The sequence below is a fragment of the Salmo salar genome, chromosome ssa23, assembly GCF_905237065.1.
Source record: "Salmo salar chromosome ssa23, Ssal_v3.1, whole genome shotgun sequence".
Lineage (NCBI taxonomy): Eukaryota > Metazoa > Chordata > Actinopteri > Salmoniformes > Salmonidae > Salmo > Salmo salar.
In genome coordinates this window covers 51,400,888-51,461,835 of record NC_059464.1, presented here as the reverse complement: position 1 = coordinate 51,461,835, position 60,948 = coordinate 51,400,888, and the positions used below count along the sequence as shown (strand labels likewise).

At 45.5% G+C, this 60,948-nt stretch overlaps 2 protein-coding genes across 3 annotated transcripts in view; both read right to left on the bottom strand.

The window, feature by feature from the left end:
• Positions 1-10,481: 10,481 nt before the first annotated feature.
• On the bottom strand, positions 10,482-31,679 carry fbxl22 (F-box and leucine-rich repeat protein 22). The gene is made up of 2 exons (XM_014170461.2): positions 30,287-31,679; positions 10,482-11,554 (listed from the first exon to the last, which is right to left on the bottom strand). The coding sequence occupies exons 1-2, from the start codon at positions 30,661-30,663 to the stop codon at positions 11,197-11,199; spliced, it is 735 nt and encodes a 244-aa protein (XP_014025936.1). The 5' UTR covers positions 30,664-31,679; the 3' UTR covers positions 10,482-11,196.
• Positions 31,680-47,926: 16,247 nt separating this feature from the next.
• Positions 47,927-60,948, bottom strand: part of usp3 (ubiquitin specific peptidase 3) — a 41,350-nt gene continuing 28,328 nt past the window's right edge. The window contains exons 7-10 of one of the 2 annotated variants that reach the window (XM_045705999.1): positions 57,796-57,996; positions 53,114-53,220; positions 52,922-53,002; positions 47,927-48,240 (exon numbers count right to left, since the gene is read on the bottom strand). In XM_045705999.1, coding sequence (XP_045561955.1) covers positions 47,954-48,240; positions 52,922-53,002; positions 53,114-53,220; positions 57,796-57,996 — 676 coding nt within the window. In that variant the 3' untranslated portion in view covers positions 47,927-47,953. The remainder of the gene's footprint in view (positions 48,241-52,921; positions 53,003-53,113; positions 53,221-57,795; positions 57,997-60,948) is intronic. The other variant, XM_045705998.1, reaches the window with a different exon arrangement.

The window sequence follows — 60,948 nt, the reverse complement described above, 5'->3', positions numbered from 1 at the left end:
AACAGGTAAGTCACATGTCATGACATAAACACAACAGGTAGGTCACATGTCAGTACATAAACACAACAGGTAGGTCACATGTCAGTACATAAACACAACAGGTAGGTCACATGTCAGTACATAAACACAACAGGTAGGACTGTGTAGTATTAATGTTACAGGACTGTGTAGTATTAATGTTACAGGACTGTGTGAGTATTAATGTTACAGGACTGTGTAGTATTAATGTTACAGGACTGTGTGAGTATTAATGTTACAGGACTGTGTGAGTATTAATGTTACAGGACTGTGTAGTATTAATGTTACAGGACTGTGTGAGTATTAATGTTACAGGACTGTGTAGTATTAATGTTACAGGACTGTGTAGTATTAATGTTACAGGACTGTGTAGTATTAATGTTACAGGACTGTGTAGTATTAATGTTACAGGACTGTGTAGTATTAATGTTACAGGACTGTGTAGTATTAATGTTACAGGACTGTGTAGTATTAATGTTACAGGACTGTGTGAGTATTAATGTTACAGGACTGTGTAGTATTAATGTTACAGGACTGTGTGAGTATTAATGTTACAGGACTGTGTAGTATTAATGTTACAGGACTGTGTAGTATTAATGTTACAGGACTGTGTAGTATTAATGTTACAGGACTGTGTAGTATTAATGTTACAGGACTGTGTAGTATTAATGTTACAGGACTGTGTAGTATTAATGTTACAGGACTGTGTGAGTATTAATGTTACAGGACTGTGTAGTATTAATGTTACAGGACTGTGTGAGTATTAATGTTACAGGACTGTGTAGTATTAATGTTACAGGACTGTGTAGTATTAATGTTACAGGACTGTGTAGTATTAATGTTACAGGACTGTGTGAGTATTAATGTTACAGGACTGTGTAGTATTAATGTTACAGGACTGTGTAGTATTAATGTTACAGGACTGTGTAGTATTAATGTTACAGGACTGTGTGAGTATTAATGTTACAGGACTGTGTAGTATTAATGTTACAGGACTGTGTAGTATTAATGTTACAGGACTGTGTGAGTATTAATGTTACAGGACTGTGTAGTATTAATGTTACAGGACTGTGTAGTATTAATGTTACAGGACTGTGTGAGTATTAATGTTACAGGACTGTGTAGTATTAATGTTACAGGACTGTGTAGTATTAATGTTACAGGACTGTGTAGTATTAATGTTACAGGACTGTGTAGTATTAATGTTACAGGACTGTGTAGTATTAATGTTACAGGACTGTGTAGTATTAATGTTACAGGACTGTGTGAGTATTAATGTTACAGGACTGTGTGAGTATTAATGTTACAGGACTGTGTAGTATTAATGTTACAGGACTGTGTGAGTATTAATGTTACAGGACTGTGTGAGTATTAATGTTACAGGACTGTGTAGTATTAATGTTACAGGACTGTGTGAGTATTAATGTTACAGGACTGTGTAGTATTAATGTTACAGGACTGTGTAGTATTAATGTTACAGGACTGTGTAGTATTAATGTTACAGGACTGTGTAGTATTAATGTTACAGGACTGTGTGAGTATTAATGTTACAGGACTGTGTGAGTATTAATGTTACAGGACTGTGTAGTATTAATGTTACAGGACTGTGTAGTATTAATGTTACAGGACTGTGTGAGTATTAATGTTACAGGACTGTGTAGTATTAATGTTACAGGACTGTGTGAGTATTAATGTTACAGGACTGTGTAGTATTAATGTTACAGGACTGTGTAGTATTAATGTTACAGGACTGTGTGAGTATTAATGTTACAGGACTGTGTAGTATTAATGTTACAGGACTGTGTGAGTATTAATGTTACAGGACTGTGTAGTATTAATGTTACAGGACTGTGTAGTATTAATGTTACAGGACTGTGTGAGTATTAATGTTACAGGACTGTGTAGTATTAATGTTACAGGACTGTGTAGTATTAATGTTACAGGACTGTGTGGTGACTCTCCTAGCTATAGCTGGCAGCAGGGAGCTCATACACCTTCCCTTTGAGGAACTGATTCTTCTTACTCCAACGCTCCTTTGAATATACTCTCTGCTTGGAAGAAGGCAGTGACCTCTCATTGGCTCAGGTCACACTGCAGGTGGATCTAGGTAGGTGAATAACTGGCAGGCTAGCAGGTAGCTGAATAACTGGCAGGCTAGCAGGTGGAACTAGGTAGCTGAATAACTGGCAGGCTAGCAGGTAGCTGAATAACTGGCAGGCTAGCAGGTGGAACTAGGTAGCTGAATAACTGGCAGGCTAGCAGGTAGCTGAATAACTGGCAGGTGGAACTAGGTAGCTGAATAACTGGCAGGCTAGCAGGTAGCTGAATAACTGGCAGGCTAGCAGGTGGAACTAGGTAGCTGAATAACTGGCAGGCTAGCAGGTAGCTGAATAACTGGCAGGCTAGCAGGTGGAACTAGGTAGCTGAATAACTGGCAGGCTAGCAGGTGGAACTAGGTAGCTGAATAACTGGCAGGCTAGCAGGTAGCTGAATAACTGGCAGGCTAGCAGGTAGCTGAATAACTGGCAGGCTAGCAGGTGGAACTAGGTAGCTGAATAACTGGCAGGCTAGCAGGTAGCTGAATAACTGGCAGGCTAGCAGGTGGAACTAGTTAGCTGAATAACTGGCAGACTAGCAGGTGGAACTAGGTAGCTGAATAACTGGCAGGCTAGCAGGTAGCTGAATAATTGGCAGGCTAGCAGGTAGCTGAATAACTGGCAGGCTAGCAGGTAGCTGAATAACTGGCAGGCTAGCAGGTGGAACTAGGTAGCTGAATAACTGGCAGGCTAGCAGGTAGCTGAATAACTGGCAGGCTAGCAGGTGGAACTAGTTAGCTGAATAACTGGCAGACTAGCAGGTGGAACTAGGTAGCTGAATAACTGGCAGGCTAGCAGGTAGCTGAATAACTGGCAGGCTAGCAGGTAGCTGAATAACTGGCAGGCTAGCAGGTGGAACTAGGTAGCTGAATAACTGGCAGGCTAGCAGGTAGCTGAATAACTGGCAGGCTAGCAGGTAGCTGAATAACTGGCAGGCTAGCAGGTAGCTGAATAACTGGCAGGCTAGCAGGTAGCTGAATAACTGGCAGGTTAGCAGGTGGAAGTAGTGTCGTAGAAAATATTGGTCCAATAATATTTCTCAGATACCGGAACTTGTGAATTCAAAGTAGACTTTATTACAAAGTAACAAGCCGAGCTGGTCCATGGATCAACTGTTTTTCCCAACCTCAGCACACTCCTTTTATACAGTTTCATCCTTACATTACATACATAGTCACTCCTCTCTATGTAAATTATCAACTCTTTTTGGCTTCGCGCCACTACTGTTTCCCACCATAAGTTCTTTCTTTGAGGCGGGCTTTTTCCCGCCTCTACAAATCATTTAACACTCTACATATCGCTGAACTGATTATATTGTTGGATCAACTGTGAAAGTTGGGTTAAAAAAAATAATAGAGGCCCTTACCAGGCTATAGTCACAAGTACATTCATTATATCAGCCCCTACCAGGCTATAGTCACAAGTACATTCATTATATAGATTATATCAGCACCCACCAGGCTATAGTCACAAGTACATTCATTATATCAGCACCCACCAGGCTATAGTCACAAGTACATTCATTATATCAGCACCCACCAGGCTGCAGTCACAAGTAGCAGGATATTGAGTGTGATGACAATCAGATGTCATCCTTTCATCCTAGTAACTTATCCTGCGTTCATAAGCAAGTGGGAATGTGGTCACTACCAGTTGTGTAGTTGTAAATACACGTTTGGTGCATTCACGTTTTGAACTGGGAAATATCATGAGCCATGGAAATCATTAGCTCTTTCCTTCCCATAATAAATCCAAACATGATTTCTAAATCAAAAGGAAGATGAACAGAATACATTTTGGATCAACCATTACTATTTTCTTCTTACCGTAAACGACATCATGCTTATCGACGTCAAGAGAGGTGCTAGTGGGAAACTGGCAGGACGAGGACGATATAAGAGGAGTTTCCAACGAGCAATTACCAGTTAGGAGGGGCGTTCAAGTGGGTTTTTCCTAGTCGTATACTGGTATTTACAAGATGTTGTGAATGCAGCAGAACTTTCCCTATTGAGAACAGTCATGACTGTCCTGTGAGGATCCCAATAGGTCAGATCAGCTTGACAACGGATGGCAGTAACCAGACCCTCTCTCACCCACAGAAGAAGAGGAGAGGTGGGGAATGGGTCAGGTTGACAGCTCACGCCTGTTGTAAGGTAAAGACCTTTAAAGAGAATACCATCTCCCGAATTAAACTCTAAACAACCACTCGTGGTGCCCCAAATCCTAATGATTTAATATGTTGACTGTTCTAACGGATGTAATAGGTAAAGACCTTTAAAGAGAATACCATCTCACTCGTGGTGCCCCAAATCCTAATGATTTAATACGTCGACTGTTCTAACGGATGTTATAGGTAAAGACCTTTAGAGTTTAATTCGGGAGACGGTATTCTCTTTAAACAACCACTCTCGTGGTGCCCCAAATCCTAATGAGTTAATTGTTACATGATTTATTTAAATAAAATAAAAATTAAAAAAAAATCGGGTAACAATTAAACATAGTTGATTAAATAATGAACAGTCATCAGGTTAATTAAAGTAAAGTCACGACAGAACCAGGAAGTGAAACCATCATGGGTCATTTCCTCTTTATTAGGAAAGAAACACTTAGCAGAAGGACACCTGACCACAGTAGTGCTCTATGAATAGGGTTCTATTTGGGACGCAACCTATGAAAACACAGTACAGTGCCCTTATCTGTTCCCTTCACTAACCTGTACAGACTATGAAAACACAGTACAGCACTACTCTCTGTTCCCTCCACTAACCTGTTTTCCCCCCTGCCCTGGGGGGAAAACATGTGTTAACATTGCCAAAGCAAGTGAAGTAGATAATATACAAAAGTGAAATTAACAGTAAACATTACACTCACAAAAGTTCCAAAAGAATAGAGACATTACAAATGTCATATTATGTATATATACAGTGTTGTAACGATGCGCAAATGGATAAAAGTACAAAAGGGAAAATAAATCAACATAAATATGGGTTGTATTTACAATGGTGTTTGTTCTTCACTAGTTTACCTTTTCTTGTGGCAACAGGTCACAAATCTTGCTGCTGTGATGTCACACTGTGGTATGTCACCCAGTAGATATGGGAGTTTATCAAATTGGGTTTGTTTCAGAATTCTTTGTGTATCTGTATAATCTGAGGGAAATATGTGTCTCTAATATGGGCATATATTTGGCAGGAGGTTAGGAAGTGCAGCTCAGTTTCCACCTCATTTTGTGGGCAGTGTTGCACATAGCCTGTCTTCTCTTGAGAGCCAGGTCTGCCGACGGCAAGGCTATGCTCACTGTCTGAATATAGTCAAAGCTTTCCTTAAGTTTAGGTCAGTCACAGTGGTCATATATTCTGCCACAGTGTACGCTCTGTTTAGGGACAAATAGCATTCCAGTTTGCTCTGTTTAAAAAAAATATATATTTCTAATGTGTCAAGTAATTATCTTTTTGTTTTCTCATGATTTGGTTGAGTCTAATTGTGTTGCTGTCCTGGGGCTCGGTGGGGTCTGTTTGTGAACAGAGCTCTCTCTCTCTCTCTCCACAGTTATATGACTTCACGACAGATCATAAATACCTGGTAGAAACTGCCATGCAGTATTGAGAGAGTCTACGAGAACAAAGACTTTTTGTTTAAAACTCCTAATCCCCAAAATGTGAGAACTAAACAATATTTCTACTTTTGAGAATATGGGAATGGTCCGTGGACAATTAAGGGACAGTTGTGACGAGTGTGTTTCATTTGGTGACCTCATATGAAGAACAGGAAACTACATTTCCCCAGCTGTCAGGTTGACATCTAAATATTGTGAAACGTATGTGATTAAACATGAAACCGTTTGTGAAAAGAAGAAGAAGTTATGTGATGTTAACCTTCTAAATGAGAAAATATGGGCTGTCATATAAAGATTAACTAGTCAGTGGCCACACCCAGTCATCACATTACATTAGGCATCTTGGACCGCCTTTTTCTCTGAAATGTATAAAACCACAATTTTCATTTCATGCCAAAGAGACCCACGGTAAGCCAGACATCTCGAACGGTTAAGAAGTTACAGAGTCCCCACGTTGGAGTGGCTACAGCTCTATAGGCCATCGGAGAATTCAATTCTATAGGCCATCGGAGAATTCAATTCTACAGGCCATCGGAGACCGTACACCTGTAGTTTGGCTACACGGCTGGAAATGGTTAAACTCTGAGACTATCGATCACTACAGAATAAGAGCAAATCTTAGACGCATAATTACTAGTCTGCAGCTAGATGTAACGTAAGTCTAGAAGGAGAATTCCGACAACCGCCGAAGCATCTATTCTATGAGAACATTTCCGAATGGTACTCTGAAGTATCCATTCTAACCACCTACAACCACGAAAGACATGGTGACTTCTGGGAAAGTTAACCAGAGACTCTGATGAACTCCACAGGACGATTGAGGATTTCAACAGAGAAGACAACAACATCCAGGCGTAAATATGTACAGTACATTGCAATTATTCTCGAATGAGCGGCCATTCAGGTGCAAAGGATTAGCATTTCAATGAATATAATTATAGACTGTGTGTAGTGTAGTAGTACACTAGTACTTACTAGTACTAGTAGTACACACAAAACACACAACACACACACATGGATAGACGCAATACACACACATACAGTTGAAGTCAGAAGTTTACATACACCTTAGCCAAATACATTTAAACTCAGTTTTTCACAATTCCTGACATTTAATCCTAGTAAAAATTCCCTGTCTTAGGTCAGTTAGGATCACCACTTTATTTTAAGAATGTGAAACGTCAGAATAATAGTAGAGAGAATGATTTATTTCAGCTTTTATTTCTTTCATTACATTCCCAGTGGGTCAGAAGTTTACATACACTCAATTAGTATTTGGTAGTATTGCCTTTAAATTGTTTAACTTGGGTTAAATGTTTCGGGTAGCCTTCCACAAGCTTCCCACAATAAGTTAGGTGAATTTTGGCCCATTCCTCCAGACAGAGCTGGTGTAACTGAGTCAGGTTTGAAGGCCTCCTTGCTCGCACACACTTTTTCAGTTCTGCCAACACATTTTCTATAGGATTGAGGTCAGGGCTTTGTGATGGCCACTCCAATACCTTGACTTTGTTGTCCTTAAGCCATTTGGCCACAACTTTGAAAGTATGCTTGGGGTCATTGCCCATTTACATTTAAGTCATTTAGCAGACGCTCTTATCCAGAGCGACTTACAAATTGGTGGATTCACCTTATGATATCCAGTGGAACAACCACTTTACAATAGTGCATCTAAATCTTTTAAGGGGGGGGGGGGGAGGGTTAGAATAGAAGGATTACTTTATCCTATCCCAGGTATTCCTTAAAGAGGTGGGGTTTCAGGTGTCTCCGGAAGGTGGTGATTGACTCCGCTGTCCTGGCGTCGTGAGGGAGCTTGTTCCACCATTGGGGTGCCAGAGCAGCGAACAGTTTTGGAAGACCCATTTGCGACCAAGCTTTAACTTCCTGACTGATGTCTTGAGATGTTGCTTCAATATATCCACATCATTTTCCATCCTCCTGATGCCATCTATTTTGTGAAGTGCACCAGTCCCTCCTGCAGCAAAGCACCCCCACAAGATGATGCTGCCACCCCCGTACTTCACGGTTGGGATGGTGTTCTTCGGCTTGCAAGCGTCCCCCTTTGCCCTCCAAACATAACGATGGTCATTATGGCCAAACAGTTCTATTTTTGTTTCATCAGACCAGAGGACATTTCTCCAAAAAGTACGATCTCTGTCCCCATGTGCAGTTGCACACCGTAGTCTGGCTTTTTATGGTGATTTTGGAGCAGTGGCTTCTTCCTTGCTGAGCGGCCTTTCAGGTTATGTTGATATAGGACTCGTTTTACTGTGGATATAGATACTTTTGTACCTGTTTCCTCCAGTATCTTCACAAGGTCCTTTGCTGCAGTTCTGGGATTGATTTGCACTTTTCGCACCAAGGTACGTTCATCTTTAGGAGACAGAACGCATCTCCTTCCTGAGCGGTATGACGGCTGTGTGGTCCTATGGTGTTTATACTTGTGTACTATTGTTTGTACAGATGAACGTGGTACCTTCAGGCATTTGGAAATTGCTCCCAAGGATGAACCAGACTTGTGGAGGTCTACACTTTTTTTTCTGAGGTTGTGGCTGATTTCTTTGGAATTTCCCATGATGTCAAGCAAAGAGGCACTGAGTTGGAAGGTAGGCCTTGAAATACATCCACAGGTACAGCTCCAATTGACTCAAATGATGTCAATTAGCCAATCAGAAGCTTCTAAAGCCATGACATCATTTTCTGGGATTTTCCTAGCTGTTTAAAGGCACAGTCAACTTAGTGTATGTAAACTTCTGACCCACTGGAATTGTGATACAGTGAATTTTAAGTGAAATAATCTGTCTGTAAAACAATTGTTGGAAAAATTACTTGTGTCATGTACAAAGTAGATGTCCTAACCGACTTGCCAAAACTATAGTTTGTTAACAAGAAATTTGTGGAGTGGTTGAAAAACAAGTTTTAATGACTCCAACATAAGTGTATGTAAACTTGACTTCAACTGTACATTGCAATTATTCTCGAAGCATTTCAAAGAATATAATTATAGACTGTGTGTAGTGAATCCATTTCGTCTTTCCCGTTCGCTCAGTCCCCACCCTTTCCTTTGTCTACCAAGCCGTCATAGGGACTTTTCTGTCACTGTTAGTAACCAATATCTACCGTCATATTGGCTTAGGGACTTTTATCTACTGTTTGTATGTGATGCATTTGTGATTATTTAGTTAGTTAGGAAATAAATAATTAAGCCAATTTGTATATTGCTGATTCATAATGGAAACTAGGGTTCGTGCAGGTAACCAAGAATTTTACAACGAGAACTGATGAGGCAATTAATAATTCATTACTTGAAGACTAATTTATCAGATTTAAAATAAAAAAAATTATAACTTTGTTTTTCTCAACATTTTCCGTGATGCCCCGACTTCCTAGTTAAGTAATTTTTACATGATTCGTTTAATCACGTAATAATTAAACCTACAGAACTGATTTGATATAAATAAGTCTTCACCTTTAATGACATTTAATGTCATGTCTGGACTATGAAACAGTACAATACTCTGTTCCCTCCACTAACAGACTATGAAACAGTCTTTCTGGGCAAGTCTCTTAGAGCTTTGCACACCTGGATTGTACAATATTTGCTCGTTATAATTGTTTTTAATTATTCAAGCTCTGTCATGTTGGTCAAAAGTCACCTAAAGACTCTCAGACCATGAGAAACAAGATTCTCTGGTCTGATGAAATCAAGATTGAACTCTTTGGCCTGAATGCCAAGCGTCACGTCTGGAGGAAACCTGGCACCACCCCTACGGTGAAGCATGGTGGTGGCAGCATCATGATGTGGGGATGTTTTTCAGCGGCAGGGACTGGGAGACTAGTCAGGTTTGAGGTAAGCTTGTCAGGACCTCAGACTGGTGTGAAGGTTCACCTTCCAACAGGACAATGACCCTAAGCACACAGCCAAGACAACACAGGAGTGGCTTCAGGACAAGTCTCTGAACGTCCTTGAGTGGCCCAGCCAGAGCCTGGACTTGAACCCGATCGAACATCTCTGGAGAGACATGAAAATAGCTGTGCAGCGACGCCCCCCATCCAACCTGACAGAGCTTGAGAGGATCTGCAGAGAAGAATGGGAGAAACTCCCCAAATACAGGTGTGCCAAGCTTGTAGCATCATACCCAAGAAGACTCGAGGCTGTAATCGCTGCCAAAGGTGCTTCAACAAAGTACTGAGTAAAGGGTCTGAATGTGATATTTCAGTTTATTTATTTCTAAAAACCTGTTTTTGCTTTGTCATTATGGGGTATTGTGTGTAGACTGAAGAGGGAAGAAAAACTATTTCCCTCTCCCCCCTTGCCCTCTCCCCCCCGTCCCTTGCCCTCCCTTGCCCTCTCCCCCTCCCTCCCCTTGCCCTCTCCCCCCTTGCCCTCTCCCCCTCCCTCGCCCCTCCCCCCCTTGCCCTCTCCCCCCCTCCCTCTCCCCCTTGCCCTCTCCCCCTCCCTCGCCCCTCCCCCCCTCGCCCCCCCTCCTCTCCCCCCTCGCCCCCCTCCCTCGCCCCCCCTTCCCTTCCTCCCCCCCCTCCCTTCCTCCCCCTCGCCCCCCCTCCCCCTCCCCCCTACCTTCCTCCCCCTCCCTTCCTCCCCCTCCCTTCCTCTCCCTCCCCCTCCCCCATAGGGAGGACGTGTTGGAAACTACACTACATATCCACAGAGTCCAGTAAAGCAGCAACTTAATGTGCCCAGAAGGGAATTGGTCCAACAGTTATTTTCTGGGAATGAAACGTGAGGCTTTGCATGTGAATGACTCAGTTTATATAACGTTGAGAGGCTGACATTCAGTTAGTGTTCATTAAAACAAAATCAGCAAAACCCAACCACACAAAAAGTTTAAAAACACCTCAAATAAAAATCTGTATAAAGTTTTTAAAAAATGATAATAATTGGCACTTTCAATTGAAAAGCGAAACTATTTTTGCTCCTGTCAATAAGACTGAAGTCCAAAACAATTCAACAGTAACCCTGCCATTCACCTTTAGGCATTTCAACACTGCCTCCTAGTGGTGAAACTATGGACTGTGTTCCAAATATATACCCTACATAATGCATTACTATTTACCAGAGCTCAAATAGGCCCTTGTCAAATGTAGTGCACTATATAGGGAATAGGGTGGGCTCTGGTCTAAAGTAGTGCACTACAAAGGGAATAGGGTACCATTTGAGAAGCAGCTGTCTGTGGTTAAGTCTATGGTCATGAGGATAACGGAAGACCCTTCCAGCAGTAGTCTGCAGTCCATATTGGGCTCTGGTCTAAAGTAGTGCACTACAAAGGGAATAGGGTGCCATTTGGGACACAGACATAGCCTCTCATCATGAGAACTGCAGGACCTTCTGCAGCAGTAGGTTGTCTCCCAAATGGCACACTATCTGTAAATAGCTCCCCTATTCCCTATGTAGTGCACTCCTTTTTCTTTTTTTTAACCAGGGCCCATAGAGAAACAGCTGTAGTCTCATCAGGAGAACATTAAGACCTTCTGCATAAGGCTCCGTCTGAGCGGTAGCTGCGTCCTCTTGTCCGGTTTACAATCAGGTATCATCCATGCGCTCCTCTCAGCGGTCAGATGAATGTCCGGACGTCTTTCCCTGACCGTCTCCAGCCCTGCCTGGGTAACGTTACGACAGAAGTCCACTGCGACCTGGTGGAGCGCGGCCCCGTGGAGCGCCAAGGCCTGCAGGGTAAGATCAGTGACCCGGACACAGTTCTCCAGATGGAGGGAGCGGAGTCGACTGCAGCTCTGCAGAACGCGGATCAGTTCCTGGTCTGAGATATGACCGCAGCCAGACAGGGTCAGGGACAGCAGGTTAGGACACCTGGAGAAAGGAAGGATCATGTATATTTCACATTTTAGTAATTTAACAGGCGTTCATAAAGAGCAACTTACAGCTTGTGCATTCATCTCCAGATAGCTAGGTGGACCAGTCAGTGCATTCATCTCCAGATAGCTAGGTGGACCAGTCAGTCCATTCATCTCCAGATAGCTAGGTGGACCAGTCAGTGCATTCATCTCCAGATAGCTAGGTGGACCAGTCAGTGCATTCATCTCCAGATAGCTAGGTGGACCAGTCAGTCCATTCATCTCCAGATAGCTAGGTGGACCAGTCAGTCCATTCATCTCCAGATAGCTAGGTGGACCAGTCAGTCCATTCATCTCCAGATAGCTAGGTGGACCAGTCAGTCCATTCATCTCCAGATAGCTAGGTGGACCAGTCAGTCCATTCATCTCCAGATAGCTAGGTGGACCAGTCAGTCCATTCATCTCCAGATAGCTAGGTGGACCAGTCAGTCCATTCATCTCCAGATAGCTAGGTGGACCAGTCAGTCCATTCATCTCCAGATAGCTAGGTGGACCAGTCAGTCCATTCATCTCCAGATAGCTAGGTGGACCAGTCAGTGCATTCATCTACAGATAGCTAGGTGGACCAGTCAGTCCATTCATCTTCAGATAGCTAGGTGGACCAGTCAGTCCATTCATCTCCAGATAGCTAGGTGGACCAGTCAGTCCATTCATCTTCAGATAGCTAGGTGGACCAGTCAGTGCATTCATCTCCAGATAGCTAGGTGGACCAGTCAGTCCATTCATCTCCAGATAGCTAGGTGGACCAGTCAGTCCATTCATCTACAGATAGCTAGGTGGACCAGTCAGTCCATTCATCTCCAGATAGCTAGGTGGACCAGGCATAGTCATTACATTCATCTGCAGAGAGCTAGGTGGACCAGTCATAGTCAGTCCATTCATCTCCAGATAGCTAGGTGGACCAGTCAGTCCATTCATCTCCAGATAGCTAGGTGGACCAGTCATAGTCAGTCCATTCATCTCTAGATAGCTAGGTGGACCAGTCATAGTCAGTCCATTCATCTCCAGATAGCTAGGTGGACCAGTCATAGTCAGTCCATTCATCTCCAGATAGCTAGGTGGACCAGTCATAGTCAGTCCATTCATCTCCAGATAGCTAGGTGGACCAGTCATAGTCAGTCCATTCATCTCCAGATAGCTAGGTGGACCAGTCATAGTCAGTCCATTCATCTCCAGATAGCTAGGTGGACCAGTCATAGTCAGTCCATTCATCTCCAGATAGCTCGGTGGACCAGTCATAGTCAGTCCATTCATCTCCAGATAGCTAGGTGGACCAGTCAGTCCATTCATCTCCAGATAGCTAGGTGGACCAGTCAGTCCATTCATCTCCAGATAGCTAGGTGGACCAGTCAGTCCATTCATCTCCAGATAGCTAGGTGGACCAGTCAGTCCATTCATCTCCAGATAGCTAGGTGGACCAGTCATAGTCAGTCCATGTTTTCCTCAATAAAGAAGGTATCAGGAAAGTTAGTGCTTGTAGGAAAAGTGTGTGGTTATAAAGCATACATAACATGACCTACAGTATCAGTCAACGACCTGGAGGGAGGAAGGACCGAACCAGACCTGGAGGGAGGAAGGACCGGACCAGACCTGGAGGGAGGAAGGACCGGACCAGACCTGGAGGGAGGAAGGACCGGACCAGACCTGGAGGGAGGAAGGACCGGACCAGACCTGGAGGGAGGAAGGACCGGACCAGACCTGGAGGGAGGAAGGACCGGACCAGACCTGGAGGGAGGAAGGACCGGACCAGACCTGGAGGGAGGAAGGACCGGACCAGACCTGGAGGGAGGAAGGACCGGACCAGACCTGGAGGGAGGAAGGACCGGACCAGACCTGGAGGGAGGAAGGACCGGACCTGGAGGGAGGAAGGACCGGACCTGGAGGGAGGAAGGACCAGACCTGGAGGGAGGAAGGACCAGACCTGGAAGGAGGAAGGACCAGACCTGGAGGGAGGAAGGACCAGACCTGGAGGGAGGAAGGACCAGACCTGGAGGGAGGAAGGACCAGACCTGGAGGGAGGAAGGACCAGACCTGGAGGGAGGAAGGACCAGACCTGGAGGGAGGAAGGACCAGACCTGGAGGGAGGAAGGACCAGACCTGGAGGGAGGAAAGACAAGACCTGGAGGGAGGAAGGACCGGACCTGGAGGGAGGAAGGACAAGACCAGACCTGGAGGGAGGAAGGACAAGACCAGACCTGGAGGGAGGAAGGACCGGACCTGGAGGGAGGAAGGACCGGACCTGGAGGGAGGAAGGACCGGACCTGGAGGGAGGAAGGACCGGACCTGGAGGGAGGAAGGACCGGACCTGGAGGGAGGAAGGACCGGACCTGGAGGGAGGAAGGACCGGACCTGGAGGGAGGAAGGACCGGACCTGGAGGGAGGAAGGACCAGACCAGACCTGGAGGGAGGACGGACCAGACCTGGAGGGAGGAAGGACCAGACCTGGAGGGAGGAAGGACCAGACCTGGAGGGAGGAAGGACCAGACCTGGAGGGAGGAAGGACCAGACCTGGAGGGAGGAAGGACCAGACCTGGAGGGAGGAAAGACAAGACCTGGAGGGAGGAAAGACAAGACCTGGAGGGAGGAAGGACAAGACCTGGAGGGAGGAAGGACCAGACCTGGAGGGAGGAAGGACCAGACCTGGAGGGAGGAAGGACCGGACCAGACCTGGAGGGAGGAAGGACCGGACCAGACCTGGAGGGAGGAAGGACCGGACCTGGAGGGAGGAAGGACCAGACCTGGAGGGAGGAAGGACCAGACCTGGAGGGAGGAAGGACCAGACCAGACCTGGAGGGAGGAAGGACCAGACCAGACCTGGAGGGAGGAAGGACCAGACCAGACCTGGAGGGAGGAAGGACCAGACCTGGAGGGAGGAAGGACCAGACCTGGAGGGAGGAAGGACCAGACCTGGAGGGAGGAAGGACCAGACCAGACCTGGAGGGAGGAAGGACCAGACCTGGAGGGAGGAAGGACCAGACCAGACCTGGAGGGAGGAAGGACCAGAGATCAGGTTAAGGCTGATATTAAAGATACCATATTGTTTTAAGATGGTCATACTACTATAGCCAATAGAAACACATTGAATAACACATTCATATTAATGGCGAAGACGACAGTCAAAATAAAAGTGTCTCTCCTGTATCTAGAAGATATAATAAAGCTGAGGAAATATCTATATTTTTTTGCACACATATTTAAACCCTTATTTTTGCTGGCACAAAACTACTCTCATACATTTTCCCGGGTTACCTTCAGCAGAGTCCCGTGACACTTGTGGGGGTTGTAGAGAAACACAGAAAACACCATCGCGTTTGTGAGAGCCTCCCCATTCCACAGCGGGGTCATATCAGTTTGTCTGAAACGTCCAAACCCTTTGGGCTACAGAGGTTGCGGCATTACAATTACTGACTTCAGAGGAGTCCCATTGGGGTTGTGGGGGTCGTAGAGCAAAACAGCCAAGCCATTCGGACGCTACAGCTGTTTGTGTGAAAATACCTATTTATTTTCGGGATGTCTCAAGGTCTGACAAACGCCACTGTAGCACGGAAGGCCTACATAGGCGGATGCGGCTGATTGTGTTACTTAGATTCACGCGAGGGTGTGGCAATAGACTCTTAAGGCTGTAAAGCGATGCTGGGTCCTTGAAAAGCACTATATAAATATATCGTATTAATATTACACTGAACAACATATACATGCATAGGGCCTTCAGAAAGTATTCAGACCCCTTGACTTTGACATTTGTTACGTTACATCCTTATTCTAAAATTGATTAAATCAATGTTTTTCCTCATCAATCTACACACAATACCCCATAATGACAAAGTTAAAAAAAAAATGTAGAAAATGTACTAAAAATATAAACCTGAAATTCCTTATTCCATGACAGAGCTCCAGAGTTCCTCTGTGGAGATGGTTGTCATTCTGGAAGGTTCTCCCATCTCTGCAGCACTCCACCAATCAGGCCTTTATGGTAGAGAGGCCAGACGGAAGCTACGCCTCACTAAAATGACACGACAGCCCGCTTGGAAGGCACCTAAATATTCTCTGGCCTAATGAAACCAAGATTAAACTCACTGGCCTGAACGCCAAGTGTCATATCTGGAGGAAACCTGGCACCATCCCTATGGTGAAGCATGGTGGTGGCAGCATCATGCTGTGGGGATGTTTTTCAGGGGAAGGGACTGGGAGACTAGTCAGGATCAAGAGAAAGCTGAACGGAGCAAAGTACAGAGAGATCCTTGATGAAAACCTGCTCCAGAGCGCTCAGGACCTCAGACTGGGGCGAAGGTTCACCTTCCAACAGGACAACGACCCTAAGCACACAGCCAAGACAACGCAGGAGTGGCTTCCGGACAAGTCTCTGAATGTCCTCGAGTGGCCCAGCCAGAGCTTGGACTTGAACCTGATCAAACATCTCTGGAGAGACCTGAAAATAGCTGTGCAGCAACGCTCCCCATCCAACCTGACAGAGCTTGAGAGGATCTGCAGAGAAGAATGGGAGAAACTCCCCAAATACAGGTGTGCCAAGCTTGTAGCGTCATACCCAAGAAGACTCGAGGCTGTACTCACTGCCAAAGGTGCTTCAACAAAGTACTGAGTAAAGGGACTGCATACAGTACTTATGTTAATGTGATATTTCAGTTGTTTTGTTAATACATTCGGTAACATTTCTAAAGGCCTGGTTTTGATTTGTCATCATGGGGTAGTGTGCCGTGGTGGAAAAAGAACCCAATTGTCATACTTGAGTAAAAGTAAAGATATCTTAAAATGACTCAAGTAAAAGTGAAAGTCACCCAGTAAAATACTACTTGAGTAAAAGTCTAAAAGTATTTAAAGTGTACTTAAGTAGCAAAAGTAAAAGTACTAATAATTTCAAATCCCTTATGTTAAACAAGAAAATTGTGCCGTCTGGTTTGCTTATTTAATTTATGGATAGCCAGGGGAACACTCCAACACTCAGACATCATTTACAAACAAAGCATTTCTATTTAGTGAGTCCTCCAGATCAGAGACAGTAGGGATGACCAGGGATGTTCTCTGTTTAGTGAGTCCTCCAGATCAGAGGCAGTAGGGATGACCAGGGATGTTCTCTGTTTAGTGAGTCCTCCAGATCAGAGGCAGTAGGGACGACCAGGGATGTTCTCTGTTTAGGGAGTCCTCCAGATCAGAGGCAGTAGGGATGACCAGGGATGTTCTCTGTTTAGTGAGTCCTCCAGATCAGAGGCAGTAGGGATGACCAGGGATGTTCTCTGTTTAGTGAGTCCTCCAGATCAGAGGCAGTAGGGATGACCAGGGATGTTCTCTGTTTAGTGAGTCCTCCAGATCAGAGGCAGTAGGGATGACCAGGGATGTTCTCTGTTTAGTGAGTCCTCCAGATCAGAGGCAGTAGGGACGACCAGGGATGTTCTCTGTTTAGTGAGTCCTCCAGATCAGAGGCAGTAGGGATGACCAGGGATGTTCTCTGTTTAGTGAGTCCTCCAGATCAGAGGCAGTAGGGAGGACCAGGGATGTTCTCTGTTTAGTGAGTCCTCCAGATCAGAGGCAGTAGGGATGACCAGGGATGTTCTCTGTTTAGTGAGTCCTCCAGATCAGAGGCAGTAGGGATGACCAGGGACATTACCTTGATACTGTGTGTGAATTGGACCGTTTTCTGTCCTGCTAAGCATTTCAAATGTAACGAGTACTTTTGGGTGTCAGGGAATATGTATAGAGCAAAAAGTACATTATTTTCTTTAGGAATGTAAGAACGTAGTGTTCTACAGTGGGCTGTTATTAAAGGGTGTTCTACAGTGGGCTGTTATTAAAGGGTGTTCTGCAGTGGGCTGTTATTACAGTGGGCTGTTATTACAGTGGGCTGTTATTAAAGGGTGTTCTACAGTGGGCTGTAATTACAGTGGGCTGTTATTACAGTGGGCTGTTATTAAAGGGTGTTCTACAGTGGGCTGTTATTACAGTGGGCTGTTATTAAAGGGTGTTCTACAGTGGGCTGTTATTAAAGGGTGTTCTACAGTGGGCTGTTATTACAGTGGGCTGTTATTACAGTGGGCTGTTATTAAAGGGTGTTCTACAGTGGGCTGTTATTACAGTGGGCTGTTATTAAAGGGTGTTCTACAGTGGGCTGTTATTAAAGGGTGTTCTACAGTGGGCTGTTATTACAGTGGGCTGTTATTACAGTGGGCTGTTATTAAAGGGTGTTCTACAGTGGGCTGTTATTACAGTGGGCTGTTATTAAAGGGTGTTCTACAGTGGGCTGTTATTAAAGGGTGTTCTACAGTGGGCTGTTATTACAGTGGGCTGTTATTACAGTGGGCTGTTATTAAAGGGTGTTCTACAGTGGGCTGTTATTAAAGGGTGTTCTACAGTGGGCTGTTATTACAGTGGGCTGTTATTAAAGGGTGTTCTACAGTGGGCTGTTATTACAGTGGGCTGTTATTACAGTGGGCTGTTATTAAAGGGTGTTCTGCAGTGGGCTGTTATTAAAGGGTGTTCTGCAGTGGGCTGTTATTACAGTGGGCTGTTATTAAAGGGTGTTCTACAGTGGGCTGTTATTACAGTGGGCTTTTATTAAAGGGTGTTCTACAGTGGGCTGTTATTAAAGGGTGTTCTGCAGTGGGCTGTTATTAAAGGGTGTTCTACAGTGGGCTGTTATTAAAGGGTGTTCTACAGTGGGCTGTTATTAAAGGGTGTTCTACAGTGGGCTGTTATTAAAGGGTGTTCTACAGTGGGCTGTTATTAAAGGGTGTTCTGCAGTGGGCTGTTATTAAAGGGTGTTCTGCAGTGGGCTGTTATTAAAGGGTGTTCTACAGTGGGCTGTAATTACAGTGGGCTGTTATTAAAGGGTGTTATTACAGTGGGCTGTTATTAAAGGGTGTTATTACAGTGGGCTGTTATTAAAGGGTGTTCTACAGTGGGCTGTAATTACAGTGGGCTGTTATTACAGTGGGCTGTTATTACAGTGGGCTGTTATTAAAGGGTGTTCTGCAGTGGGCTGTTATTACAGTGGGCTGTTATTAAAGGGTGTTCTGCAGTGGGCTGTTATTAAAGGGTGTTCTGCAGTGGGCTGTTATTAAAGGGTGTTCTACAGTGGGCTGTTATTAAAGGGTGTTCTGCAGGGGGCTGTTATTAAAGGGTGTTCTGCAGTGGGCTGTTATTACAGTGGGCTGTTATTAAAGGGTGTTCTACAGTGGGCTGTTAATAAAGGGTGTTCTACAGTGGGCTGTTATTAAAGGGTGTTCTACAGTGGGCTGTTATTAAAGGGTGTTCTACAGTGGGCTGTTATTAAAGGGTGTTCTACAGTGGGCTGTTATTAAAGGGTGTTCTGCAGTGGGCTGTTATTACAGTGGGCTGTTATTAAAGGGTGTTCTACAGTGGGCTGTTATTAAAGGGTGTTCTACAGTGGGCTGTTATTACAGTGGGCTGTTATTAAAGGGTGTTCTACAGTGGGCTGTTATTTAAGGGTGTTCTGCAGTGGGCTGTTATTACAGTGGGCTGTTATTAAAGGGTGTTCTACAGTGGGCTGTTATTAAAGGGTGTTCTACAGTGGGCTGTTATTAAAGGGTGTTCTACAGTGGGCTGTTATTAAAGGGTGTTCTGCAGTGGGCTGTTATTAAAGGGTGTTCTGCAGTGGGCTGTTATTAAAGGGTGTTCTGCAGTGGGCTGTTATTAAAGGGTGTTCTACAGTGGACTGTAATTACAGTGGGCTGTTATTAAAGGGTGTTATTACAGTGGGCTGTTATTAAAGGGTGTTCTGCAGTGGGCTGTAATTACAGTGGGCTGTTATTAAAGGGTGTTATTACAGTGGGCTGTTATTAAAGGGTGTTATTACAGTGGGCTGTTATTAAAGGGTGTTCTACAGTGGGCTGTAATTACAGTGGGCTGTTATTACAGTGGGCTGTTATTAAAGGGTGTTCTGCAGTGGGCTGTTATTACAGTGGGCTGTTATTAAAGGGTGTTCTGCAGTGGGCTGTTATTAAAGGGTGTTCTGCAGTGGGCTGTTATTAAAGGGTGTTCTACAGTGGGCTGTTATTAAAGGGTGTTCTGCAGGGGGCTGTTATTAAAGGGTGTTCTGCAGTGGGCTGTTATTAAAGGGTGTTCTACAGTGGGCTGTTATTAAAGGGTGTTCTACAGTGGGCTGTAATTAAAGGGTGTTCTACAGTGGGCTGTAATTACAGTGGGCTGTTATTAAAGGGTGTTCTACAGTGGACTGTAATTACAGTGGGCTGTTATTAAAGGGTGTTCTGCAGTGGGCTGTAATTACAGTGGGCTGTTATTAAAGGGTGTTATTACAGTGGGCTGTTATTAAAGGGTGTTATTACAGTGGGCTGTTATTAAAGGGTGTTCTACAGTGGGCTGTAATTACAGTGGGCTGTTATTACAGTGGGCTGTTATTACAGTGGGCTGTTATTAAAGGGTGTTCTGCAGTGGGCTGTTATTACAGTGGGCTGTTATTAAAGGGTGTTCTGCAGTGGGCTGTTATTAAAGGGTGTTCTGCAGTGGGCTGTTATTAAAGGGTGTTCTACAGTGGGCTGTTATTAAAGGGTGTTCTGCAGGGGGCTGTTATTAAAGGGTGTTCTGCAGTGGGCTGTTATTAAAGGGTGTTCTACAGTGGGCTGTTATTAAAGGGTGTTCTACAGTGGGCTGTAATTAAAGGGTGTTCTACAGTGGGCTGTAATTACAGTGGGCTGTTATTAAAGGGTGTTCTACGGTGGGCTGTTATTACAGTGGGCTGTTATTAAAGGGTGTTCTGCAGTGGGCTGTTATTAAAGGGTGTTCTGCAGTGGGCTGTTAATAAAGGGTGTTCTGCAGTGGGCTGTTATTACAGTGGGCTGTTATTAAAGGGTGTTCTACAGTGGGCTGTTATTACAGTGGGCTGTTATTACAGTGGGCTGTTATTAAAGGGTGTTCTGCAGTGGGCTGTTATTAAAGGGTGTTCTGCAGTGGGCTGTTATTACAGTGGGCTGTTATTAAAGGGTGTTCTACAGTGGGCTGTTATTACAGTGGGCTGTTATTAAAGGGTGTTCTACAGTGGGCTGTTATTAAAGGGTGTTCTGCAGTGGGCTGTTATTAAAGGGTGTTCTACAGTGGGCTGTTATTAAAGGGTGTTCTACAGTGGGCTGTTATTAAAGGGTGTTCTACAGTGGGCTGTTATTAAAGGGTGTTCTACAGTGGGCTGTTATTAAAGGGTGTTCTGCAGTGGGCTGTTATTAAAGGGTGTTCTGCAGTGGGCTGTTATTAAAGGGTGTTCTACAGTGGGCTGTAATTACAGTGGGCTGTTATTAAAGGGTGTTATTACAGTGGGCTGTTATTAAAGGGTGTTATTACAGTGGGCTGTTATTAAAGGGTGTTCTACAGTGGGCTGTAATTACAGTGGGCTGTTATTACAGTGGGCTGTTATTACAGTGGGCTGTTATTAAAGGGTGTTCTGCAGTGGGCTGTTATTACGGTGGGCTGTTATTAAAGGGTGTTCTGCAGTGGGCTGTTATTAAAGGGTGTTCTGCAGTGGGCTGTTATTAAAGGGTGTTCTACAGTGGGCTGTTATTAAAGGGTGTTCTGCAGGGGGCTGTTATTAAAGGGTGTTCTGCAGTGGGCTGTTATTACAGTGGGCTGTTATTAAAGGGTGTTCTACAGTGGGCTGTTAATAAAGGGTGTTCTACAGTGGGCTGTTATTAAAGGGTGTTCTACAGTGGGCTGTTATTAAAGGGTGTTCTACAGTGGGCTGTTATTAAAGGGTGTTCTACAGTGGGCTGTTATTACAGTGGGCTGTTATTACAGTGGGCTGTTATTAAAGGGTGTTCTACAGTGGGCTGTTATTAAAGGGTGTTCTGCAGTGGGCTGTTATTACAGTGGGCTGTTATTAAAGGGTGTTCTACAGTGGGCTGTTATTAAAGGGTGTTCTACAGTGGGCTGTTATTACAGTGGGCTGTTATTAAAGGGTGTTCTACAGTGGGCTGTTATTTAAGGGTGTTCTGCAGTGGGCTGTTATTACAGTGGGCTGTTATTAAAGGGTGTTCTACAGTGGGCTGTTATTAAAGGGTGTTCTACAGTGGGCTGTTATTAAAGGGTGTTCTACAGTGGGCTGTTATTAAAGGGTGTTCTGCAGTGGGCTGTTATTAAAGGGTGTTCTGCAGTGGGCTGTTATTAAAGGGTGTTCTACAGTGGGCTGTAATTACAGTGGGCTGTTATTAAAGGGTGTTATTACAGTGGGCTGTTATTAAAGGGTGTTCTGCAGTGGGCTGTAATTACAGTGGGCTGTTATTAAAGGGTGTTATTACAGTGGGCTGTTATTAAAGGGTGTTATTACAGTGGGCTGTTATTAAAGGGTGTTCTACAGTGGGCTGTAATTACAGTGGGCTGTTATTACAGTGGGCTGTTATTACAGTGGGCTGTTATTAAAGGGTGTTCTGCAGTGGGCTGTTATTACAGTGGGCTGTTATTAAAGGGTGTTCTGCAGTGGGCTGTTATTAAAGGGTGTTCTGCAGTGGGCTGTTATTAAAGGGTGTTCTACAGTGGGCTGTTATTAAAGGGTGTTCTGCAGGGGGCTGTTATTAAAGGGTGTTCTGCAGTGGGCTGTTATTAAAGGGTGTTCTACAGTGGGCTGTTATTAAAGGGTGTTCTACAGTGGGCTGTAATTAAAGGGTGTTCTACAGTGGGCTGTAATTACAGTGGGCTGTTATTAAAGGGTGTTCTACGGTGGGCTGTTATTACAGTGGGCTGTTATTACAGTGGGCTGTTATTAAAGGGTGTTCTGCAGTGGGCTGTTATTAAAGGGTGTTCTGCAGTGGGCTGTTAATAAAGGGTGTTCTGCAGTGGGCTGTTATTACAGTGGGCTGTTATTAAAGGGTGTTCTACAGTGGGCTGTTATTACAGTGGGCTGTTATTAAAGGGTGTTCTGCAGTGGGCTGTTATTACAGTGGGCTGTTATTAAAGGGTGTTCTGCAGTGGGCTGTTATTAAAGGGTGTTCTGCAGTGGGCTGTTATTACAGTGGGCTGTTATTACAGTGGGCTGTTATTAAAGGGTGTTCTATAGTGGGCTGTTATTACAGTGGGCTGTTATTAAAGGGTGTTCTACAGTGGGCTGTAATTACAGTGGGCTGTTAATAAAGGGTGTTCTATAGTGGGCTGTTATTAAAGGGTGTTCTACAGTGGGCTGTTATTACAGTGGGCTGTTATTAAAGGGTGTTCTATAGTGGGCTGTTATTAAAGGGTGTTCTACAGTGGGCTGTTATTACAGTGGGCTGTTATTAAAGGGTGTTCTACAGTGGGCTGTAATTACAGTGGGCTGTTAATAAAGGGTGTTCTGCAGTGGGCTGTTATTACAGTGGGCTGTTATTAAAGGGTGTTCTGCAGTGGGCTGTTATTACAGGGTGTTCTGCAGTGGGCTGTTATTAAAGGGTGTTCTACAGTGGGCTGTTATTACAGTGGGCTGTTATTAAAGGGTGTTCTACAGTGGGCTGTTATTAAAGGGTGTTCTGCAGTGGGCTGTTATTAAAGGGTGTTCTACAGTGGGCTGTTATTAAAGGGTGTTCTACAGTGGGCTGTTATTACAGTGGGCTGTTATTACAGTGGGCTGTTATTACAGTGGGCTGTTATTACAGTGGGCTGTTATTAAAGGGTGTTCTACAGTGGGCTGTTATTAAAGGGTGTTCTACAGTGGGCTGTTATTACAGTGGGCTGTTATTAAAGGGTGTTCTACAGTGGGCTGTTATTAAAGGGTGTTCTGCAGTGGGCTGTTATTAAAGGGTGTTCTACAGTGGGCTGTTATTACAGTGGGCTGTTATTAAAGGGTGTTCTACAGTGGGCTGTTAATAAAGGGTGTTCTACAGTGGGCTGTTATTACAGTGGGCTGTTATTAAAGGGTGTTCTACAGTGGGCTGTTATTAAAGGGTGTTCTACAGTGGGCTGTTATTACAGTGGGCTGTTATTAAAGGGTGTTCTACAGTGGGCTGTTATTACAGTGGGCTGTTATTAAAGGGTGTTCTACAGTGGGCTGTTATTAAAGGGTGTTCTACAGTGGGCTGTTATTAAAGGGTGTTCTGCAGTGGGCTGTTATTAAAGGGTGTTCTACAGTGGGCTCCAACAGTATTGGGAAAGTGACAAATGTTTTGCCGTTTATGGTCTGTACTCCAGCACTTTGGATTTGAAATGATACCATTACTATAAAGTTAAAGTGCAGAGTGTCAACCTTTCGTTTCAGGGTATTTTCATCGACAACGGCTGAACGGTTTATAAATTACAGCACGTTTTGTACACAGTCTCTCCCCCCCCCCTGTTATTGTAATGGAGAGAGGTTAGCATGTCTTGGGGGTATGATATAAAATGCTAATCTCCCCTGTTATTGTAATGGTGAGAGGTTAGCATGTCTTGGAGGTATGATATAAAATGCTAACCTCCCCTGTTATTGTAATGGTGAGAGGTTAGCATGTCTTGGAGGTATGATATAAAATGCTAACCTTCCCTGTTATTGTAATGGTGAGAGGTTAGCATGTCTTGGGGGGTATGATATAAAATGCTAACCTCCCCTGTTATTGTAATGGAGAGAGGTTAGCATGTCTTGGGGGTATGATATAAAATGCTAATCTCCCCTGTTATTGTAATGGTGAGAGGTTAGCATGTCTTGGAGGTATGATATAAAATGCTAACCTCCCCTGTTATTGTAATGGTGAGAGGTTAGCATGTCTTGGAGGTATGATATAAAATGCTAACCTCCCCTGTTATTGTAATGGTGAGAGGTTAGCATGTCTTGGGGGGTATGATATAAAATGCTAACCTCCCCTGTTATTGTAATGGAGAGAGGTTAGCATGTCTTGGGGGTATGATATAAAATGCTAACCTCCCCTGTTATTGTAATGGTGAGAGGTTAGCATGTCTTGGGGGTTAGAATATTTGAGAGTCTATCTTTCTCACGCATCATTATTGACGATTCATTCAGGATTATCCGTAACCACAGTAGTAGTGTTCTATTCTACATTCTATTCCACATTCTATTCTATTGTACATTCTATTCCACATTCTATTCCAAGTTCTATTCTACATTCTACTCTAACTATGTACAAAAAGTGCTGTAGTTTCTAAACAGTTCACCCAATATGGATAAAAATGCCCTGAAATGAAAGCTGACATTCTGCACATTAACCTCATATTCATTGTGTCTTTTCAAATCCAAAGTGATGGAGTACAGAGCCAAAACAAATTGTCACTGTTCCAACACTTCTGGAGATCACTGTGTTTTTTTTTTTCTGTTAAATTGTGTTTTTATCTGACGGATGAAGAGGATTTATCTTACAGGCAACACTCCCCGTCGGTCATCTCACAGCTGTGACCTCAAACAGCCTTCAAGGACACAGAAACAATACCACTTAAGACAATGAGCCCTGTAGAGAGCCCACAGACAGACACTTAGTAACTGTAGCAAGACCAGCTCACCTGGGATGTCAGGAAGCTAGAGAGCAGCTGTTGCTTCTCCAACATACCAACAACCTGTTCCTGCTAGTCTAGTCAGGCTGACACGTGTGCTGGGGGTGGGGAGCCCCTGTGTTTCCCTCAGAGAGTGTGTGTGTGTGTGTGTGAGAGAGACAGACAGTAACTGATGGCAGCAGCAGTAGGATGTACAGTGGGGCAAAAAAGTATTTAGGCAGCCACCAATTGTGCAAGTTCTCCCACTTAAAAAGATGAGAGAGGCCTGTCATTTTCATCATAGGTACACTTCAACTATGACAGACAAAATTAGAAGGAAAAAAATCCAGAAAATCACATTGTAGGATTTTTTATGAATTTGTTTGCGAATTATGGTGGAAAATAAGTATTTGGTCACCTACAAACAAGCAAGATTTCTGGCTCTCACAGACCTGTAACTTCTTTAAGAGGCTCCTCTGTCCTCCACTCGTTACCTGTATTAATGACACCTGTTTGAACTTGTTATCAGTATAAAAGACACCTGTCCACAACCTCAAACAGTCACACTCCAAACTCCACTATGGCCAAGACCAAAGAGCTGTCAAAGGACACCAGAAACTAATTGTAGACCTGCACCAGGCTGGGAAGACTGAATCTGCAATAGGTAAGCAGCTTGGTTTGAAGAAATCAACTGTGGGAGCAATTATTAGGAAATGGAAGACATACAAGACCACTGATAATCTCCCTCGATCTGGGACTCCACGCAAGATCTCACCCCGTGGGGTCAAAATGATCAGGCCCCTACTCCACCACTACCACATATCTACAATACACTGTGTTCCCTCAGGCCCCTACTCCACCACTACCACATATCTACAATACACTGTGTTCCCTCAGGCCCCTACTCCACCACTACCACATATCTACAGTACACTGTGTTCCCTCAGGCCCCTACTCCACCACATATCTACAACACACTGTGTTCCCTCAGGCCCCTACTCCACCACTACCACATATCTACAATACACTGTGTTCCCTCAGGCCCCTACTCCACCACTACCACATATCTACAATACACTGTGTTCCCTCAGGCCCCTACTCTACTACCACATATCTACAATACACTGTGTTCCCTCAGGCCCCTACTCTACTACCACATATCTACAATACACTGTGTTCCCTCAGGCCCCTACTCTACTACCACATATCTACAGTACACTGTGTTCCCTCAGACCCCTACTCCACCACATATCTACAACACACTGTGTTCCCTCAGGCCCCTACTCCACCACATATCTACAATACACTGTGTTCCCTCAGGCCCCTACTCCACCACATATCTACAACACACTGTGTTCCCTCAGGCCCCTACTCCACCACATATCTACAACACACTGTGTTCCCTCAGGCCCCTACTAAATCACATTGTAGGATTTTTAATGAATTTGTTTCATTTTAAGTGGGAGAACTTGCACAATTGGTGTCTGCCATCGTCTCTTATGACCAAAAAAGATCTTCTGGACAGTGATTACTCACCTCGTACCGGACGAAGATTTTTTTAACGAAGGATTTACATTCAGACACTCGACAAGGCCCAAATCCCTGTGATTCGCACGAAGAAGAGACAGAGATATCGGGGTCGTAGGTCAGGGTGCCTTGTAAGGATCCGATGGCAATCCGAGGGTAATCTGCCTCTACCATCAGTCCTATTAGCCAACGCGCAATCATTGGATAACAAAATGGAGGAGCTATGATCACGACTATCCTACCAACGGGACATTAAACTGTAATATCTTTATGTTTCACCGAGTCGTGGCTGAACGACGACATGGATAACATACAGCTGGCTGGGTTTTCGCTGCGTCGGAAAGAGAAGCTGCCTCCGGTAAGACAAGGGGTGACGGTCTGTGTATATTTGTAAACAGCTGGTGCACGAAATCTAATATTAAACGAAGTAATGCGTACGGCCCAGTACATCACTGGGGCCAAGCTTCCTGCCATCCAGGACCTCTATACCAGGCGGTGTCAGAGGAAGGCCATAAGAATTGTCAAAGACTCCAGCCACCCTAGTCATAGACTGTTCTCTCTGCTACCGCACGGCAAGCGGTACCAGAGCACCAAGTCTAGGTCCAAGAGGCTCCTAAACAACTTCTACCCCCCCCAAGCCATAAGACTCAAGAACATCTAATCAAATGGCTACTCGGACTATTTGCATCGGAAATGGACAGCTCATGGTGCTGAAAGTCAGCAAATTCCAACTGTTTTCATTTTAATTAGACTTTACTATCAACAAGAGGGCTTTCTATAGTCAAGAGGAAGAAAATTATAACATTCTTCAAAAAGGAACAGGTTTCAATTGAACATTTTACAAGATTTATCTGCAACAGAGCTAAACTTAATATTCTTCTTTTAGTTTAAACAAAAGAGGCACTGTCATCCTTATAAATAAAAACGCCCCAGGTCATATCTGACCCCGCCCCAGGTCATATCTGACCCCGCCCCAGGTCATATCTGACCCCGCCCCAGGTCATATCTGACCCCGCCCCAGGTCATATCTGACCACGCCCCAGGTCATATCTGACCACGCCCCAGTCCATATCTGACCCCGCCCCAGTCCATATCTGACCCCGCCCCAGGTCATATCTGACCCCGCCCCAGGTCATATCTGACCACGCCCCAGTCCATATCTGACCCCACGTCCGAGTGGAGATAGATCTGGATCTCGGCACAACAACCCCCAAAATTAGATACTGGAGACTTACAACGCTGTCAGTTCCACTTTAAGGAGAGATGCATTAACTACTTTCCAGATAATATCAGTCAAAAATACCACATAATGTGGCTAATATGCCATCTATTTATGTAGCAAGTTATGAACATAGAGCCTAACCTTAGCTAGCTAGCTGCTAGGAGGACGTCATGTCAGTGGAGGAGTGGGTGACTGACTTTTTCCCCCTCTTATCGTTTTTCATTGGCTACAGCAAGAGATGTACGTGTCATTTGGTTAGCTAGCAATAAATGGCCATCACTTTGCTAGCTAGTTAGCTAGCTATGCCGAACGACTTATCCAGATAGCATCTCGTGCATTTGCAAATTCACTCTGGCTAGCGATCTACTCCGATTTCAGAGCACTCTTCAGAGATAGTAAATTCATCAGTTATTCTGCACTAACGAGCAAGACCCGGTGAAGAATCAAAGAAATTCCACAAATTAGCTTAAGACACACCTGTTAATTGAAATGCATTCCAGGTGACGACCTCATGAAGCTGGTTGAGAGAATGCCAAGAGTGTGCAAAGCTGTCATCAAGGCAAAGGGGGGCTATTTGAAGAATCTCAAATATATTTTGATTTCTTTAACACTTTTTTGTTACCTACATGATTCCATATGTGTTGTAATGTCTTCACTATTATTATACAATGTAGAAAATAAAAATAAAATAAAAACTCTTGAATAAGTAGGTGTTCTAAAACTTTTGACCAGTAGTAGTCAATTTGTCCTAATAAATGCTGTCCCGTAAAATGGGGGGACTACGTACCAAAAGTGCTGTAATTTCGAAACAATTGGGAATCGCCTGCTCGTCTTTCTGCAACTTGCCTGCCAATGGATGCGGTGTCCCAACCAAGCAAACGGGCTAAAGTTGTCTAGCTAGCTACTTTCAGACACACATGAGAGAACAGCTAACTCTGACCATTTTAAGGGCCGTAGCAGAGCTGGTTAGGCTGTTTTCATGTTATCCAGAGTGCTGAGTGCTGCTGGCAATCATTTTTTTGTACTTTTGATTTGCCGACACCAGTCATATTCATCAGTTATTCTGAACTCTCTCAGAAGAGTGCTCTGAAATCCGAGTAAATAGCTGGCCAGAGTTAATTCATGCTAGTCAAAAGTGTAGTATTTTGTCCCATATTCCTAGCGCGCTGTGATAACATCAAGCTTGTGATTCTAGAAACTTGTTGGAGGCATTTGCTGTTTGTTTTGGTTGTGTTTCAGATTATTTTGTGCCCAATAAAAAATGAACACTAAATAATGTAGTGTGTCATTTTGGAAACACTTACTGTAAATAATGTTTCTAAACACTTCTACATTAACGTTGATGCTACCATGACGACGGATAGTCCTGAATGAACTGGGAATAATGATGAGTGAGAAAGTTAAAGGCATAAATATCAGACCCTGAGGTTTTCGTCAGAGATCTCTGTACTTTGCTCCGTTGATCTTTCCCTCGATCCTGACTAGTCTCCCAGTCCCTTGCCGCTGAAAAACATGCCCACAGCATGCTGCTGCCACCACCAGGCTTCACCGTACGGATGGTGCCAGGTTTCCTCCAGACTTTTGCCTTTTGGAAAACTCCAAGCAGGATTTCATGTGCCTTTTACTGAGGAGTGGCTTCCGTCTGGCCACTTTACCATAAAGGCCTGATTGGTGGAGTGCTGCAGAGATGGAAGAACCTTCCAGAAGGACAACCTTCTCCACAGAGGAATTCTGGAGCTCTGTCAGAACGACCATCGGGTTCTTGGTCACCTCCCTGACCATGGCCCTTCTCCTCCGATTGCTCAGTTTGGCCGGGCAGCCAGCTCTAGGAAGAGTCTTGGTGGTTCTAAACTTCTTCCATTTAAGAATGATGGAGGCCACTGTGTTCTTGGGGAACTTCAATGCTACAGAAATGTTTTGCTACCCTTCCCCAGATCTGTGCCTCGACACAATCCTGTCTCAGAGCTCTACGGACAATTCCTTCCACCTCATGGCTTGGTTTTTGCTCTGCCATGCACTGTCAACTGTGGGACCTTATATAGACAGGTGTGTGCCTTTCCAAATCATGTCCAATCAATTGAATTTACCACAGGTGGACTCCAATCAAGTTGTAGAAACATCTCAAGGATGATCAATGGAAACAGTATGCATCTGAGCTCAATTTAGAGTCTCATAGCAAAGTGTCTGAATACAGTATTTTTTAATAAATTTGTAAACATTCCTAAAAACCTGCTTTAGCCTTGTCATTATGGGGTGTTGTGATGTCATTATGGGGTATTGTGATGTCATTATGGGGTATTGTGTGTAGATTTATGAGGATTTTTATTTTTATTTAATCCATTATAGAATAAGCCTGTAACGCAACAGAAAGTGGAAAAAGTCAAGGGGTCTGAATACTTTCCGAATGCACTGTATAGAAACAGAAACACAGGTTAACAGAAACAAAACAGAAACAGGTTAACATAAACACAGGTTAACATATACAAACATAAACACAGGTTAACATAAACACAGGTTAACATATACAAACAGATATTTACTTACATGGTACAGACGCGTTCTAGGAAGCTGCTGACCAAACTCTCATGTTTGCTACAGAGATCCTTCTGGAACTGATTCTTCATCCAGTCCTCTATGTTACAGACTTTCACCCTTGAGCTGTGCCAGGTCACAGCCAGATAACGCAGCGACGGTCCTAACACGTAGTTCTCTCTCCTCAGCTCAGAGGGGGAGCGGAACAAAAGCAGCGACCACAGCCTGGGGTCCAGGTAGACCTCTCTGAGCCGATGGCAGGTCAGGGAGAAAGACCTACAACTGTCTTTATCCAGGTAGGAGAGGAGGTGGAGGAGACACTCCTGGTTCAACTGGGTGATGGTGAGGTCCGTAGCGGGCTGGATGAGCTTGGTGGTGCTGGTGTCCATGGTAGAAAGCTGAATGGTGAGGAGATGCCGGCAGACAGACTGGCTGGCCAGGCTCCGATGGACAGACACAGAAAAGACTGGCTGACCAGGCTCCAATGGACAGACACAGACTGGCTGACCAGGCTCCAATGGACAGACACAGACTGGCTGGCCAGGCTCCAATGGACAGACACAGACTGGCTGACCAGGCTCCGATGGACAGACACAGACTGGCTGGCCAGGCTCCAATGGACAGACACAGACTGGCTGACCAGGCTCCGATGGACAGACACTGACAGACTGGCTGACCAGGCTCCGATGGACAGACACTGACAGACTGGCTGACCAGGCTCCAATGGACAGACACTGACAGACTGGCTGACCAGGCTCCAATGGACAGACACAGACAGACTGGCTGACCAGGCTCCAATGGACAGACACAGAAAAGATTGGCTGACCAGGCTCCAATGGACAGACACAGAAAAGACTGGCTGACCAGGCTCCAATGGACAGACACAGAAAAGACTGGCTGACCAGGCTCCAATGGACAGAGAGAAGAAAAATAGAGGGGCCTCGTCTAATCCTCGAGTCCCCAAAGTTTACCACTGACCAGCTGCCACCAGGCTACAATGAGGCAGCAGCAAAGCGACTGTATTGTCCTGTCTGGATATATGATGCCTTCTCAGCACAGACAGAGTTCGGAGCAGGGTTGGGGGCTGGAGGGTAACACAGTTGCTGATGGACATATAAGGCTGTGGAATGGAGGTTATTTTGGGAGGTGGAGGACAACTGTTTGGTGGAGCTGTCAGAGATAGAAGAGTGTGAGCTAAGACACACACACACACACACACACACCCCTCTCTCCCATCTGTCATCCTGTTGCCGCCACAGGTTCTGTCTCTCTGGACCGGGACAGATGTTTACACTAGTGTAGAGGCCCAGAACCTCAAATAGAAACGTTCTGTTCACTGGACGAACCTACCTTGTCCCGGACCTGCTGTTTTGGACTCTCTCTCTCTCTCCACCGCACCTGCTGTCTCTAACTCTGAATGATCGGCTATGAAAAGCCAACTGACATTTACTCCTGAGGTGCTGACCTGTTGCACCCTCTACAACCACTGTGATTATTATTATCTGGCCCTGCTGGTCATCTATGAACATTTTAACATCTTGGCCATGTTCTGTTATAATCTCCACCCGGCACAGCCAGAAGAGGACTGGCCATCCCTCATAGCCTGGTTCCTCTGGTCTACCCAGTACAGCCAGAAGAGGACTGGTCACCCCTCAGAGCCTGGTTCCTCTGGTCCACCCAGTACAGCCAGAAGAGGACTGGCCACCCCTCATAGCCTGGTTCCTCTGGTCCACCCAGTACAGCCAGAAGAGGACTGGCCACCCCTCATAGCCTGGTTCCTCTGGTCTACCCAGTACAGCCAGTAGAGGACTGGCCACCCCTCATAGCCTGGTTCCTCTCTACCCAGTACAGCCAGTAGAGGACTGGTCACCCCTCATAGCCTGGTTCCTCTGGTCTACCCAGTACAGCCAGAAGAGGACTGGCCACCCCTCAGAGCCTGGTTCCTCTCTACCCAGTACAGCCAGTAGAGGACTGGTCACCCCTCATAGCCTGGTTCCTCTGGTCTACCCAGTACAGCCAGTAGAGGACTGGTCACCCCTCATAGCCTGGTTCCTCTGGTCTACCCAGTACAGCCAGAAGAGGACTGGTCACCCCTCATAGCCTGGTTCCTCTCTACCCAGTACAGCCAGAAGAGGACTGGCCATCCCTCATAGCCTGGTTCCTCTCTAGGTTTCTTCCTAGGTTCTGGGCCTTTCTAGTGAGTTTTTCCTAGGGAGTTTTTCCTAGCCACCGTGCTTCTACACCTGCATTGCTTGCTGTTTGGGGTTTTAGGCTGGGTTTCTGTACAGCACTTTGAGATATCAGCTGATGTAAGAAGGGTTTTATAAACATTTGATTGATTGAAACATAAATCAGCCTGAACTCATTCAAGGATTTTTCTTTATTTTTACTATTTTCTACATTGTAGAATAATATTGAAGACATCAGAACTATTAAATAACACACATGGAATCATGTAGCAACCAACAAAAAAAATAAGTGTTAAACAAATCAAAATATATTTTATATTTGAGATTCTTCAAATAGCCACCCTTTGCCTTGACGACAGCTTTGCACACTTGGTCCTGTGATCCCACATCCCTCAAGCGCAGATAGGTTACTTCACCTGCTTGCAAATGTGTGCCAAAAGTGGGGATGTTTCCTAGTATTTCTGATTATCTTAACTCGCCACCTGCAATTATTTATTGTTTTACAGAAAACCACCCAGAACCACCACTGCAATACAGGCCAACACTTAGCACCTTTCCATCCATCTACAAACAGGATTATTCCACTGTCCCCATAGGAGAAACCTTTCCATCCATCTACAAACAGGATTATTCCACTGTCCCCATAGGAGAAACCTTTCCATTCATCTACAAAACAGGATTATTCCACTGTCCCCATAGGAGAAACCTTTCCATCCATCTACAAAACAGGATTATTCCACTGTCCCCATAGGAGAAACCTTTCCATCCATCTACAAAACAGGATTATTCCACTGTCCCCATAGGAGAAACCTTTCCATCCATCTACAAAACAGGATTATTCCACTGTCCCCATAGGAGAAACCTTTCCATCCATCTACAAAACAGGATTATTCCACTGTCCCCATAGGAGAAACCTTTCCATCCATCTACAAACAGGAACCCCCCTTTGGTGACAGCCAAAGAACCCTGTTGGAACCCCTTTCTCAAAAGAGTGTTTAGCATGTTACGGTACCACCATTTCATTCTGTACTCAAACATCTGCCTGGAATTCAAGACAACACGCAACATAGCACCACTTTCGAAGGTTTTCGTCAACCTCCGCGCTCAGACTTAAAAATCGCAGTTTTCCAAGAACCTCCACCAGGGGTGACTAGTAACCTCAAAAACGGACAAAAAAGGAGAGGAGAGGTCACGCCACACTCATTTTTAGATCCCAAGGGGTCTTTTATTTTCATACTGGATGATCTCACTGTCATCACCATCTCCTTTAGCATCTTATCAGGTATTTTCTTGGAAGTTCATCCACACACACACACAGCTGGAGCATACTGGACCGGACCACGCCGGCCTCGTACCCGACCACGCCGGCCTCGCACCCGACCACGCCGGCCTCGCACCCGACCACGCCGGCCTCGCACCCGACCACGCCGGCCTCGCACCCGACCACGCCGGCCTCGCACCCGACCACGCCGGCCTCGCACCCGACCACGCCGGCCTCGTACCCGACCACGCCGGCCTCGCACCCGACCACGCCGGCCTCGTACCCGACCAGGCGGGCCTCGGACCGACCACGCTGGCCATGCTGCACTGAGATGGGCACAGAGGTACGCATATAGACCTTTTCAGTGTGGCGGAAAATTAATTGAACAGGGGAACAGGATGTGGTTGGTTGTGGAGGGAGAGCAGGGGGGGTAGAACAGGATGTGGTTGGTTGAGGAGGGAGAGCGGGGGGGGGAACAGGATGTGGTTGGTTGTGGAGGGAGAGCAGGGGGGTAGAGAACAGGATGTGGTTGGTTGTGGAGGGAGAGCAGGGGGGGTAGAACAGGATGTGGTTGGTTGAGGAGGGAGGGGGTGGGGGGTAGAGAACAGGATGTGGTTGGTTGAGGAGGGAGAGCGGGGGGGGTAGAGAACAGGATGTGGTTGGTTGTGGAGGGAGAGCGGGGGGGGTAGAGAACAGGATGTGGTTGGTTGAGGAGGGAGAGCGGGGGGGTAGAGAACAGGATGTGGTTGGTTGAGGAGGGAGAGGGGGGGGGGTAGAAAACAGGATGTGGTTGGTTGTGGAGGGAGAGCGGGGGGTAGAGAACAGGATGTGGTTGGTTGAGGAGGGAGAGCGGGGGGTAGAGAACAGGATGTGGTTGGTTGAGGAGGGAGAGCGGGGGGGGGTAGAGAACAGGATGTGGTTGGTTGTGGAGGGAGAGGGGGGGGTAGAGAACAGGATGTGGTTGGTTGAGGAGGGAGAGCGGGGGCGGGGGGGTAGAGAACAGGATGTGGTTGGTTGAGGAGGGAGAGCAGGGGGGGTAGAGAACAGGATGTGGTTGGTTGAGGAGGGAGAGCAGGGGGGAGGGTAGAGAACAGGATGTGGTTGATTGAGGAGGGAGAGCAGGGGGGGTAGAGAACAGGATGTGGTTGGTTGAGGAGGGAGAGCGGGGGGGGTAGAGAACAGGATGTGGTTGGTTGAGGAGGGAGAGCAGGGGGGGTAGAGAACAGGATGTGGTTGGTTGAGGAGGGAGAGCGGGGGGGAACAGGATGTGGTTGGTTGTGGAGGGAGAGCAGGGGGTAGAGAACAGGATGTGGTTGGTTGAGGAGGGAGAGCGGGGGGGAACAGGATGTGGTTGGTTGTGGAGGGAGAGCGGGGGGGGGTAGAGAACAGGATGTGGTTGGTTGAGGAGGGAGAGCGGGGGGGAGGGTAGAGAACAGGATGTGGTTGGTTGAGGAGGGAGAGCGGGGGCGGGGGGTAGAGAACAGGATGTGGTTGGTTGAGGAGGGAGAGCAGGGGGGTAGAGAACAGGATGTGGTTGGTTGAGGAGGGAGAGCGGGGGCGGGGGGGTAGAGAACAGGATGTGGTTGGTTGAGGAGGGAGAGCGGGGGCGGGGGGTAGAGAACAGGATGTGGTTGGTTGAGGAGGGAGAGCAGGGGGGTAGAGAACAGGATGTGGTTGGTTGAGGAGGGAGAGCAGGGGGGTAGAGAACAGGATGTGGTTGGTTGAGGAGGGAGAGCGGGGGCGGGGGGTAGAGAACAGGATGTGGTTGGTTGCTCTGGCTCATCATTTCCTGACTAAAAGGAAGATCGATTTATAAATGATTTTGACATTGCCATAGTTCAACCGCTGAAAAACCTTCATTAACATACAGCCTTTATTAACAGCCTTCATTAACATACTCATTAACATACAGCCTTCATTAACATACAAGGAGCCATCTCCAATTTCATTCATCAACTAAATAAATTATACTGTAGCACATTCACTGACATTATAGTAGACTGTAGGCTACTTCCTGTATCAGATACTAGCACATTCACTGACATTATAGTAGACTGTAGGCTACTTCCTGTATCAGATACTAGCACATTCACTGACATTATAGTAGACTGTAGGCTACTTCCTGTATCAGATACTGGCACATTCACTGACATTATAGTAGACTGTAGGCTACTTCCTGTATCAGATACTGGCACATAGCTACATTATAGTAGACTGTAGGCTACTTCCTGTATCAGATACTGGCACATAGCTACATTATAGTAGAACAGGCTACTTCCTGTATCAGATACTGGCACATAGCTACATTATAGGCTACTTCCTGTATCAGATACTGGCACATAGCTACATTATAGGCTACTTCCTGTATCAGATACTGGCACATAGCTACATTATAGTAGAACAGGCTACTTCCTGTATCAGATACTGGCACATAGCTACATTATAGGCTACTTCCTGTATCAGATACTGGCACATAGCTACATTATAGGCTACTTCCTGTATCAGATACTGGCACATAGCTACATTATAGTAGAACAGGCTACTTCCTGTATCAGATACTGGCACATAGCTACATTATAGGCTACTTCCTGTATCAGATACTGGCACATAGCCTACAGTCTACTATAATGTAGCTACTTCCTGTATCAGATACTGGCACATAGCTACATTATAGTAGACTGTAGGCTATTCCTGTATCCACGCTATATTACGATGCCGTTATGATTTCATTGGTCTAGTCAGGCATGATTTTAGGTCTTCTAATCAAAGTTGTATCTCGTTTCCTTCCTTCAGGGACAAGCAGTTCTGTATCCCTTATTCAACTCAGTTCCAGTGTTAATGTGGAGACGTACAGTTGAAGTCGTAAGTTTACATACACCTTCGCCAAATATATTTAAAATTAGTTTCACAATTCCTGACATTTTAATCCTAGTAAAAATTCCCTGTTTTAGGTCAGTTAGGATGACCACTTTATTTTCAGAATGTGAAATGTCAGAATAATAGTAGAGAGAATGATTTATTTCAGCTTTTATTTCTTTCATCACATTCCCAGTGGGTCAGAAGTTTACATACACTCAATTAGTATTTGGTAACATTGCCTTTAAATTGTTTAACTTGGGTCAAACGTTTCAGGTAGCCTTCCACAAGCTTCCCACAATAAGTTGGGTGAATTTTGGCTCATTCCTCCTGACAGAGCTGGTGTAACTGAGTCAGGTTTGTAGGCCTCCTTGCTCGCACACACTTTTTCAGTTCCGCCAACAAATCTTCTATAGGGTTGAGGTCAGGGCTTTGTGATGGCCACTCCAATACCTTGACTTTGTTGTCCTTAAGCCATTTTGCCACAATTCTGGAAGTATGCTTGGGGTCATTGTCCATTTGGAAGACCCATTGGCGACCAAGCTTTAACTTCCTGACTGATGTCTTGAGATGTTGCTTCAATATATCCACATCATTTTCCTGCCTCACGATGCCATCTATTTTGTGAAGTGCACCAGTCCTTCCTGCAGCAAAGCACCCCCACAACATGATGCTGCCACCCCTGTGCTTCACAGTTGGGATGGTGTTCTTCGGCTTGCAAGCCTCCCCCTTTTTCCTCCAAACATAACAATGGTCATTATGGCCAAACAGTTCTATTTTTGTTTCATCAGACCAGAGGACATTTCTCCAAAAAGTACGATCTCTGTCCCCATGTGCAGTTGCAAACAGTAGTCTGGCTTTTTATGGTGGTTTTGGAGCAGTGGCTTCTTCCTTGCTGAGCGGCCTTTCAGGTTATGTCGATATAGGACTCGTTTTACTGTGGATATAGATACTTTTGTACCCGTTTCCTCCAGCATCTTCACAAGGTCCTTTGCTGTTGTTCTGGGATTGATTTGCACTTTTCACACCAAGGTACGTTCATCTCTAGGAGGCAGAACGAGTCTCCTTCCTGAGCGGTATGACGGCTGCGTGGTCCTATGGTGTTTATACTTGCGTACTATTGTTTGTACAGATGAACGTGGTTCCTTCAGGCGTTTGGAAATTGCTCCCAAGGATGAACCATTCTTGTGGAGGTCTACAACTTTTTTTCTGAGGTCTTGGCTGATTTCTTTTGATTTTCCCATGATGTCAAGCAAAGAGGCACTGCGTTTGCAGATAGGCCTTGAAATACATTCACAGGCACACCTCACATCCAATTGACTCAAATGTTGTCAATTAGCCTATCAGAAGCTTCTAAAGCCATGACATTTTCTGGAATATTCCAAGCTGTTTAAAAGGCAGTCAACATAGTGTATGTAAACTTCTGACCCACTGGAATTGTGATAGTGAATTATAAGTGAAGTGGAGACACAAACCCACAACCCCATTCAGTCAGATCCAGTGTTATTGTGGAGACCCAAACCCACAGCTCCAGCACACAACATCATGTAGGGGTGTAGTTTATTGTTATTTACAATGACGGCCTACCGGTAGCCAAACCCTAACGATGCTGGGCGCCGTCCTATGGGACTCCCAATCACGGCCGGTTGCAATACAGCCTGGAACCGAACCAGGGTCTGTAGTGAGGCCTCTAGCACTGAGATGTAGTGCCTTAGACCGCTGCGCCGCTCGGGATCGCTACATGTAAATTACTATGTAAAATATGTATATATGCGCTACATTTACAATTGAATTCATCCATGAAATAAATACTAGCACATTAATTGTTATTTTAACACCAGCCTACTCCCCTATCAACACAGTAAATAATATTACCTACGCGCTTTCAACAAGTACGTTATGAACAAAAATGTATTATTTTTAAATAAACCAAATTTGCCTCATCAATAAATATTTCCTAAACGAATTCACAATTTAATATATCCTACTTACTCCTCAAATCGGATCAAGGACATCATGGTCATTATTTTAAATCGTCTAAGGAAATTATCTGGAGCTTACACTCTCGAAAATCGCACCTGCCGCTTGTAAAAACGTCCTTAAACCATTTAGATTGAGGTAGGGACATCCCAAGGATCCCGAATAGCACTGCGAAAGCCTATGGGACTCCTCTATCCGATTGAAAGCCACGGACAACTCTTATTGGTTGTCTGTTTAGGCTACTGAGAACACAGTCTGTGATTGGCTAACAACATTTAGATCTGTATTGGGGGGGAGATAACATACCATGAGGTGTTGAGGGAAAGACAGATTACCTACAGATTGGACAGTCTCTTCTTGGCCTTTAGAGATAACAGGAAATACACAAGACCTAGAATACACTATAGCGCAAGGTGGATACACCGGAATGTCGACCTGCACGGGGAAAAACGGTACACTTCTAACGTTTTATTAATTTAAATATTAACTATGCACCTTATGACTTTCATTAACACGCAGACGACGGCACGGCGTCATGTCAGTCAGATGTTTAATGGTAGGCGATATATATATATATATAGCAGAACATGGTGGTATGTCGCCTCGGCTTAATTCTGGCACATATCACCCCCCATAGACACACACACACACACACACACACACACGAGAGCGCTGCGATTAAGGCGCGAGAACGAGAGAGAGGAAATGTAGAGAAAACAAACTCTTTAGACAGCGTAACAAAGTACCTGCTGTTCTGTTGTTGCTTCATCAAAAATGGCCGTCTAACAGGAAGCAACATGTAGTGAGACGTCACCAACGTCAGGTGTAGTGTCTCCGTCTTTTAGGTCGTCATGCAAACAGATGTTATTGCAAGTGTAGCAAAATGCTTCTGTTTCTAGCTCCAACAGTGCAGTAAATATCTAACAATTCACAAATCTAAAAGTAAAATAATGGAATTAAGAAATATATAAATATTAGGACGAGCAATGTCAGAGTGGCATTGACTAAAATACAGTAGAACAGAATACAGTATGTACATATGGAGTAAAGCAGCATGTAAACATTACAGTGGCCAGTGATTCCATGTCCATGTATCTAAGGTGCAGGGTAACCGAGTGGTAGCCGGCCAGCGATGGCTATTTCAGTCTCTCGGTCCCCAGCTTTGATGCACCTGTACTGACCTCGCCTTCTGGATGATAGCGGGGTGAACAGGCAGTGGCTCGGGTGGTTGTTGTCCTTGATGATCTTTTTGGCCTTCCTGTGACATCGGGTGGTGTAGGTGTCCAGGAGGGCAGGAAGTTTGCCCCCGGTAATGTGTTGTGTAGACCGCACCACCCTCTGGAGAGCCCTGCGGTTGCGGGCGGTGCAGTTGCCGTACCAGGCGGTGATACAGCACGACAAGATGCTGCCCATTTGTGCATCTGTAAAAGTATGTGAGGGTTTTAAGTGCTAAGCCAAATTTCTCCAGCCTCCTGAGGTTGAAGAGGTGTTGTTGCACCTTCTTCACCACACTGTCTGTGTGGATTAGAGGTCGACCGATTAAAACGGAATGGCCGATTAATTGGGGCCGATTTCAAGTTCATAACAATCGGTAAATCGGTATTTTTGGCCACCGATTTACATTTTTTCTACACCTTTATTTAACTAGGCAAGTCAGATTAAGAACACATTCTTATTTTCAATGACGGCCGAGGAACGGGGGTTAACTGCCTTGTTCAGGGGGGATTCGTTTTTGCAACCTTCCGGTTACTAGTCCAACGCTCTAACCACCTGCCTTACATTGCACTCCACGAGGAGCCTGCATGGCAGGCTGACTACCTGCTACGTGAGGGCAGCAAGAAGCCAAAGTAAGTTGCTAGCATTAAACTTATCTTATAAAAAACTATCAATCTTAACATAATCACTAGTTAACTACACATGGTTGACGATATTACTAGTTTATCTAGCCTGTCCTGCGTTGCATATAATCGATGCGGTGCCTGTTAATTTATCATTGAATCACAGCCTACTTCGACAAACGGGTGTTGATTTAATAAGCGCATTGGCGAAAAAAGCACTGTCGTTGCACCAATGTACCATAAACATCAATGCCTTTAAAATCAATACACAAGTATATATTTTTAAACCTGCATATTTAGTTAATATTGCCTGTTAACATGAATTTCTTAACATGAAATTGTGTCACTGCTCTTGCGTTCATTGCACGCAGAGTCAGGGTATATCCAACAGTTTGGGCCGCCTGGCTCGTTGCGAACTAATTTGCCAGAATTTTACGGAACTATGAAATAACATTGTAGGTTGTTCAATGTAACAGGAATATTTAGACTTAGGGATGCCCCCCGTTAGATAAAATACGGAACGGTTCCGTATTTCACTAAAAGAATAAACGTTTTGTTTTCGAGATGATAGTTTCCGGATTCGACCATATTAATGACCAAAGGCTCGTGTTTCTGTGTGTTATTATGTTATAATTAAGTCTATGATTTGATAGAGCAGTCTGACTGAGCGGTGGTCGGCAGCAGCAGCTCGTAAGCATTCATTCAAACAGCACTTTCGTGCGTTTTGCCAGCAGCTCTTCGCAATTCTTCAAGCATTGCGCTGTTTATGACTTCAAGCCTATCAACTCCCAAGATTAGGCTGGTGTAACCAATGTGAAATGGCTAGCTAGTTAGCTGTGTGCGCGCTAATAGCGTTTCAAACATCACTCGCTCTGAGACTTGGAGTAGTTGTTCCCCTTGCTCTGCATGGGTAACGCTGCTTCGAGGGTGGCTGTTGTCGATGTGTTCCTGGTTCGAGCCCAGGTAGGAGCGAGGAGAGGGACGGAAGCTATACTGTTACACTGGCAATACTAAAGTACCTATAAGAACATCCAATAGTCAAAGGTATATGAAATACAAATCGTATAGAGAGAAATAGTCCTATAATTCCTATAATAACTACAACCTAAAACTTCTTACCTGGGAATATTGAAGACTCGTTAAAAGGAACCACCAGCTTTCATATGTTCTCATGTTCTGAGCAAGGCACTTAAACGTTAGCTTTCTTACATGGCACATATTGCACTTTTACTTTCTTCTCCAACACTTTGTTTTTGCATTATTTAAACCAAATTGAACATGTTTCATTATTTATTTGAGGCTAAATTGATTTTATTGATGCATTATATTAAGTTAAAATAAGTGTTCATTCAGTATTGTTGTAATTGTAATTATTACAAAGGAAAAAAAAAAAAATGTAATTTTTGTTTAATTAATTGGCCGATTAATCGGTATCGGCGTTGAAAAATCATAATCGGTTGACCTCTACTACACACTTCCTGATGAACTCATATCAAACCAGCAGTCCTGTACCCCAGCAGTACCTTAACCTCCAGAGATCTCTCCCTGGACTCAGCGTTCCCCAGTAGTACCAAACCAGCAGAGCTCCGACTGTCCGCAATAAGCTGAGAGCGGCTGGACTGAGGGCTTGTAGTCTGGTGAGGGCCTGCCTTACATCATCGGCAACAACGTCGCCTATGGGCACAAACCCACCGTCGCTGGACCAGACAGGACTGGCATAAAGTGCTTTTCACTGACGAGTCACGGTTTTGTCTCACCGGGGGTGATGGTCGGATTCGCGTTTATCGTCGAAGGAATGAGCGTTACACCGAGGCCTGTACTCTGGAGCGGGATCAATTTGGAGGTGGAGGGTCCGTCATGGTCTGGGGCGGTGTGTCACAGCATCATCGAACTGAGCTTGTTGTCATTGCAGGCAATCTCAACACTGTGCGTTACAGGGAAGACATCCTCCTCCCTCATGTGGTACCCTTCCTGCAGGCTCATCCTGACATGACCCTCCAGCATGACAATGACACCAGCCATACTGCTCGCTCTGTGCATGATTTCCTGCAAGACAGGAAAGTCAGTGGTCTGCCATGGCCAGTGAAGAGCCCAGATCTCAATCCCATTGAGCACGTCTGGGACCTGTTGGATTGGAGGGTGAGGGCTAGGGCCATTTCCCCCCCAGAAATGTCCAGGAACTTGCAGGTCCCTTGGTGGAAGAGTGGGGTAACATCTCACAGCAAGAACTGGTAAATCTGGTGCAGTCCATGAGGAGGAGATGCACTGCAGGCCTTAGTGCAGCTGGTGGCCACACCAGATACTGACTGTTACTTTTGATTTTGACCCCCCCTTTGTTCAGGGACACATTATTCCATTTCTGTTAGTCACATGTCTGTGGAACATGTCTCAGTTGTTGAATCTTGTTATGTTCATACAAATATTTACACATTTTAAGTTTGCTGAAAAATGAGAACAGTCATTTTCTGAGGGCTAAAAACAGAAACACACCGATTCCATTGAGCTCCATCGTGTTTAATATGGAGGAAAGACAGTGGTTTAAATAGGTTCATATGGCATAATCTAAAACGTGTTTTTTCTGACTATGCTCTTCAAGAGGTGACGATACGACCTACATAGTCCAAAGAAAACAGAAACGGATTCCAATGATCTGCATGGTTTCTTTCTTCTTCCATACAGAGGACACCATTTCTACAATCTCTTCATCCTATTTAATGAAACGGCTAGCTATTTCTGAAGTGGCAGACAACAGACTGAGGAAAAGGTTGCATCAGGAAAATCAAGAGAATATATTACAGAATGTTGATAGAAATCTCTTCACATTGGTTCTGATCAAGAGGGTATACTCAGTCACTATATATATATATATATATATATAATTTAAAAATCAAGACATCAGTCAAGTTCTAATGCCTAAAATCACATTTAGTTGAAAATAGAAAACTACCAACTGGCTTAGACAGAGAAGATCAATAGAGTCAAGGGGAAAAGTCTACAGTGAGGGGAAAAACGTTTTTGATCCCCTGCTGATTTTGTACGTTTGCCCACTGACAAAGAAGTGATCAGTCTAATTTTAAATGGTAGGTTTATTTGAACAGTGAGAGACAGATTAATAACAACAAAATCCAGACAAACGCATGTCAAAAATGTTATAAAATGATTTGCATTTTAATGAGGGAAATAAGTATTTGATCCCTCTGCAAAACATGACTTAGTACTTGGTGGCAAAACCCTTGTTGGCAATCACAGAGGTCAGACGTTTCTTGTAGTTGGCCACCAGGTTTCCGCACATCTCAGGAGGGATTTTGTCCCACTCCTCTTTGCAGATCTTCTCCAAGTCATTAAGGTTTCGAGGCTGACGTTTGGCAACTCGAACCTTCAGCTCCCTCCACAGATTTTCTCTGGGATTAAGGTCTGGAGACTGGCTAGGTCACTCCAGGACCTTAATGTGCTTCTTCTTGAGCCACTCCTCTGTTGCCTTGGCCGTGTGTTTTGGGTCATTGTCATGCTGGAATACCCATCCACGACCCATTTTCAATGCCCTGGATGAGGGAAGGAGGTTCTCACCCAAGATTTGACGGTACATGGCCCCGTCCATCATCCCTTTGATGCGGTGAAGTTGTCCTGTCCCCTTAGCAGAAAAACACCCCCAAAGCATAATGTTTCCACCTCCATGTTTGATGGTGGGGATGGTGTTCTTGGGGTCATAGGCAGCATTCCTCCTCCTCCAAACATGGCGAGTTGAGTTGATGCCAAAGAGCTCCATTTTGGTCTCATCTGACCACAACACTTTCACCAGTTGTCCTCTGAATCATTCAGATGTTCATTGGCAAACTTCAGACGGGCATGTATATGTGTATTCTTGAGCAGGGGGACCTTGTGGGCGCTGCAGGATTTCAGTCCTTCACAGCGTAGTGGGTTACCAATTGTTTTCTTGGTGACTATGGTCCCAGCTGCCTTGAGATCATTGACAAGATCCTCCCGTGTAGTTCTGGGCTGATTCCTCACCGTTCTCATGATCATTGCAACTCCACGAGGTGAGATCTTGCATGGAGCCCCAGGCCCAAGGGATATTGACAGACCTTTTGTGTTTCTTCCATTTGCGAATAATCGCACCAAATGTTGTCACCTTCTCACCAAGCTGCTTGGCGATGGTCTTGTAGCCCATTCCAGCCTTGTGTAGGTCTACAATCTTGTCCCTGACATCCTTGGAGAGCTCTTTGGTCTTGGCCATGGTGGAGAGTTTGGAATCTGATTGATTGATTGTTTCTGTGGACAGGTGTCTTTTTTACAGGTAACAAGCTGCAGTTAGGAGCACTCCCTTTAAGAGTGTGCTCCTAATCTCAGCTCGTTACCTGTATAAAAGACACCTGGGAGCCAGAAATCTTTCTGATTGTGAGGGGGTCAAATACTTATTTCCCTCATTAAAATGCAAATCAATTCATAACATTTTTGACATGCGTTTTTCTGGATTTTTTGGTTGTTATTCTGTCTCTCACTGTTCAAATAAACCTACCATTAAAATTATAGACTGATAATTTCTTTGTCAGTGGGCAAACGTACAAAATCAGCAGGGGATCAAATAATTTTTCCCGCTCACTGTATACATTTTCTGAACCCTGGTGTTCACCATCAGGACAGATCACCTCCATGGAGGAATGTTTTGTGAAGATAAACAAGGGCTGTGTCTCAAATGACACATTATTGCCTACCCGGCCAGGGCACTACCCCCCCAGCCAGGGCACTACATAGAGAATAGGCCTCCCGCACCTAGATTGAAGAAAGGTGCTTTAAGGACGTGATTCAGGCTGAGAGGAAAAGGTATTGTCCTGGTGAAGATGAGGTAGGCCTAGTCTGGGGTTAAAGCCCGCCGTCAGGTCTGGGGTCAGGAACAGTCTGGGGTCGGGTTAAAGCCCGCGGTCAGGTCTGGGGTCGGGTTAAAGCCAGGTTCGGGAACAGTCCGTAGCCAGGTTCGGGAACAGTCCGTAGCCAGGTTCGGGAACAGTCCGTAGCCAGGTTCGGGAACAGTCCGTAGTCAGGTTCGGGAACAGTCCGTAGTCAGGTTCGGGAACAGTCCGTAGTCAGGTTCGGGAACAGTCCGTAGTCAGGTTCGGGAACAGTCCGTAGTCAGGTTCGGGAACAGTCCGAAGCCAGGTTCGGGAACAGTCCGAAGCCAGGTTCGGGAACAGTCTGTAGTCGGGTTAAAGCCGGTTCAGGAACAGTCCGAAGCCAGGTTAAAGCCGGGTTCAAGAACAGTCTGAAGCCGGGTTCAGGAACAGTCTGTAGTCGGGTTCGGGAACAGTCTAAAGCCGGGTTCGGGAACAGTCTAAAGCCGGGTTCGGGAACAGTCTAAAGCCGGGTTCGGGAACAGTCTAAAGCCGGGTTCGGGAACAGTCTAAAGCCGGGTTCGGGAACAGTCTAAAGCCGGGTTCGGGAACAGTCTAAAGCCGGGTTCGGGAACAGTCTAAAGCCGGGTTCGGGAACAGTCTAAAGCCGGGTTCGGGAACAGTCTGTAGTCGGGTTAAAGCCTGGCGTCAGTCTCTGGTGTAGTTTTGTCAGGTCTCTCTGTGTAGAAAAGAATGTAAGCCTTGGCTTTAACCACCGTCTCCTCCTCAGCCAGAGTCACGGTGCTGTCGTTGAAGTGGTACCAGCGGCCGTCCCGTTTGCCGTCTGATCAGTCCCTACACCCAAACAAGGGCACTGCGTTCATCCACCTCTGGCCTGCTGGCCCCCCTACCTCTGAGGAAGCACAGTTCCCGCTCAGCCCAGTCAAAACTGTTCGCTGCTCTGGCACCCCAATGGTGGAACAAGCTCGCTCACGACGCCAGGACAGCGGTTAAATGTACAGTCAAGGCCAAAAGTTGAGAATGTGAAAATTAATATTTGTGTCAAAGTCTGCTGCCTCAGTTTGTATGATGGCAATTTGCATATACTCCAGAATGTTATGAAGAGTGATCAGATGAATTGCAAAGTCCCTCTTTGCCATGCAAATTAAATGAATCCCCCAAAAACATTTCCACTGCATTTCAGCCCTGCCACAAAAGGACCAGCTGACATGTCAGTGATTCTCTTGTTAACACAGGTGTGAGTGTTGACGAGGACAAGGCTGGAAATCACTCTGTCATGCTGATTGAGTTCGAATAACAGACTGGAAGCTTCAAAAGGAGGGTGGTGCTTGGAATCATTGTTCTTCCTCTGTCAACCATGGTTACCTGCAAGGAAACACAGGGCTTCACAGGCAAGGATATTGCTGCCAGTAAGATTGCACCTAAATCAACCATTTATCGGATCATCAAGAACTTCAAGGAGAGCGGTTCAATTGTTGTGAAGAAGGCTTCAGGGCGCCCAAGAAAGTCCAGCAAGCGCCAGGACCGTCTCCTAAAGTTGATTCAGCTGCGGGATCGGGGCACCACCAGTACAGAGCTTGCTCAGGAATGGTAGCAGGCAGGTGTGAGTGCATCTGCACGCACAGTGAGGCGAAGACTTTTGGAGGATGGCCTGGTCAAGAAGGGCAGCAAAGAAGCCACTTCTCTCCAGGAAAAACATCAGGGACAGACTGATATTCTGCAAAAGGTACAGGGATTGGACTGCTGAGGACTGGGGTAAACTCATTTTCTCTGATGAATCCCCTTTCCGATTGTTTGGGGAAAAAAGCTTCTCCGGAGAAGACAAGGTGAGCGCTACCATCAGTTCTGTCATGCCAACATGTGGGGTTGCCTTTTCCAGCATGATGGAGCACCTTGCCATAAGGCAAAAGTGATAACTAAGTGGCTCAGGGAACAAAACATCGATATTTTGGGGCCATGGCCAGGAAACTCCCCAGACCTTAATCCCATTGAGAACTTGTGGTCAATCCTCAAGAGGCGGGTGGACAAACAAAACCCCACAAATTCTGACAAACTCCAAGCATTGATTATGCAAGAGTGGGCTGCCATCAGTCAGGATGTGGCCCAGAAGTTAATTGACAGCATGCCAGGGCGGATTGCAGAGGTCTTGAAAAAGGGTCAACACTGCAAATATTGACTCTTTGCATCAACTTCATGTAATTGTCAATAAAAGCCTTTGACACTTATGAAATGCTTGTAATTATACTTCAGTATTCCATAGTAACATCTGACAAAAATATCTAAAGACACTGAAGCAGCAAACTTTGTGGAAATTAATATTTGTGTCATTCTCAAAACTTTTATCCACGACTCTGTCCAAAAAAACCCACTTCCTGAGCTTTCTATCCACCTCGTAGACACTTCAAAACCTTAGGATTATTGTATTGATACCTTAAGGGGTCCTAAAATTCTAAATAAAATAGGTCCATAGTACGACCATTTTAAAATAATTCCATAGTACGGCCATTTTAAAATAATTCCATATATTGGCTTATTAACCCATTTTTACATGTACATTTTTAGTCATTTAGCAGACGCTCTTATCCAGAGCGACTTACAGTAGTGAATGCATACATTTCATTTCATGCATTTTTTTGTTGTTGTATTGCCCCCCCCCCCCCCCGTGGTCATCGAACCCACAACCCTGGCGTTGCAAAAAACACCATGCTCTACCAACTGAGCCACAGGGGGACGACCCCGAGGTTTAAAGGGTTAGTGGTCACCTGTAGTAAATAGCCTCTCATGTCCAGGCCTCGTAGAGGGAACTCGACATAGGTGGTTACTTTGTTCCTCAGGTAGGACGTCCAGTGGAACCTCTTCAGGTGAAGACACAACACCTTGGGCAGCTTCTGGACCCAGAACTTCTTGGTGGATTTCTGTCTCTTCTTACACCTGTGGCACATATAGAGCTCTGTCTGGTCTAGTTCCTCCAGGTCAGTGAAGCTACACAGGCAGTCTGAAGAAGAGCAGGGACAGAGAGACTTATTTATTTCACCTTTATTTAACCAGGTGGCAAGTTGAGAACAAGTCCTTTATTTAACCAGGTGGCTAGTGGAGAACAAGTCCTTTATTTAACCAGGTAGGATAGTTGAGAACAAGTCCTTTATTTAACCAGGTGGGCTAGTTGAGAACAAGTCCTTTATTTAACCAGGTAGGCTAGTTGAGAACAAGTCCTTTATTTAACCAGGTAGGCCAGTGGAGAACAAGTCCTTTATTTAACCAGGTAGGCAAGTTGAGAACAAGTTCTCATTTACAATTGCGACCTGGCCAAGATAAAGCAAAGCAGTTCGACAACATACAACAATACAGAGTTACACATGGAGTAAAACAAACATGCAGTCAATAACAGTAGAAAAATAAGACTATATACAATGTGAGCAAATGAGGTGAGATAAGGGAGGTAAAGGCAAAAAGGCCATGGTGGCAAAGTAAATACAATATAGCAAGTAAAACACTGGAATGGTAGATTTGTAGTGGAAGAAAGTGCAATTTAGAAATAATGGGGTGCAAAGGAGCAAAATAAATAAATACAGTAGGGGATGAGGTAGTTGTTTGGGCTAAATTATAGATGGGCTATGATCAGGTGCAGTGATCTGTGATCTGCTCTGACAGCTGGTGCTTAAAGCTAGTGAGGGAGATAAGTGTTTCCAGTTTCAGAGATGTAGTGGGTTACACTAAACCAGAAAGGATTCAAACCTGACATGGCTTGAGTCAATAAATATTCAGCCCCTTTGTTATGGCAAGCCGTAAGTTCAGGAGTAAAACAAAATGCTTAACAAGACACATAATAAGTTGCATGGACTCACTCTGTGTTCAATAATAGTGTTTAACATGATTTATGAATGACTAACTCATCTCTGTACCCCAACACATACAGCTAACTGTAAGGTCCCTCAAGTCGAGCAGTGAATTTCAAACGCAGATTGAACAACAAAGGTCACTTATTGGTAGATGGGTATAAAAATATCTCCCCGGAGAGGAAGGAAACTGCTCAGGGATTTCCCCATGAGGCCAATGGAGATTTTAAAACAGTTACAGAGTTTAACGACTGTGATAGGAGAAAACTGAGGATGGATCAACAACATTGTAGTTACTCCACGATACTAACCTAAATGACAGAGTGAAAAGAAGGAAGCCTGTACAGAATAAAAATATTCCAAAACATGCTTCCTGTTTGCATTAACGCACTAAAGTAAAGCTGCAAAAACTGTGGCAAAGAAACGAATTTTATGTATTTTATACAAAGTGTTATTGTTTGGGGCAAATCCAACAACATCACTGAGTACCACTTCATATTTTTAATCATGGTGGTGGCTGCATCATGTTATGGGTATGCTTGTCATCATTAAGGACGTGGGAGTTTTTTTTAGGTCAAAAAAGTATCTATATCCACAGTAAAAAAAGTCCTATATCGACATAACCTGAAAGGCCGCTCAGCAAGGAAGAAGCCACTGCTCCAAAACCACCATAAAAAGCCAGACTACTGTTTGCAACTGCACATGGGGACAGAGATCGTACTTTTTGGAAAAATGTCCTCTGGTCTGATGAAACAAAAATAGAACTGTTTGGCCATAATGACCATTGTTATGTTTGGAGGAAAAAGGGGGAGGCTTGCAAGCCGAAGAACACCATCCCAACCATGAAGCACGGGGGTGGCAGCATCATGTTGTGGCGGTGCTTTGCTGCAGGAGGGACTGGTGCACTTCACAAAATAGATGGCATCATGAGGCCGGAAAATTATGTGGATATATTGAAGCAACATCTCAAGTCATCAGTCAGGAAGTTAAAGCTTGGTCACAAATGGGTCTTCCAAATGGACAATGACCCCAAGCATATTTCCAAAGTTGTGGCAAAATGGCTTAAGGACAACAAAGTCAAGGTATTGGAGTGGCCATCAAAGTCCTGACCTCAACCCTATAGAAAATATGTGGGCAGAACTGAAAAAGTGTGTGCGAGCAAGGAGGCCTACAAACCTGACTCAGTTACACCAGCTCTGTCAGGAGGAATGGGCCAAAATTCACCCAACATATTGTGGGAAGCTTGTGGAAGGCTACCCGAAACATTTAACCCAAGTTAAACAATTTAAAGGCAATGCTACGAAATACTAATTGAGTGTATGTAAACTTCTGACCCACTGGGAATGTGATGAACGAAATAAAAGCTGAAATAAATCATTCTCTCTACTATTATTCTGACATTTCACATTCTTAAAATAAAGTGGTGATCCTAACTGACCTAAGACAGGGAATTTTTTACTAGGATTAAATGTCAGGAATTGTGAAAAACGGAGTTTAAATGTATCTATATCTCTGTCTGGTCTAGTTCCTCCAAGTCCAAAGCTACGTATAACGGCAGTCTGATGACCGACAGACAACACGCATTCCGACCTACGAGGCAAAACAACACGCATTCCGACCTACGAGACAAAACAACACGCATTCCGACCTACGAGACTGAGCGTATTAAACTACACCTATAAATTTGTTTACGTCCACCACTGTTCAATAGAACATAACTCATCTTGTATGGGTAGTAACATATAGAGCGTGTGTAATACGCCCAGTCTACTCTACGCCCTAATGTGCCCCGTCGACGCCCTAATGTACCCAACTGTATGGGTAGTAACATATAGAGCGTGTGTAATACGCCCAGTCTACTCTACGCCCTAATGTGCCCAACTGTATGGGTAGTAACATATAGAGCGTGTGTAATACGCCCAGTCTACTCTACGCCCTAATGTGCCCAACTGTATGGGTAGTAACATATAGAGCGTGTGTAATACGCCCAGTCTACTCTACGCCCTAATGTACCCAACTGTATGGGTAGTAACATATAGAGCGTGTGTAATACGCCCAGTCTACTCTACGCCCTAATGTACCCAACTGTATGGGTAGTAACATATAGAGCGTGTGTAATACGCCCAGTCTACTCTACGCCCTAATGTACCCAACTGTATGGGTAGTAACATATAGAGCGTGTGTAATACGCCCAGTCTACTCTACGCCCTAATGTACCCAACTGTATGGGTAGTAACATATAGAGCGTGTGTAATACGCCCAGTCTACTCTACGCCCTAATGTACCCAACTGTATGGGTAGTAACATATAGAGCGTGTGTAATACGCCCAGTCTACTCTACGCCCTAATGTACCCAACTGTATGGGTAGTAACATATAGAGCGTGTGTAATACGCCCAGTCTACTCTACGCCCTAATGTGCCCAACTGTATGGGTAGTAACATATAGAGCGTGTGTAATACGCCCAGTCTACTCTACGCCCTAATGTGCCCAACTGTATGGGTAGTAACATATAGAGCGTGTGTAATACGCCCAGTCTACTCTACGCCCTAATGTGCCCAACTGTATGGGTAGTAACATATAGAGCGTGTGTAATACGCCCAGTCTACTCTACGCCCTAATGTGCCCAACTGTATGGGTAGTAACATATAGAGCGTGTGTAATACGCCCAGTCTACTCTACGCCCTAATGTGCCCAACTGTATGGGTAGTAACATATAGAGCGTGTGTAATACGCCCAGTCTACTCTACGCCCTAATGTGCCCAACTGTATGGGTAGTAACATATAGAGCGTGTGTAATACGCCCAGTCTACTCTACGCCCTAATGTGCCCAACTGTATGGGTAGTAACATATAGAGCGTGTGTAATACGCCCAGTCTACTCTACGCCCTAATGTGCCCAACTGTATGGGTAGTAACATATAGAGCGTGTGTAATACGCCCAGTCTACTCTACGCCCTAATGTGCCCAACTGTATGGGTAGTAACATATAGAGCGTGTGTAATACGCCCAGTCTACTCTACGCCCTAATGTGCCCAACTGTATGGGTAGTAACATATAGAGCGTGTGTAATACGCCCAGTCTACTCTACGCCCTAATGTGCCCAACTGTATGGGTAGTAACATATAGAGCGTGTGTAATACGCCCAGTCTACTCTACGCCCTAATGTGCCCAACTGTATGGGTAGTAACATATAGAGCGTGTGTAATACGCCCAGTCTACTCTACGCCCTAATGTACCCAACTGTATGGGTAGTAACATATAGAGCGTGTGTAATACGCCCAGTCTACTCTACGCCCTAATGTACCCAACTGTATGGGTAGTAACATATAGAGCGTGTGTAATACGCCCAGTCTACTCTACGCCCTAATGTACCCAACTGTATGGGTAGTAACGTATAGAGCGTGTGTAATACGCCCAGTCTACTCTGCAGGAATTTGTTCTGCATCTACAACAGAGCTACAGTTGGGCACATTAGGGCGTCGACGGGGCACATTAGGGCGTCGACGGGGCACATTAGGGCGTCGACGGGGCACATTAGGGCGTCGACGGGGCACATTAGGGCGTCGACGGGGCACATTAGGGCGTCGACGGGGCACATTAGGGCGTCGACGGGGCACATTAGGGCGTCGACGGGGCACATTAGGGCGTCGACGGGGCACATTAGGGCGTCGACGGGGCACATTAGGGCGTCGACGGGGCACATTAGGGCGTCGACGGGGCACATTAGGGCGTCGACGGGGCACATTAGGGCGTCGACGGGGCACATTAGGGCGTCGACGGGGCACATTAGGGCGTCGACGGGGCACATTAGGGCGTCGACGGGGTACAGTCGAACTCACCTCGTAACGTGCAGGTAGGACCAGGCTCTTGGTCCTTGGTTCTCTTGTGTCTGAACTGACTGGGAATATCCAGGGACAGATCTGGGAGGGCAGGGGACATATGGAATTTTCTGTTAACTTCCTGATTTGACCGAATAGAAAATGGGAATTGAACCCCCGACCATGGGTGAACTGATAGTGGACGTGACTTACCAAGGAAAGGGTCAAACTTTCTAGACTCGGTCCCACAGATCAGGCAGTTGACTTCATTCTGCAAAACGCCGCCAAATATAGACGTGACCACAGTAGAAGAGCCGTTTCTGAAAAGACCGTAACAGAGCAGAGTTCAGAGTAGCCACTTCAGCAAGCGTCTCTTAAACATGGTAGTAGAAATACATGTTCCTTTCAACGGTATTGATGTTAGATCTCCCCCTCTCTCCCCCTCTCTCCCCCTCTCTCTCCCCCTCCCCCTCTCTCTCTCTCCCTCCCTCTCCCTCCCTCCCTCTCCCTCCCTCCCTCTCCCCAACAGAATGTCTCCTTTTATTTGAGGGTATTTTCCATCTCTGTTTTAGCGTTTAGAAATCAAAGTAATTTATGCATCTATTCCCCCCCCTCCATAAGTATTTTGACAAATTCAGTCAAGTTTTTTTATTTTATTATTTTGGTCCAATATTACGTAAATGCAACGACTACATCAGGGTTCCCAAACTGGTGGCCCGTGGGCCAACTTTAGCCCACAGGGGATTTTATTTGGTCCCCCCCCCCCCAAGTTGTGAGCAAAAAATTATAATGGACATAAGACTAAAAACACCAGTAAATCAGCGCCAAGTGATTTTAAATTTAGGAAATCTGTTCCCACACATAAAGAGACATATCGTTTTATATTCCTCTATTTAACCAGGCAAGTCGGTTAAGAACAAATTCTTATTTACAATGACGGCCGACCAGGTCTCCTGCGGGGGACAGGATTCAATTAAAATTATAGGACAAGTGATCGTATACAAACGTAAGCAAGGTTTGATATGATGTTTTAGTCAAATATTATATCTGTCTGGGATTCTTGCGGTTAATTTGCAGTTCAAAAATTAATTGTAATTATGTTCCGCCCCCCTGACCATCTCCTTATAAAAGAGAAGATGGACCTATCGGCCCGCGGCTGAACGTAGCTGATAATAACCTGGACTACATCAAACTTCTACATTCGCCGTTTGTTTTGGTTGCGTTTCGGATTATGTTGTGTTCAAAGTTAGACGCACAAATACACCCCTAAGACATGCTAACCTCTCACCATTACAATAACAGGGGAGGTTAGCATTTTATATCATACCCCCAAGACATGCTAACCTCTCACCATTACAATAACAGGGGAGGTTAGCATTTTATATCATACCCCCAAGACATGCTAACCTCTCACCATTACAATAACAGGGGAGGTTAGCATTTTATATCATACCCCCAAGACATGCTAACCTCTCACCATTACAATAACAGGGGGGGTTAGCATTTTATATCATACCCCAAGACATGCTAACCTCTCACCATTACAATAACAGGGGATGTTAGCATTTTATATCATACCCCAAGTAATGCTAACCTCTCACCATTACAATAACAGGGGAGGTTAGCATTTTATATCATACCCCAAGACATGCTAACCTCTCACCATTACAATAACGGGGAGGTTAGCATTTTATATCATACCCCAAGACATGCTAACCTCTCACCATTACAATAACAGGGGAGGTTAGCATTTTATATCATAACCCCAAGACATGCTAACCTCTCACCATTACAATAACAGGGGAGGTTAGCATTTTATATCATACCCCCCAAGACATGCTAACCTCTCACCATTACAATAACAGGGGAGGTTAGCATTTTATATCATACCCCCCAAGACATGCTAACCTCTCACCATTACAATAACAGGGGAGGTTAGCATTTTATATCATACCCCCCAAGACATGCTAACCTCTCACCATTACAATAACAGGGGAGGTTAGCATTTTATATCATACCCCCCAAGACATGCTAACCTCTCACCATTACAATAACAGGGGAGGTTAGCATTTTATATCATACCCCCCAAGACATGCTAACCTCTCACCATTACAATAACAGGGGAGGTTAGCATTTTATATCATACCTCCAAGACATGCTAACCTCTCACCATTACAATAACAGGGGAGGTTAGCATTTTATATCATACCCCCCAAGACATGCTAACCTCTCACCATTACAATAACGGGGGAGGTTAGCATTTTATATCATAACCCTAAGACATGCTAACCTCTCACCATTACAATAACAGGGGAGGTTAGCATTTTATATCATACCCCCCAAGACATGCTAACCTCTCACCATTACAATAACGGGGGAGGTTAGCATTTTATATCATAACAAGCATTTTTGGTGGTTATTATATTTATGCCTTAGTAACTTTCTCACTCATCCTTATTCACGACTTAGTCAGGATTATCTGTAATCATGGTAGAATCCACGTTAATGTAGAAGTGTTCTGAAACATTCTATTCTTATTTACAATTAAAAAAATGACTCCAAAATGACAATACATTATTTACCATTAATTTAATATAATTAATTAATTAATAATTTCTATTTCTATCTAAATAATCTGAAACAAGCAAAACAACAAGATTGTAGAGTCACCAGCTTGATGTGTGATATGAATATGAAACCAAAATACTACACTTTTGACTACTTTAATACACTAAGTGAAATTGTCCAAATACTTATGACACCTTTAAAAATGGAGGGGGGGGGACTAGAAAAAAAAAGTACCTTAATTTCTAAACAGTAAAACAGATATGAAAATACCCTCAAATAGAAAGGTGACATTCTATCCTGTCGCCTGAAAATGTTTGAGTCCCAGACCTGCTGTTTTCACCTCTCTAGAGACAGCAGGAGCGGTAGAGATACTCTCAATGATCGGCTATGAAAAGCCAACTGACATTTACTCCTGAGGTGCTGACCTGTTGCACCCTCGACAACTACTATGATTATTATTATTTGTCCCTGCTGGTCATTTATGAACATTTGAACATCTTGGCCATGTTCTGTTATAATCTCCACCCGGCACAGCCAGAAGAGGACTGGCCACCCCTCATAGCCTGGTTCCTCTCTACCCAGTACAGCCAGTAGAGGACTGGCCACCCCTCATAGCCTGGTTCCTCTGGTCTACCCAGTACAGCCAGTAGAGGACTGGCCACCCCTCATAGCCTGGTTCCTCTCTACCCAGTACAGCCAGTAGAGGACTGGTCACCCCTCATAGCCTGGTTCCTCTGGTCTACCCAGTACAGCCAGAAGAGGACTGGTCACCCCTCATAGCCTGGTTCCTCTGGTCTACCCAGTACAGCCAGAAGAGGACTGGTCACCCCTCATAGCCTGGTTCCTCTGGTCTACCCAGTACAGCCAGTAGAGGACTGGCCACCCCTCATAGCCTGGTTCCTCTGGTCTACCCAGTACAGCCAGAAGAGGACTGGCCACCCCTCATAGCCTGGTTCCTCTGGTCTACCCAGTACAGCCAGTAGAGGACTGGTCACCCCTCATAGCCTGTTTCCTCTGGTCTACCCAGTACAGCCAGAAGAGGACTGGCCACCCCTCATAGCCTGGTTCCTCTGGTCTACCCAGTACAGCCAGTAGAGGACTGGTCACCCCTCAGAGCCTGGTTCCTCTCTACCCAGTACAGCCAGTAGAGGACTGGTCACCCCTCATAGCCTGGTTCCTCTGGTCTACCCAGTACAGCCAGAAGAGGACTGGTCACCCCTCATAGCCTGGTTCCTCTGGTCTACCCAGTACAGCCAGTAGAGGACTGGCCACCCCTCATAGCCTGGTTCCTCTGGTCTACCCAGTACAGCCAGTAGAGGACTGGCCACCCCTCAGAGCCTGGTTCCTCTGGTCTACCCAGTACAGCCAGTAGAGGACTGGCCACCCCTCATAGCCTGGTTCCTCTCTACCCAGTACAGCCAGTAGAGGACTGGTCACCCCTCAGAGCCTGGTTCCTCTGGTCTACCCAGTACAGCCAGTAGAGGACTGGCCACCCCTCATAGCCTGGTTCCTCTCTACCCAGTACAGCCAGTAGAGGACTGGCCACCCCTCATAGCCTGGTTCCTCTGGTCTACCCAGTACAGCCAGTAGAGGACTGGCCACCCCTCATAGCCTGGTTCCTCTCTACCCAGTACAGCCAGTAGAGGACTGGTCACCCCTCATAGCCTGGTTCCTCTGGTCTACCCAGTACAGCCAGAAGAGGACTGGTCACCCCTCATAGCCTGGTTCCTCTGGTCTACCCAGTACAGCCAGTAGAGGACTGGTCACCCCTCATAGCCTGGTTCCTCTCTACCCAGTACAGCCAGTAGAGGACTGGTCACCCCTCATAGCCTGGTTCCTCTCTACCCAGTACAGCCAGTAGAGGACTGGCCACCCCTCATAGCCTGGTTCCTCTCTACCCAGTACAGCCAGTAGAGGACTGGCCACCCCTCATAGCCTGGTTCCTCTCTAGGTTTCTTCCTAGGTTCTGGCCTTTCTAGGAAGTTTTTCCTAGGGAGTTTTTCCTAGCCACCGTGCTTCTACACCTGCATTGCTTGCTGTTTGGGGTTTTAGGCTGGGTTTCTGTACAGCACTTTGAGATATCAGCTGATGTAAGAAGGGCTTTATAAATACATTTGATTGATTGATTTGATTGAGTATGAAGTCAAAATGAATTAGTTTTACTGTTTAAATAAATAGGTAGGGGAGTGTACATGACTCTGCTGTGGTAATCATACATCAGGATGCAGCTTCTCCATCTGAAATCCAGACGTCATGGCCCGGCCAATGGCCCCTGTACACCAGACAGACACGACTTTCCAATCAGACTAGAAAGGAAGTAATCTTACATGCAGCATTTGCCCCCCGTGGTGGGCGGTGTCCCCTCGTCCTGGGGTAACGGGAGCCCGTCTTGTGCCAGAATAGGGTTGTCTCCTGATACTTTGACATGATCCGGTGGAACGGTGAGAGCTGGGGCGCCCTGTAGTTCTCTATGGAGATGGTCCAACAGGTAGCGCATGAACTCATGAGCATCCTGCTGCTGGTACCCTCTGGACAGAACAACACGGGGGGGGGGGGTCAAGGTCATCAATGTTACCGAGCAACACGGGGTCGAGGTCATCAATGTTACCGAGCAACACGGGGGTCGAGGTCATCAATGTTACCGAGCAACACGGGGGTCGAGGTCATCAATGTTACCGAGCAACACGGGGGGTCGAGGTCATCAATGTTACCGAGCAACACGGGGGGGTCGAGGTCATCAATGTTACCGAGCAACACGGGGGGGTCGAGGTCATCAATGTTACCGAGCAACACGGGGGGTCGAGGTCATCAATGTTACCGAGCAACACGGGGGGGGTCAAGGTCATCAATGTTACCGAGCAACACGGGGGGGGTCAAGGTCATCAATGTTACCGAGCAACACGGGGGGGGTCAAGGTCATCAATGTTACCGAGCAACACGGGGGGGGTCAAGGTCATCAATGTACCGAGCAACACGGGGGGGTCAAGGTCATCAATGTTACCGAGCAACACGGGGGGGTCAAGGTCATCAATGTTACCGAGCAACACGGGGGTCGAGGTCATCAATGTTACCGAGCAACACGGGGGTCGAGGTCATCAATGTTACCGAGCAACACGGGGGTCGAGGTCAATGTTCAAACAACACGGGGGTCAAGGTCATCAATGTTACCGAGCAACACGGGGTCGAGGTCATCAATGTTACCGAGCAACACGGGGGTCGAGGTCATCAATGTTACCGAGCAACACGGGGGTCAAGGTCATCAATGTTACCGAGCAACACGGGGGTCAAGGTCATCAATGTTACCGAGCAACACGGGGGGGTCGAGGTCATCAATGTTACCGAGCAACACGGGGGGGGTCAAGGTCATCAATGTTACCGAGCAACATGGGGGGGGTCAAGGTCATCAATGTTACCGAGCAACACGTGGGGGGTCAAGGTCATCAATGTACCGAGCAACACGGGGGGTCAAGGTCATCAATGTTACCGAGCAACACGGGGGGGTCAAGGTCATCAATGTTACCGAGCAACACGGGGGTCGAGGTCATCAATGTTACCGAGCAACACGGGGGGTCAAGGTCATCAATGTTACCGAGCAACACGGGGGTCGAGGTCATCAATGTTACCGAGCAACACGGGGGGTCAAGGTCATCAATGTTACCGAGCAACACGGGGGTCGAGGTCATCAATGTTACCGAGCAACACGGGGGTCGAGGTCAATGTTCAAACAACACGGGGGGTCAAGGTCATCAATGTTACCGAGCAACACGGGGGTCGAGGTCATCAATGTTACCGAGCAACACGGGGGTCAAGGTCATCAATGTTACCGAGCAACACGGGGGTCAAGGTCATCAATGTTACCGAGCAACACGGGGGTCAAGGTCATCAATGTTACCGAGCAACACGGGGGGTCGAGGTCATCAATGTTACCGAGCAACACGGGGGGTCAAGGTCATCAATGTTACCGAGCAACACGGGGGTCGAGGTCATCAATGTTACCGAGCAACACGGGGGGTCAAGGTCATCAATGTTACCGAGCAACACGGGGGTCGAGGTCATCAATGTTACCGAGCAACACGGGGGTCAAGGTCATCAATGTTACCGAGCAACACGGGGTCGAGGTCATCAATGTTACCGAGCAACACGGGGGTCGAGGTCAATGTTCAAACAACACGGGGGTCAAGGTCATCAATGTTACCGAGCAACACGGGGTCGAGGTCATCAATGTTACCGAGCAACACGGGGGTCAAGGTCATCAATGTTACCGAGCAACACGGGGGTCAAGGTCATCAATGTTACCGAGCAACACGGGGGTCAAGGTCATCAATGTTACCGAGCAACACGGGGGGTCGAGGTCATCAATGTTACCGAGCAACACGGGGGGTCAAGGTCATCAATGTTACCGAGCAACACGGGGGTCGAGGTCATCAATGTTACCGAGCAACACGGGGGGTCGAGGTCATCAATGTTACCGAGCAACACAGGGGGTCGAGGTCATCAATGTTACCGAGCAACAACACAGATATGTTTTGAACACGTCTGCGACCCAAATGTTAAGGCTGCTATAAAGGCAGAGCTAGATCCAATAGAAAATGACACCAACAGATCTATAATAGATGGAAGGTGATCCAATACAAAATGACACCAACAGATCTATAATAGATGGAAGGTGATCCAATACAAAATGACACCAACAGATCTATAATAGATGGAAGGTGATCCAATACAAAATGACACCAACAGATCTATAATAGATGGAAGGTGATCCAATACAAAATGACACCAACAGATCTATAATAGATGGAAGGTGATCCAATACAAAATGACACCAACAGATCTATAATAGATGGAAGGTGATCCAATACAAAATGACACCAACAGATCTATAATAGATGGAAGGTGATCCAATACAAAATGACACCAACAGATCTATAATAGATGGAAGGTGATCCAATACAAAATGACACCAACAGATCTATAATAGATGGAAGGTGATCCAATACAAAATGACACCAACAGATCTATAATAGATGGAAGGTGATCCAATACAAAATGACACCAACAGATCTATAATAGATGGAAGGTGATCCAATACAAAATGACACCAACAGATCTATAATAGATGGAAGGTGATCCAATACAAAATGACACCAACAGATCTATAATAGATGGAAGGTGATCCAATACAAAATGACACCAACAGATCTATAATAGATGGAAGGTGATCCAATACAAAATGACACCAACAGATCTATAATAGATGGAAGGTGATCCAATACAAAATGACACCAACAGATCTATAATAGATGGAAGGTGATCCAATACAAAATGACACCAACAGATCTATAATAGATGGAAGGTGATCCAATACAAAATGACACCAACAGATCTATAATAGATGGAAGGTGATCCAATACAAAATGACACCAACAGATCTATAATAGATGGAAGGTTGTTTCCTTCTTCCCCCTCCCACTCTTCCC

Bases quoted from the DNA above. Each gene is read 5' to 3' on its own strand.
- fbxl22 (XM_014170461.2), bottom strand. From the start codon at position 30,663: ATGGACACCAGCACCACCAAGCTCATCCAGCCCGCTACGGACCTCACC. The intron at 11,555-30,286 runs GTAAGTAAATAT...TCCTTTCTCCAG, and splicing joins CTAGAACGCGTCTGTACCAT to GTGTCCTAACCTGCTGTCCC.